Source organism: Herpailurus yagouaroundi, unplaced genomic scaffold (assembly GCF_014898765.1).
Source record: "Herpailurus yagouaroundi ecotype Mexico unplaced genomic scaffold, PumYag 184, whole genome shotgun sequence".
Classification (NCBI taxonomy): Eukaryota; Metazoa; Chordata; class Mammalia; order Carnivora; family Felidae; genus Herpailurus; species Herpailurus yagouaroundi.
In genome coordinates, this window is record NW_024412415.1 from 26,982,316 (window position 1) to 27,054,404 (window position 72,089).

A 72,089-nucleotide genomic window follows, 5' to 3' on the forward strand; every position below is an offset into this window, starting at 1 on the left:
CTCCCTGAGTAGTTCAGCCTCACTCATAAATGATGCAAAGAACTTCTGGATCTCCGTGCTTTGTGTGGATTAAGATGCTGAAATTCTTCAGTTTCATAGGATTCAAAGTGACCAATGCCAATAGAAAGCGATGACCAAAGAGAACCTATGTCAAAACCAGAATTAAGCAATAGTCTCTACCCCAACAACAGAAGTTTTCTGATTAGCCAACTGGTGATCTTTGTTTAAAATCCGCATCTGTACAAATGGAGATAAAAACCAGAAGCTAGACATGATGGGGCAGTTTCTGATGAAAATCTCAGGATGCAAGCTGCAGGTGAAATCATGCTACATCCTCCCTTGAAAACTCTGACTTCTCACTCAACAAGTCCTAAACCCTCCAGCAAAGCATTTCAATTCTTCATGGCTTGGCTTCACTCAGTTTCTCCAGTCATTCCTCCAAGGACATGCAGCTTCTGTCACAGCTACAGCTCACCACTGCCAAGTCACTGTGTAAACTTCTACTCTTCCACATTCTTCATCTTTGGCTATTTCCATAAATGTCTTTCTCTTAACAAATGAGCTTCTATTCATCCTCCAAAAGTCAGCTCCAAAGCCACCTACTATGTGAAATCTTTCCTAATGTCCCCAATAAAAATGGCTTATCATGTTCCTGCTTAAAACAGACAGACTTGATCCTGCTTAAAACCTCACACACTTGATACTGAACTTCAGATAAAGACCACAACCCAACCTATCTTACAAAGTTCCTGACAGTCTGGCCTGTCCTCATTTTGCACAGTGCACCTCGCTCTCTCTGGATTCCAGCCTCACTGACCTTGCATTTATTCACTAATAGGCATCAGGCTATTCCCTGCCACTGGGCCTTTGCATGTGCTGTTGCTGGTGCCTGGAGTTCCCTTCCAGTCCTTACCCTTTCACCTAGTTGACTCCCATTTTTCTTTATCAGGTGTTATTTCCTTAGGGAATCTTTCAGAGCTCTCTCTGACAAGGCCAACTATCCCCTGTAATATTCTCTTAAGGTACATGTCTCCCATCCTTTAGCTCATATCTCAGTTGCAATTTTATATTTGTGCAAGTGTGTGTATATATGAATGTTAACTTGACTTAATCTCAGTCTCCACACTAGCCACGAACCCTGTCTGCATTTGCTTGTCCATGAATTCCCAGCACCTAGTGCACTGCCTGACATACAACAGGTGCACCATCAATATTTGTTAATGAATAAATGATGAGACCTAAGGATGAAGGGGGGGGGCTTCATCTTGTAAATAACACTAGTGTTACAGTACAAACTGAACCATACAGGAGTCACAATTCTGTATCAATTCCTTTTTATTGCTTATATTATGAGTTATAATTGCCTACATCCCCTGGACAGGAAGCCTCTGAAAGGCAGGGACTATTTCCCATCCTTTATTATCTTCTGTCACCTACCTACACCTGAGTTCTAACACAGTGCATGGCACCAACAGGTATCCAATAAAGTATCTGCTGAAATGCAACAAGGTTGAGTTATCTGACATTCACATTGCTTGTTCCATTTGTGTAATTGGGAAAGTCATGTCAGCCACCTATAGGTAACCTAGGATTTATAGCAGCATCCACAGCAGGTTTCAAGGACTTTGCATGCCAAAGAGGGAAGGAGGAATCACATAGAAGCTACAGCTCCCCAGAGCAAGAGGACCAAGAAAAATCAAGGTCTTGCTGATGAAGCAGTACAGTCAAGTACCTCAGACCAGTCACAGAAGCCCAGGAGGTTCACAGGAGTGCCTGGGCCCCTGTCCAATTATCAATTGTACAGTGAACTCTGCTGGCCAGGGAGCTTATTCTGAATGGGATTTATGCAGTTCACAGAGACCAAAACGCACTTTGTGGCTTAGAACTTTCTTCCCTATAAAAATCCACCTATGTAAACAAAATTTCCCCCTAATTTCAGGGGATTTCTGGCCCTGCAACTCCCTCCTAATGGTCTATGTGTGAGTAGGTTAAGAATTCCTTGTTTAACATGTAAAGAAGACAAAAACCCAAGACAGTAACAGACATTTAGAATATGCAGGGATTCATTCTTATGTGTACAGGAAAAGGAATCAAGGTTCCAAAGTAAAGAGATTCTGTGGAGAGCCTCCTGCAGTGGGGTCCAGTCTCACCCCAGCCTCACCTTCCCCAGGCCTCTAGCCCACACCAGGCCCTCTTACTGCACGTCTAGCAACTTTCTAATTCATGGCTTCATTCTGTAGATGGCAAGACTGAAGAGTAAGCCTTCCCTCTCTAATTCATCTTGTATTTTGATGCAAAACTTAAAAATATTTTCTTAAAAGCATGCATTAATTCAAAAGCATCCTCCATTGTCTAGCTATCAAAGACTCCTGACATTTCATTCCAAATATGCTGGTCCTGGCACACCCTGAATAGCCACAAACAGGGAAAGGCAGCTTCTGAACCAGTCAATACCAATGTGATTACTCTTCATTACAAAGTGTACTAGCTGAGTGAACTTTGCAACTAAACAAAGCCTCTTCTTTCATAAACATCTTACATGCCAAGTGCTTTCATATTCAGTACCTTTTAACTCTCACGACAACCCTTGTAGGGTCAATGGTCATTACCTTCATTTTATTGATGAGGGAACAAAGGCTAGATAAACTTACTCAAGATGACAGAGATGAATGTAAGGATTTTGAACTTGAACCCAGGCAGGGCCCTCTGACCCCAAACTCCTGCTCTGTTGTTTTACTGTTTTTTTCAGGTGTTAAAGGTTATTATATGAAAAAAGTGTCCTATGGTTATATATGCTTAGGAAAAGCTGTGGACTTAATTGCAGAATTTCTCAGGAACTTCAGTATTCTGGTGGGCATACCCAGCCACTGTGAAGCCTCCAAGGGCCACAGATCCCTTTTGCTGCATTCTGAAGCCGCTGGTCCCTGAGATGCTTCTTAAAGGGCCATGCTTCCTCATTCTGGCAGTTGTGCCCACTCAAAATGCTCCTTCTCTTTGGGATGTTTCCTCTTTCCTGAGTAGAAAAAGGCCATCTGGGAGGACATCTGTGGAAGAAGCACCTTCTTTTTGGAAAACCAGAGTGGACCTAGAGTAGGAGCCCTGGGCTGGGGCTACTCTGATCTTTGGGAAGGTCTTGATACATGATCTCACTAAGCAACCCCAGGCGGGGGGTAGGAGGGAAGGAAGGAGGGAATGTGGGGGCAGGCATTTGTAGTTGAGGAGGCAGCCAAATCCCAGGACAGATATTTTTCAGGAGTACCATTTTCCTGGGGGCTTAGGAGACAGAAGCAGCATGGAGATCGTACCCTTGTGAATCTCATAGGGAATGGCTTCACCTCACTGAGGAGGTCACAACAAACATGGTGTTAGGTGCTGACTAGGGATATACGGACCACAGAAACCACAGTGCTACTCAGCAAGAAATACACTGGCCATTCAATGAAGACAATCAAGTATGGTGTACAGAAAGTAGGGGCAACAATAAGATACCAATACTGATGGGATTTTTAAAAACATACCAAAAAACTATTTCCTCTTAGGCTTACCCATTCTGACAAAAATAAGTTTATCAGAGACCTGTATGTCCTGAGCCAAAGGTAGGGCACATTGTCTGACTAGAGATTTAGGCCTTTTTTTTTTTTCCCCTGGGAGCCTAAAGCAATGTAGAAGATGATGTTTATATGACCAAATACTGGGATTTTCAGCACTCGATTTTTATGAGGACAAAGAGACATCGTATTTAAAATTAGGGCTGCCCCAGAAAACCTGGGCCACATGATGATCTTCATTAAACTAAATCACTTCAAATCAGGTGGGTATACACCTGGATTGCTCAATGAACTAGTTGATTAAATCTCAAAGATTGTCAAGTTGTGAATGTGAGTGTGGAGGCAGGGTGAAGGGACCACAGCCAGGGATGAATTCATAAACCAAGTCAGGGAGAGGCAGGCAAAGCCATGGAGGGAAGAAACCATATCCAGGGTCCCAGAGTTGAGTTGGAGGGCTGGTGGTCAAGGTGGACCCAGAGGGCAGAACCCAAGGACACAATAAAGGGTCAAGAAAGACAGAAAAGACAGACGATTCTGGGGGAGACAGCAAGGGTCTAATGACACCCACGGGTCACAAGTCAAGGTAGGGGGAGGGCCTGCAATTAGGTCAAATGCCAAAGAGCTGTCACAGTGTGCCTGCAATAGGGGAGACTCAGGGAGTAGCCCAGGCTCAGACACAGCAACAGGAGAGCGGAGGTGGGAAGGAAATGGCCTGACAGACAAATCCAACTCCCAAGTGGAAAGAAGCATGCCTGAGCCTGAAAAAACAAAGCAAAACAAAAAACAAAACAACTTCTGGAACACTTAGTGGATCTCTGGCAACCTTCTCCCCTAAAACTAACCAGCATGAAATCATGAAAAGAGATTGACTTGGAAGCTTGGCTTTGTCACTTACTAGCCATATGACCTTGGAAAAGTCGCTTAACATCAGAGATAAGCTGGTTTATATTTGCTGACCTTTTTTTAAGAAAGCATTTTATCCTTAATAAGAGTTCTTGTGGGGCGCCTGGGTGGCGCAGTCGGTTAAGCGTCCGACTTCAGCCAGGTCACGATCTCGCGGTCCGTGAGTTCGAGCCCCGCGTCAGGCTCTGGGCTGATGGCTCGGAGCCTGGAGCCTGTTTCCGATTCTGTGTCTCCCTCTCTCTCTGCCCCTCCCCCGTTCATGCTCTGTCTCTCTCTGTCCCAAAAATAAATAAAACGTTGAAAAAAAAAATTTAAAAAATAAAAATAAAAAATAAAAAAAAAAATAAGAGTTCTTGAGTGGAATTATTTTAGAAGTCTAAAATACAATAAAACAAGTTTCTCAAACAATAAATACTTTAAAATATATACATGTGTGTAATTGTAAGTATTTTTAGCACCCCCTTTTACTCTTAAAAGTGTCCCAGATTGGATGATTTCATCTCTAAGTCTTGGTATGCCTATCTAGAAATAAGAAAATTGATTCTTTGGCAAGTTTTTTATGGATCATGTATATAAAGAACCCAGCAGAATACTTATAATTCTCTTTTTCCTGTTAATTCCTTTCTTTGGCTTTCTTAGAAAACTGTGTCTGAGGGAATGAGAAGATGTGGTGTCAGGGAGGAGACAGGGACACAGAGAACCAGGGCTAAGCCCCTCCCTAAGCCATGCATTCCCCAGGCCAACTGGCTGTCCACACTTTCAGCTTCTATTGAGCTTAAGGAGATAAAAAAGCTCCTGGGGGCAGAGATGGAAAGGCAGCCAGCCCTTCTAACAAGTTCACCTAATCCTGAGACTTGGTTCACTTAATCCAACACCAGGTCTCTGACACTCCTTTGGCTCCCATCCTTCCAGACACCATACCGTAGACAGCCTCATTTCAGAGGAGTCCCCGCACTGTGGACCCTGTGTGACCCCAGGGATGGTGCCATCCTTCACTCAGCAGATGGATTCAACTCACTTTTTTCAGAGTTGCCCTTGCCAAGAGAGGGCAAAATCAACAAGGAGGTCACTGGTGCCTGGGCAATGCCTAGAGGCAGTTCTTCCCATTGGCTCAGACTCTTCACAGTCAGGTGGGTGACAACATGGTGGATATAGATTGGGGACGGGACCCCAGGCTATGGCTAAGGGTCTCCAGCAGTCTCAGTGGGCAGGAGAGTTTTTATTGAAATCATTTCTTCACAGTAGTACAGTAACAATGCAATTTAAAATCTTTCAGCCGCCCAGATGATGAAGGGAAGAGAAACCCAACAGTGGCTCTTTGAAACCAGCAGTGAATGTTCTGCAATGTACATATTTGGTAGACAAAAAAGAAAAAGAATCTGAGGATTAGGCAAATTTGATTATCAGATTTCTCATAACCATTCTGAAAAACCATTCTGAGGCCCTAGGAAGCCTCACAAAATCACTATTTAGGTAACAGGACAGAGGTATAGGCTGGTTCCTTGGGGATCTGGAATTTCCTTTCACCGAGAAGGAAGTGAGGTCTGTCCCTATCAGAGGATTGTTTACCAGCAACCTTGCAGAGGAAGGCCTGCCCCAGCTTCCACTCAGAGCAGGCAGAGTTCCAGAAGCAGCTGTGGAATGGGGCTTGGCTGAGGGGGAGGAGGTTTCCCATACTGATGCTGGGCTTCCAGTGCTGTGGACCTGCCTAAAGGCCCCTGACAGCTCTTGGGTGAAATCAGAACTAGGGGAGTGCTCTGAGCTGAGGAAATACCTGGGAGTCACAGAAAAGAAAGTTTGGTGTTATCTAGGAACCAAAGGGAGGCCTCCTTTGCTCAAACTTGAACCATTTTTTGCTTTGAAATCTCCACAGCATCCTCTGTCTTCCCTAGACCCCTCCCCCTACCAGCTGTAGTTCTGCTCCATTGAATTTGCAAGCAGCCTGAGAAGGTAAGGGAGCATTTTAGATGTGTCCTCTCCACTTGGAAGTTGGGATCTGAAATTACTTGGCTTTTAGACTCTCGGTCTCCATATGTGAACCTCTTAAACCACACTTCTCCTACCCCAGCTGGACTGGCCTAGTCTATATAGCTGGGCTGCTCCTTCCATGACTCCCAGACCATTTTCCTATGACTCCAACATTTGGCCTTGTCTTGGCCAGCCCTCTTGTGCGGGTAGGTGGGCCCTGCATCTTGCCCCTACAACCACTGCCTGAGGTCTTACTCCAAATGAACAGGCCACCAACACCAAACCTCAAATACAACTAAGGACACTCTGCGGCCCTGTGATATAAGTGCAGCCTAAATTAAGCCCAAGTATGCCATGGCCCTTAGGACTTGAACTTGAATTTGAACCGTGACTTGAACTTAGTGCCTCCTTGAGGCCAGCCTTACCACTGGGGTCATCCCCTGGCTTCGGTCCATACTTCCTAGCCTGGCCCACCAAGTGCTCACAGAGCAGTCCCTGACCATCTCTCCTGCCTCATCTCTTACTGCCCCCCATCCCAATCTCCATACCCCAGGAATACAGAAAGACTCCATGAGCATGAGCATGAACATGAACATAACCATGCTAGGTTGCTTTGTTCCTCCAGCCCCTTCTCTCTGCCCCACTGAGCTCTACCCCCTCCATGAAGACTTTACATCTTTTCCCTAAGACCCCGTCCCCACCAGAGAATTGATCCCTCCCTCTGTTCCCCTCCATTCTGCTTGCACTGGACTTGCGGTAACAGCCTCTGAAACACTTTGTGGCATCTTTGCTGTCATGCCTCTCTCCTCTAATTAGATTGTGAGCTCCTGGGGGGACAGGCACTGGTCAGATTCATTTCTTTTCCTACTACCTAATCAATACAGAGAGTCTTCCTTCCTTTCTTCCCTCTTTACTACTTCTTTGTGGATAATCTAGAGTCAAGAGAGCAATGTAAAAACACATCCAGAACAGGGATTTGGGGACAGGGAGGCCGTCAAGCACCAGGAAAATAGTAGAGTAGTTGGTCAGAGCCAGGTCAGGGAGAAAAACCCAGGCAGCTGGCTGGGGTCCCAAACAGCAATGCTGGGGAAACAGTTCCCTTGGGAGTATGTTGCCTGCTCCTGATTAGGGCAGAAGCCTGCACACCTATTCACTCAGGTGAAGGGAGTGTGGAGGCAGAACTCATGGGCAGATTCAACCATCACTCCTTCAGTGAGCTTAATATTGTCTCACCCATGGAGAGCGTACATATGCCTCCAAGGTGACTGGGATGGTGTGGGACCTTTGACCAGGAGGACAGTCCAGAGGGTTCTACACAGGCTACATCAAGGGGACTGGGAAAAGCCCCCACCCTAGATCAATCAGAATAGGCATGGCAGATGGCATCAGTATTTCACATACCACAGAGATCAGGAACCCTGCCTAAGGACGAGGATCTGCCACAATGCATTCCCCTACCACCTGGGTCGGATCATCCAGTTTTAACAGAACTCTCCAGTACAGCTGAGAAGCAAAAGGCTGCCAGTTTAAAATGACATCTGGTTCAATACAAAAGTTTATCAAGTCAACATACTACACACCTTAAACTTATACCATATGTCAATTATATCTCAGTAAAGCTGGCGTTGCTGGGAGCAGAAAATGGCACCTGGCTGAGGTCAGGGAGGTCTATGCTATACAAATCCATCCTATCAGTTGCCAAAAATATACATATGTTGAAGAAGAGCTCCCTTCAAGTCTCCTAAATTCTCATGATTCCTCCTTTTTTTGCATGGGAGAAAACACTGCGTTATTCCATAACAGAGAGCGACACAGAAGTGGGTTACTTTCACACCTAAGAAAATCGATGCCTGAGAGTCCTCATATGTGTGTGTGACATTGTTTATGGAGAAAGAAGGCAAAGGGTTATTCATTTTTATCAATGCTTCCAATCTTCTATAAAACTAGGTTTCCTCTCATTCCTGGGGTCCCTGAGAAGTAGGGTTTTGTTTGTTTAAGTCTAAAGGTTTGGTGTGGTCCTCTTATGGGCCTTTCTGCTCAGTGGCTCGAACACAACACAGCCCCTGAGAGATCTCCGGCCCTACTCCTTCTATAGAAACAATGCCACAGTTTCCTACTTAACACCCTGCCTATTGAATTGCCCCAGGATGGCTTATTCACCAAAGCCATTCACAGCCCTGAGAGCTTCAAGAATTTCTCCACAATAACACACTTTGCTGTCCCCAGCCTCTCCTCTGTTCAGCAGCCCACCGCCGCGCCAAAGGCATCAGCGGGTAATTTCAGACTCTACACTGAAGAAAAGTGCCAAGTTCAAGCAAGCATTATGATTATGATTATTGCTGCTTCCGCAGGAAAATGGTCCCCACGTGAGGGTCAGCACACATTCAGCATCTCTGTGGTGTGTCTTCCTTCCATCAAAAGGCTGCTTCTCTGATCCCATGAAGAAAAGGACTAGAGAAGGCGGAGCTGGATTTAAATGGAGAGAAAATTAATGAAGTGATTTCTCTAAGGAGTAGAAACCTTATTCCTTATTATTTCCCATCTACAGCCCTCTCCATTGGCTCACCCTCCACACGAACTGCAGGACCTGGTGTGAGCCGTTTAAACTTTCTCTTCCTGGGCTTTTTATCCATCAAATGAGGGTTCAAAAATTTGCTCTAACTACCTAATGGGGGCAGATTCAATAAGACGAGGTCACTGGAACTGCTTTTTGAAGACTTAAAGCCCTATAGAAACATAATTCTTCATCATCGTCTTCATCAGGTGCAGCCTCACAAAAACCACCTTTCTTTTCAAACAGAAATAATTCTGTTTCAGAGTAACAAGCAATTATGTGCCCGATCTCTAGGTATGGTGAAATGAGAAGCCAGTCTCTGCCATCCTTGAGTTCCCTGGCCACTTACAAACAAATAACTGCCGTGGAGCGATATGAGTAGCAGGGGGGCGTGGAGGAGGGCATGGTTAATCCTGCCAGGGGATTCAGGGCAGAATTTACAGAGAAGGTAAGATCTGAGCTGCCTCTTGAAGGTGGAAAAGATGAAATTTTTATTTAGGTTAAAATATTCACTACGGAATTAAAGGCCACTAAAGGACTGTTTAAGATGGAAGGGATCGGTGGGGTCGTAAAAGAACTAGAAAATTGAGGTCAAGGTTTAAAACCACCAGTCTGTCATTACAACAGTGATAGCAGAATGCCAAGAAAATGGATTCTCGAATTATCAGCTAAGGCTACCAGCAACCACCCTCTCCACCCTCTGCAGGGTGCTGTACTCACCTATCAGGGATTGAGAGGAATGCCTCAAGTTTTTATAGCACTTGGCACTCTTCAAAGGGCAGGCATTTGTATCATTTGCTCCTTAAAGATCCCTTTCCTCTATCAATATCAAAAGTATTTACACAGGATACATATTTATCCTGGAACAAATCATCACATTTGTCAAACAACTCCAAGTTTATTAGGACTGATGTTGCAAATAATTTCCTAATTATGTAAATGAATAAAATCTGCTTTTAATTAATCTCTAGGCTTTACTTGCATTATTAGAATAAAATCTGTTTCTATCTTATTATGGAGTTGCTATTTTCAACAATTACCATGAAGACAAACATTGATAATTATCATATATGGCAGAATCGATTCATCTAACAAGGTCAATGGTTCATTGGCAATTCTAAGAACTCAAAGGAATCTAACAACACTCCCAAACTCATGAAGTACAATGACCTTAAAACAGGTAGAATTAGTGGGATTCGGTTCAACTTCAGTTCAACTAACTTTGGTCAGTAGGCTGTGCTTTTCGGGTAAGCCTTCTACCCTGTACAACACTCTAGTTCCTTCTTTACAGTGTATATGTTATACACATATACATATACATATACATATCAAGATGGTACCAAACTGTTCCCCTTTTGTATATGTACCTTAATATTTCCTTTGCTCTTGATTCTTTTCTTGTATCCCAGACAGCCCTTCAGTAATGATTTTTCTTCTTGCAATAGAACATCATTTAGAAATTTCCTAAGTGAGGGTCTGTTGGTAGTGAAATCTGTCTTCCTCAGCGTTGACTTATTCACCTGATTTACAAAATTATTATTTTGCTCTCATTCCCTTGGTTTTTAATTGTAGGTTGAGAATTCCTTTTTCTTCAAGACACTGATGGCATCAGCCTCTGCCTACTGACTTCGAACTTTACTGCTGAAAACTCTTCCCCAGTCTAACAGTTCGTGCAGATGAGCACTGTTTCCATCCCAGGATCTTTTCTCTGTCTTTGTCCTATAGTTTTACAGTGGTGTGTTTAGGTGTGGATTTCTTTTATTTATCTTGCTTGGAGTTCAATAGACATCGTGAACCTGTCTTTCTTAGAAATTATTCATCCACTGTGTCTTTCAGGGCTCTGCCTGGACCTCACTCTAGCTTCTACATCTCTGTCATTTTTGTGTCTTTGCCTCTCTGTGCTGAATTTTGTCTATTTTCTTTAGTTCCAGCTCATTAATTTTTTCTTTGGCTGTGTCTAATCTGGTCTCTCTAAAGAACTAGAAGATAGGGCCACCGAGGTTTCTGTTATGTAATATTGAAGTATGACAAACACATTTATCACAGTAGATGCAACATCTCTGATGACATTACACAGGCACACACACTCATGTACATGAAGAGAGAGAATGTTTCTAACACTGCAGCCTGCCCTTAATGTCTCTTCTCAATCAACACCCTCCCATGTGAAATAGTTGTAATTCTGACCACAATCCTCATAGATCCACTTTACCTGCCTTTGAAACTTCCAAGCATGGAATCATACAGAATTTGTACTCTTTGTCTGGATTCTTCTGATTCACAGTATAACCATGAGCTTTATCCACACTGCTGCATTAGCTGTAGTTTGCTCTTTTCCATTGCACTGTAACATTCCACTGTATGAACATACCACAGTTTCTTTATCCCTTCTACCATTGATGGAGTTCTGCATTGTTTTAGTTAGGGTTCTCATTCTAATGAATTTTTAATTTCTATTATTATTTTTTATTTCCAAACATTCATTTATTACCTTTCCAAGTATCTTGTTATCAGGTCATTTCTGATAGGTTCATATTCCTTACTCCTATTTTCACTATCCTCTTTTATTTCTTTAAACATATTAAACATGTTAAATGTGTGAGGTCACTGCTATCCCTGTCTGTCTCTGTTGATTCTCATGAATGACACTTTGTTTCCTCATATATTCCGTAATTTCTACTTATGAGTACATGTTCACTTGCACTCAACAACCCATGGGGAATTCTTTGCAGGATGGATAAAATGTGGATTCCTCCAGAGATCTGTGTTTGTGCCTACCAGATCTGCTTCAGATCCACCATCAGCAGCCAGCCTGAATTGGTCAAGGTTCTGTACTCTCTGCCTCCGTGGAGTGGATATTTTTTCTAATTCACCTTTTCCCTGAGGATGTTTCCCTTCATGAGACCCAGCTTCACTTAAGAGTCCCCAACTGGCCTCACTCCCCAGGAAGATCTTTTTGCATACCCCCCCTTACACATAGGCACAGCCACTGAAGCCAGAGCTCCTGGTCACCTGAAATTTATTGGTGGTTGCTGATAAAGTAGGCAGCAACTTTACCTCTTTGGACTCCTGCTTCTGTTTCATTCTTACCATTGGAGAATTTCTCCTACTTTCCTGTATGCTCATTCTTTTATTTAAAAAAATTATGATATAGTAGGGACACCTGAGTGGCTCAGTTGGTTGGGCGTCCAACTGTGGCTCAGGTCATGATCTCACCGTCCGTAGGCTCAAGCCCTGCATCAGGCTGTTAGCACAGAGTCCAGATTCTGCTTCAGATTCAGCGTCTCCCTCTCTCTCTCTGCCCCTCCCCCACTCATACTCTGTGCCTGTCTCTTAAAAATAAATAAAAACATTAAAAAAAATTTTTAATTGTGATATAGTCAACGTTTTCTTAAGTATATTTAGATAGTTTAAATACTTTGTCAAGCATATTCACATAGTTTACAAATTATCTAGTCCATGGTCTCTCCAGACATAGAGTAGTCTGGTCAAGCTTTCTGAACCTCCATTTTCAACAAGTCAGATGGAACGTCCTTCAATATTCATTTTCTCAAACATCTCTTAAGCATCACCGTCTCTCATCTCCTGCCCACACAAAACTTAATCCCTCTCTTCTCGGTACTTCTTGATATCTTTCTCTCTTTGGTTCTCTGTCAGCCCACAGGCCTGCATCTTTCGCCAGAGTCTAAGGCCTCAGAGGTCAGGACTCTGTGTACATACAGCCAGGCACATAATCTCACATAGAAAGAGCTCCACAAATGCTTATTGGAATGAATGGAGTTAATGCTCTGATGTCAACAGCATGTCCCTAGGGAACTGAATCCTGGAATCTTCAAACCCTCAATCCTCAAACCCTCAAACCCTCTATGTAGAAAGCAAAGGATAAACCACATACACAGAAGAAGCCTCCCCATACAAGCCCTGTGGAATCAAAACTGGAGTCACAGCAGGCCCAAATCCAGAACTTGATTACACACAACAATGGCAACAAGGCTGAGCCCTGGCGGCCATCATCACTCATTCCCTTGGAATCATTTGCTCCAAGCCTCAAGTTTCAGGGTATCAAAGTACCACTATACTGTTTCTTAAGATATTTACAAAGAGGAAAGGAATTTTGCCTGTTTTGGTGGATGGTGTTATTATGCCATCATTTATACTGAAATTACAGGAGGGAAAGAAGCACTTTAAAAAAAAAAATTGTTTCTACCAGACTCTTCACTGTAATTGCCCAGGACAGCCAGAGTTGAGTAATGAGTTCTAACATTTTGTGCGTCCAGCTTGATACCAGATGCCAAGGTCCTCAGATACCCTACAGCATTTTCTTTCTTCATGAAATAAATTGTACTATGAAAAACCACTGATATGGTAACTAAATTGAATGTTCAAGCCTAAAGCTTATTAGCCCAGAGAGTTTTTGTGATGATACCACCATGATCTGATTTCAAGGATAAGTAAGATCAACTTAGTGGCTCTTTGGAATGATAGTGATGAGAGAGGCCTGCAGATGCCTTTGTCATGGTATTTTAAGGGCTGTATAAATTCTAATGGATGTAACAGCTATTTCTCCAGGCCATGCCAGCCTGGGGGCACAGGGAAGGTAGAAGATAAAAATAAATGAGTCATTCCGTAGCTCAGCCCTCACTAGCTACTAGAATGCCATCTCTGACAAACGCCTCCTTCAGATTCAAAAGCTGGGCATGGGGATATGAAGGGGACAACTTGGTAGTATGTGGTCCCGGATGTGTCATGTCACCTTTTGGCACCATCTGGTACCATGGTCACACCAAGAGGATGCCTAACTGCTCCTAAGTAAGCTAGATAACCAGAGCTACTCCACAAGAGATACCCTCCTCCACTATGCTTCCAAGCCTATGCCAATACAGTTGTTCTATGGAGCCACTGTGTCTGACTGCAAAGCCTGGGTGGTAGATGGCTACAATAATGAACTCAAATTTTTCATGTACCTTGTCTCCTCCCACACTGATTCTGGGCTTGGTCATGTGACTTGCTTTGACCATTGAGACATGGAAAATGCAGAGACTTAAAAAGTGTCTGCACATTAGAGTTTGTCCTCTTTCTTGTACTTCTTAGAATTCTTCCACCACCATAAGAACAAGTCTAGGCTAGCATTCTAGAAAATGAGATGGAAGGAGTTGAAGTGAATCATCCAGCTGAACACTGTATCAGACCAAGTGGCCCTAGCAAATCTGGCAGCTGACTTCAAGCACAAAAAATTAGCTCAGCCAAGAAGAAAAGAATTACCTAGCTGAGCCCAGCCTAATTTGCCAATCCACAGAATCATAAGCTAAATAAAGACAGCAGTTTTAAGTTACTAACTTGAGGGAGATTGTGATGTAGCAAAAGCTAATTTATACAGCTTTTCACAAAGATATGGAAAACATAAAATATGCTCATGGAATGGATGGTGGAAGGGTATGCATAAAGTGGAACCTGGGATCTGAAGCAAGAGGTTGACGGCCTTTGAAAAGGTATAAAACCCAAGAATGTAGCCATTAACTCCGTGGTACAATCTGAAGAGGCCGTTACAGAGTCCATTTATTCCAAATATCTCTCTCACCAGTGAAATACGGTATCAACCTCCTACCTACATCAAATCTTGATAATATTTCCAAGCAGTGTAGTATAAAGGCAGACAGCAAGACACCACAGAGTTAAGAACTCTGGAATCAGACAAAGGAATCGGCTCTGGAATCCTCAGTTTCATCCTTCATAAACTGGGGAGATAATAGCACCTAGCTCACAGAGCTATTGTTGTAAAGATTAAATAATGCATGTCCAGTGCTTGCTGCAAAGCCTGATACATATAAGTGCTCATAACATTAGCTTGCCTTATTAGCCATAAGGTTGGGAGTTAATAAAAAAAAATTACCACTTATTGGATACTTACCGTGTAAAAGGCACTATGTTAAAAATCCTGTGTGCATTACCCCTTTTAATCCTCATCATAATGAGGTACTTATGGTTCCATTTTAGATATGAGGAAACTGAGGCACAGAGAAATTCAGTAATTTGTTTAGTGTCACATAGCAGCTTGGAGATGGCAGATAGTAACTTCAAACCTCTTAGCATACCATGCTGCTTCCCCTCCCATCATTCCCTAGGGGTTACAAACCAATTATGAAGTCTTTTCAAAATGTGGCCCCATGCTACATTTTTCACCATTTTAATAGCCTTCCAGGACTGAGCCTATACTGGGCTCTCTGCGTGGGATGCTATCCCGATCCATTTTCCTCTCGCACCCACTTAAAAAATCCTTATCATTTTAGGCCCAGTTCAAAAGCTATCTCCGCTGAAATGTTCTTAGATTTCCCTAGTGGGTAAAGATATGAGCTCTGGAGTCACACTGCCTGTGCTGAAATCCCAATTTCCGCCACCTACTAATTATGTGAAGTTGGGTGAGGCGTATCTCTCTAAATCTCTAAATCTTGGTTTCCTTATCTGTAAAATTTGGGAAATGGTGCCTATTTCACAAAGATGATAGATAGATAGATAGATAGATAGATAGACAGATAGAGATAGAGATATATAGACAGACAGAAAGAACCAAGCAGAGTGCCTAACCTGGAGTTAGCACTCAGTGTTAGTTTTCACTTTTTTAAATCCACCACTGGGTTCCCATAACACTTTTACTTTTAACATGTACAGATAATTATATACCTCTCTTGTGTTCCCTTACTAGGTCTTGCAACCTTTGTGGTCAGAGATCATGTTTCTTGATCCCTCTCTTCTTACCCAGCCACAATAAACACATGTTGTATGATTATTGAAATTCATTTACTCCAACTGACTCTGAGTCCTTAGTATAGGCATTTAATCTTTCTGATGGAACTTTAGTTTGCTCAGCCATGGTTCAATTTTAACCTGTTGGACTATATCAGTAATTTTCAAAGACTGTTATTCCCTGTTTACAATGACATTCTTTTCTCAAACAAGATTTTACACACTAAAACATGAAACAGATTCTGTGCAGAGCTACTGCAGTTGAAGAGGGCTATGAAGGGCAGACCTTATCTATCAAACAGAGATGCCTCAATTTCTCAGGCACCTCTGAGAATGCCTACATCTTACGATCACCCATCTGGACCTGCCCTCTGACAGTTCAGACTTCTCCATAAAGTAGGCGCCAGATCCCCCGACTCTCCATCCCCTAGGTGAATCCCACTCTGAGCATTAACCCGCTCAGGATGAGGAAAGATGTTTCTGGAGGGAAAAACAAACCCCCAAATCATGGGAAAGTGCTTCTTGGTATAAGAATGCCTAATGCCCATTTGCCAGCCCTAACAAAGAGTAAGCATGATGCTCAAACCATGGGATCTTGAATTAAGCCCTCTTGAAGTGTCATCTCAATTATAGGACACAGGATAAAGCTGGTTCTTGTTAGCTATATATGGGGCCTAAAGTTTTAGGTACCAACAGGAACTGACAAAGACTGTAGTAATGGGGGTACAGGAGCTATTTGAATATTTCAAGAAACCACATGCCAGTGTGTGGGCTGAGACACCAAACTCTTTTGCAACTGGCAGGAATGACATCAGTGGGAGAATTCAAGCTCATTGGAACTCTAATTGGCAGGTGTACATGTCTTTGATGAATAAATAAATTACTGCTTCATAAAATGAAGTTGTTTCTTAGATATTTTTTTTAAAACATAACATCTGTTCAGAAATCATAACAGAAAATGTTTATCAAGTGTTCACTATGTGCCAGGTGATTTATGTCCATGCCTCATCAAGCTTGTGAAGCAAACATTATCAGCTTTACAAACAAAGAAACCAAGTCCTGAAGGCCACGTTGGTTCCTCATTGTCCAGCAGCAAGCAAACAATGGCACAGGATTTAAAACTGTGCATCCTTTATGACTATACTTCCTACCTTACTCACCAATGGATCACTTCTCTGCTGATTAAAAGGCTGCTAATACCCTAGCCTCTAACAGTGACAACTCAATGAACTATTTGATAATATTACTTCTTTCTTAGTGGTTCTCACAATATCTAAGAATCACCTGGGGAGGTGTTAAAATGCAGACAGAACCTTTGCCCCAGAGAGTCTGAGTCAGTAGGGCCTGGGAATCTGTATTTTAACCAGCACAGGTGATAATTCTAAAGCAAGTTGGCTGCAGTTTCCTACTTGGAAAACATTGCTTCAGGGATACAATCAATGTTATCAATAAAGAGGATGTCCTGAGAGTGTTAGGCTTGCCTTTTATTTTACTATCTGAAAACTTTCAAAATATTTAGGAGCTTCCAGATCAAAAGTTGCTCCTTAGAGTTAATAAGGACAGAATGTGGCTGGTATAGAGGGCAATCCTAAATTTGTTCCGGTCCCCCATCATCCCAGCCAGGAAGATGTCACTAATCTTCAGAGCTAGCTGTCCCAAGACAGTGCTTGAATAGGAAGAGAAAGAAAGGGCATCCCTATCTTCCCTCTTTAAAACATAAAAGCGAAGACAGCAAGGAGAATGCTGATGGTGACAGATGTAAGAAGTTTATTATGTATTGCAGAGATCCAGATTAGGAAAAGCTTTCTAAATCCAATTTTTCTGCTTAAAGGAGAAAGCAAATAAGGCCATCCTGGTGTGCCACCGGTTTCACAGAACTCATTGACAGGAGGTGTGCAGGCTGTTTGGAAACCTGGCTATGGTGCCAAAGGGATGGAGTTTTGAGGAAGTAATCATGGACCTCATCCTTCTCACTCAGAAAGAATCTGATTAGGGTAAAGCAGGGTGGGGACTTGTTTTGCTGAGATGAGTTTCAGGCTAAAGTGATTGGAGATGATGGAATCTGAATGGGATGGGGAGCATCCCGGCAGGCGAGGACAGAAGTAACCCTGTCTGTGAAATGATAACAAATGACATTCGCACCCCTCCTTTTCTACTTTCTCCCCAAATTCAACATTAAATTGAGCATCAGATGGCAAGGTGCTGTCACGATTAAGTGGAGAGCTCAAATAAATACCTTTTACAAACTCCCACTTCTCAGATAATCAAACAAATTTTATCTGCCTGGCTGATAACTTAGCTCTTTTTCCAAGTTTGAAAATACAATCATGAGAATTCTGCAAGGATGTCTAAGTCATGAAAGTACAAGGAAATGCCTCTCCCCAATATTCCTTCCAATATCTGTTAAACTTTATGAAAGGAAACATTTGTACAGCCACATGAGAAGCAAGAAACAATGGTATGTGGGTAGCATTGGGAATCAGTGCAATGATGGCTCAAAGATTAAGAATCAGCCCCTTATCCAAATGTCCACTGATGGATGAATGGATAAAGAAGATGTGGTATATAATACACACACACACACACACACACACACACACACACACGCACGCGCGCGCATACATACATACATACATACACACACACAATGGAGTATTACTCAGCAATCAAAAAGAATGAAATCATGCCATTTGCACCTATGTGGATGGAACTAGAGGGTATTATGCTAAGTGAAATTAGTCAGAGAAAGACAAATATCATATGACTTCACTCATATGAGGACTTTAAGATACAAAACAGAGGAACATAAGGGAAGGGAAGCAAAAATAATATAAAAACAGGGAGAGGGACAAAACATAAGAGACTCTTAAATGTGGAGAACAAACAGAGGGTTACTGGAAGGGGGTGTGGGAGGGGGGATGGGCTAAATGGGTAAGGGGCAATAAGGAATTTACTCCTGAAATCATTGTTGCACTATATGCTAATTAACTTGGATGTAAATTTAAAAAGTAAACAAATAAAATAAAAAATTAAAAAAAAAAAAGAATCAGCTCCTTGTCAGAGGCAGTTTTGAGTCTCATGTATCTGTTTTCTCCAATTCCAATGAGCATTCGGTTCCAAACATCTATATGTTATATGGTCGAAGTCCAACTATTCTTTGACTGAATCTGCATTTCTCAAACCAAAAGACTTCTCAGACTCTCCTGAAGCTCCCCTATGCTTCTGTGGACCAAGGATCTTCAAAGACCAGGAGCTGCTGGCTGACATCTCCCTTCTCATCTAGATTCACAATTACTCTTCTTTTTTTTTTAAATGTTTGTCTTTATTTTTGAGACAGAAAGAGACAGAGAATGAGTGGGGAAGAGGCACAGGGACAGAGGGAGACACAGAATCTGAAGCAGGCTTCAGGCTCTGAGCTGTCAGCACAGAGCCCGACGCAGGGCTCGAACTCATGAACTGCGAGATCATGACCTGAGCTAAGTTGGAGGCTCAACCCACTGAGCAACCCAGGCACCCCTAGATTCAGAATTAGTCTTGCAACGGATATTTTCTCCTCAACCTGAATGCTTTGAGATGTCAAGAGCTCTGCTGTCCAATATGGTAGTTACTAGCTCTACGCAGCTATTCATATTTAAATTTAAGTTAATTAAATTTAGATTAAATTTAAAATTCAGCTTCTTGACCACGTTAGCCACATTTTAAGTGCTTAACAGCTACATGTAGCTAATGGCTACTCCATTAGAGCAGATATAGTACCATGATGGTATAGTATCATCTCAGAAAGTTTTGCTGGACATCCCTGGAGGGCTGGAAGAATTTAGAATTGGGCAAGACAAGAACTGCCGTGGCTGACCTGAGAGAAGGAGTGCAGAGTGCTCAGACATAACACAAAGGGATTGACGGTAAGCCTCATTTTTTGACTCTTTGCCACCACTGGGCCAACATTTCTCCTAATTCAAGAACAAAGTAATAAGAAAAGAATAAAATCAAGTGAAGTCCAAGATAATATCTAGCACAAGGTAATAAGAACTAATTCCAACACCATCAGGGTAAAATTCTTTCACTGAAATGGATTTGCTCCAAAACCATACCAACATTTTGAAAAACAACTGCTTTGTGTTTTCACTAAGATACCATTTGACATGGCTTTTATTGAATCAAAAAGACTAGTCCAAAATAAAACTGCAGTAGCCATGTAGTAACCACATTTTGATTAATGAAGCAGAGAACAAATCTGAAAAACACTCCTAAAATTCAGAGGAAGTGAATGAAGAGAGTAAAGAGACTGCTCTGTAAGAAAGGCCCACAAGGGAAAATAGAATACCAGCTTGTTTCATACACACACACACACACACACACACACACACACACACACAGAGCTAATACACCATACTTCTCGAAATCTGCACCAGCTGTCAATCTTGATTGATCTCAAAATATGAGATTTCTACTTATAAAAACTTTCACTCATAAAACCAGAAGATAAAAAAAATCATGGCATAAGTGAAGAGACCAACAATTTGAAAGTGGAGAACCAAGCTGAAAATTTTGAAGCAAGTAGTTCCCATTGAAATAGGCAGGATTCAAGAAACAATATATCATGCTTCTTGAATATACGTATTTATATACTCAATAAAACACAAGCAAATGGAGCAAATGGAAAATACAGAAGTGTTATTGAAAAATGCTATAAATCATCCACCCCTCCCCTTTTAAAGAAATCAAATAAAGACAATGAAGAGCAGGAACAGGAACAGCACGTAAAAAAGAAGGAGGGAACATTTTAAAAGACTGGCTCATGAAATTTTTGTAAATGTCAAGAAAAGATATAAGAAGCAAGGAAGATGGATCCAATAGATTGAATTCTTTTATACCAGACGTTGAGGACAGAAAACTAGCAAAACTCAGACTTCTTATTTAAAAAGGAGGTGTGAACACATGCATTTAGGAATACTAGAATCCCACTAAAATCACAGGAAAGATAAAGATGAAAGATAGGCTTAGGAATTCTCTCCAAAATATAGAGCAAAAATGTAGCCAAAGAGCTAAAAAATAGGGGGGAAGTGTAAGAAAATCAGAAGACCAAACTGAGAGAATAGGGACCAGGAAGTGTGTATGTGTGTGGTAGGACTGGGGAGGGAGCTGCTAAAAAAATGTCCATGATGAGAATGTAACAGGCTCGAGATATAATAAAATAAGCATGATAATGAAAAAAAAAAAAAAGAAGGTTAAAAAACTAAGATTTGAAAGTAGATGCTTCTGGAAAATAGAAAAATATAGTCAGGGGAATTGGTTGGTAGGGAGAGGGGTGTTCCTCCATAGCAAGCCTGTGGGATTACTGGACCCTTTATATAACGTGCATGTAAAACTTTGGCAAAAAGAAAAGCTAAATTTTAAGAAGCCATAAGGCTTAAAAAGAACAGAACATTTTCCCAAGAAATATTTTACTCTTCGTATTAAAAAGAGCTGACTGTGTTGAAGGCAAGATTATTGTTGAAAGAATTGACCTAGGCATAATCAGGGGAAACACAAATTTCAAGGATAAAAAGGAAACATTCCAGTTTCCAGACTGGAAGAAAACTGTCTACAGATGAAAGAGAAACCTGGGATCAGTGTAATTTCCTTCAATAATTCTACTGCCCGCTTCCTAATAATTTGCGTGTGTTTGTGGATAGCTTTTGTCTTTGGACAGTCGAATTTACTAAATAAAACCAGTATCTGGATTTTTTTTTAAATATGAACAAGGTATGATATAAGAGGCAGAAAACCTACAAACTGAAACTGTTGCCAAGCCTAAAGGGTTTGTCAAGTGAGACTTCTCAGAAGCCCCCTCTTTACCCAGCCCCTCCCTGGCTGACCACAACTCCACCTCGGGCTATAGCACTCAGCTCTTCTACAGTGTCCAAGCATTGAGCATTGCCCAAGCCCAAGATAATCTGGATGAAAAACAAGATGGACATCCAGGGTGACCCCAAATACCGCGCCCTCTCTGAGTAAGGCGTCTGCACCCTAGATATCTGGAAGCCCAGCCCCTTCTATCCGGGGTCTATACCTGCAAGGCCATCACTGTGCTAGGGGAGGCATCTGTGGACTGCCGGCTGGAGGTCAAAGCACTGAAGAGCGACAGGAGTCTGTGATGAGAATGGTGCTGCAGACCTGGGGGGTTGGGGCCACCAGGCTCAGGATCAAGCTCCACGGATGCCCCAGACCCCCATTCCCGTGATGAAAGTGGATGGCCTTGCTCCCTGGTACCTGCCTAGCCACCTCCCCCAGAAGCTGGAGCCCAGTAGCCAGGGGTAGGCCTTTGTTTTGTTTTGTTTGGAATGAAAGAAACTATTAGCAACAGATACACAGGTTATAAGAATGAAATAATACTATTATATTTGAAAACACCAATGAATTTGGCAACATTTTGGAAAAAATACTAAAATTGAAGATAAAACCTGAATGGGGTAATAAATAAAAATACAATTTTAAAAACAATATCCCTCCGAACTCCCTGGCATGAGTTGCTCTTACTGGTGAATTTTTTAAAAATTTCTAAATAAAATAAAGAAAACAAAAGGCCACTATATTCTTCATGAAATTTGATGAATATAAAAAATATTAAAAGCCATTCAAGAGCCAAAGCATAAGAGACTCTTAAAAACTGAGAACAAACTGAGGGTTGATGGGGGGTGGGAGGGAGGAGAGGGTGGGTGATGAGTACTGAGGAGGGCACCTTTTGGGATGAGCACTGGGTGTTGTATGGAAACTAATTTGACAATAAATTTCCAAAAAAAAAGAAAAGCCATACAATTCCAAGCAAATGCAAAAGTGATGCAAAATCTGAAATGCATAGGATAAAAACCTATAGAATCAATATTATGTATAAATACAGATATAAAAATCTCAACTCTACTACTAAATGAAATTAAATAGCTAATTTAAAGAGCTGGCCATTATAATAAATAGGGATTATTCCTGGAAAGCAATGACTGATCACTACTACAAATTGTAATAATTTCACCAATATGTCACATAAGAAAAGCAGACAACTTTATCATAACATAAGAGATATTAGGTAAAATTCAAACCCCACTATTCATAATACATCTTCCAATGGTGGAAAAAGAAGCATGTCTCACTCAACATATAAACATTTGTTTTAAACCAACAAATACCACCATTAGAAAGGAAACAGGAGGGGCGCCTGGGTGGCTCAGTCGGTTAAGCGTCCGACTTCAGCTCAGGTCACGATCTCGCGGTCCGTGAGTTCGAGCCCCGTGTCGGGCTCTGGGCTGACGGCTCAGAGCCTGGAGCCTGCTTCGGATTCTGTGTCTCCCTCTCTCTGCCCCTCCCCCGTTCATGCTCTGCCTCTCTCTCTGTCTCAAAAATAAATAAACGTTAAAAAAAAAAAGGAAACAGGATAACTATACTGTTTACAGAAATCCATTGAAAAAAGTTATTTAAATTAATTTTTTTAAATCAATAAATTGCTAGATAAAGATATAGAACGTTTCATAGGGAAAAAAACCATTCCCAGTAGAACACAAAATATAAAATATGAAGATAGAATCTTAATGGGAAATGTGTGTGACCTAGATTGGGAGAGATGGGGGTATAGGAGCCTAGAGGATTTTACTAAGAAATATAAAATAAAACTTGACTAATGGAAAGACTCAGCATGTTCCTCTATGAAAAGTCTAAATATTTTAAGAATGTCAATTATTTTCAATTAATATATTTCATTAAAGCAATTTGAATAAAAATCCCAGTAGGGCTTTCGTTGTTGTCATTGTTTCAGCTGGATAAAGTTATGATAAAATTAATTTGGAAGAATAATCAAGGAAAAATATTTTCTGACTACATTAAAATGTAACGTGGGGATGAAAGAAACCCTTCCAAAGGCCAGAATATACAGTGAAATTATCAATAATTAAAATGGTCTGATACTCATTCCAAGATTATCAATCACTTGGAGAAAGAACAGTTTCTCAACAACGTATTAGCCATCACTGTGGTTGCATTTATGGCTCCAGAGAAGCAGAATGACTTGGATACATGGGACAGGGAAGCCTCCTTAGTTTGACTTTACTGAGTGGCAACTTTCACACCGTTGGCCAAGAGTTTCTCCAACATCCTTCAATGTCAAATTATCTAGTTTCATTTCTACCAGAATAACTTAATGCAACTGAAAACCGTACGGCACGGAATACTCTGACCTGGCTTCAAGGACCCACCTCTCTCAATTCTGCTCCTTACCATGATAGGGCTTTATCTTCTGAATCTTTTTATCTTTTTGATCCCCTACCTTATTCCTCACCTTTTGTCATTTACTAACAAAACAATGTGATAACAGGGTTAACTGTTTATATGTTTTATATCATGCCATGGGCAAGATAAATTCCAGATGAATTAGTTGGCTAAAAAAATTTTTTAATTACAAGGATAAAACTGAATGTTAATGAGATGATGATACAAGAAGATACAATGTGATAAATTATAAAAGAATGGATTACAAAGAAAAAGACCAATAAATATGACTACATAAAAATCTCAAATAGGGGCGCCTGGGTGGCGCAGTCGGTTAAGCGTCCAACTTCAGCCAGGTCGCGATCTCGCGGTCCGTGAGTTCGAGCCCCGCGTCGGGCTCTGGGCTGATGGCTTGGAGCCTGGAGCCTGTTTCCGATTCTGTGTCTCCCTCTCTCTCTGCCCCTCCCCCGTTCATGCTCTGTCTCTCTGTCCCAAAAATAAATAAACGTTGAAAAAAAAAAAATTAAAAAAAAAAATCTCAAATAATATATATCTAAAATATTGTGTGAAAGAAAGGCAAATAACAGGCTAACAAAATATGTTGAAGAAAGCATAGGATGAATAATTTTACTATACAATGAGCTCATGAAACTGATTATATGAAAGCCTTAATAATATCTCATTAAATATATAAATAAAAGACAAAAGGCTAGTACATAGATTGTTCATAAAAATAGTCAACTTACCAGTATTAAAGAAATAGAGATTAAGACCAGTAACATTAGAAAAGTAACACATTTTTAATGGCAATACCAATTGGTGACAAAGCTTCAGAAAAATTGATATTCTTTGACTGCTAGTGGCAGTCAAATTATTACAATGTATTTATAAAATAATTTGGCACTCTTGACCAAAAGCTGTCAAAATGTTTTTGATCCAGTAATTCCATTTCCGGGAATCTAGCCTAAGAAAACAATCTGAAGCCTGGAAAAATATTATTGCATGAAGAAGTCCAACTCAACATACTTACTGCAAAAACATAACAGTATATACAAAGCAAAAAACCAATACAGTAAGTGAGGACAAATCCCCTGGAATTAAATATCAAGTACAGTTCAAAATCATGGTGCTAGAGATTAGGTGGGAACATGAAAATATGAATAATTTTAGATGATTAAAACTCTAAAAAAAAATGACAACAGACACATGACAAAGTACTAAGGACATGAATACCAATATGAATACTACTATTACTACTACTAATATATTGAGTATCAACTATGCCAGGCATCTAACAAGCAAAATCTTTAATATTCCTACCAACTCTAGGATAGAGAAGCAGGTAACTAGGTAATAAACTAACAAGAGCTGCTGCTTCTTCCATGATGCACAAATATGCCACCCAGATTACCCATCAGGCAGCTGATCCAAGTGCCTCAGCCATCAGGGATCCCCAGAAACTGCTCTCAGCTGTGTCACTCGAGGCCACACCCCTATACTCAGTGCAGAGCACTATTCCTATACTCAGTGCAGAGCAACCTATATCCAGTATCTGGTCATTGCAGAGATAGAAAGGTCCAGCTCCCCAGCTCTAATCAGGGACAGTGCCCAATGGCCACCCCAGCCTTCGAGCCCTCGTGCGGTCAGATGAGGTCTCTGTTGAGACTGCTCTGTAGCCTCCATTCTGCTTTCACCCCATCCTGCCGCCTACCCTTCCCCACAGATGTTGATCCTCAGAGTACTCGCTCATAAAATCCCTACGACTGATCTCTGTCTCAGAGGCTGCCTTCTGGGGGATCTCAACCTACAACAGTTAGTGCCAACAATGGTCCAAGATAGCAATATTAAGTTGGGACTGGGAGCCAAATTAATGGCACCGATGGTAGGTGGAGCACAGTTTGCAGGTAGCACAAGCTTGCTGTGCAACTGGTAAAACGTTCACAAGTGATGAACTGGGATCTGGTGCCTGTGGGAGGAGTGCAAAAGGTCAAATATTTAGGAACTAGACGGGCAGTGGAAATTTTAAGGACAATAGAATTGGGTGGCAGTTGTGGGGGACACCTGAGACTACAGAGGAAGAGAAGGAAATGCTGAAAATGGTAAATCATCAATGCAAAGCTAAGTGTGAAAACCAAAGGGCTTCCACGGGGGATGCAAAGGTAAAACTGAGCATTGGGACGAAGACCAGGACTTGATCACAAGAGCAGCAGAGCTCCAGAGAAGGTTGGTTTCTCAAAACAGGCAGGTGTAGGGGCGCCTGGGTGGCGCAGTCGGTTAAGCGTCCGACTTCAGCCAGGTCACGATCTCGCGGTCTGTGAGTTCGAGCCCCGCGTCGGGCTCTGGGCTGATGGCTCAGAGCCTGGAGCCTGTTTCCGATTCTGTGTCTCCCTCTCTCTCTGCCCCTTCCCTGTTCATGCTCTGTCTCTCTCTGTCCCAAAAATAAATAAACGTTGAAAAAAAAATTAAAAAAAAAAAACAAAACAGGCAGGTGTACTATGCCAAGGTTAGGGCCATAACTAGGAAAGAGTAGGACCCAGAAATATACAGTGGAATCAACTGGGTTGGTGCAGTAACATATTTTGAACCCTAGATTCCCCTGCAGAGGGGCCCAGCTCCTCCTATTTGAGGGCCAGCACTTGCCTTCATGACTCACACATGTTGCAGGGGCCTCTCCCCTATGAGACAGTATACTCACCCCACCACCAGGATCTGCCTCCACTTCTCCTCATGCCCAACAAGCAGGATTAAGTCCAAATATGAGCCAGGATTTAAGGCTAGAAATTATAGTAAGAAATAAAGAATGATAGTATCCTCAGATAAAGGACCACAAATCAAGAACATGTAACAGACCGTCTTACTTGGTTCTCTTTGTTTCTCTGAATCTAAACATTCCCACTAGCCATTCACTCTCATTGCCCTCTCACCCATCCTATAACTGGCCTCTGGCTCTGTCCTCCTTGTCCACCCCAATGCCCGTTTAGTTAAAAGGCACCCTCCCTTCACCCTCCCCGCCACCCCAGAAAATCAAGTATTCTGGTCAGAATCGTGTGCCCACACCAAAAGGTTGCAGAGCCAGACCAAAAACGGACAAAATGTGGCACTGAAACTTCAGTCTGTGGCCCGTGACTTTCCTGCACAATGCTCTGTAGATCTTGTCAGGAATGAAAACTTTTATTGGCAAGTCGCAATTATGGGATCAGACAGCCCATATTAAGCAGTGCTTGACTTGTAAAAGTTTATTTTCTTACAGACCAGTCTAAGGTTGCACTGAAACCACTAAAGTTTGCACTTAAAATAATTTGTCATCCATATGTTAACAGTAATGGCAATATTTGCTAGATATCTTAATATCAATGTAGTCTGCCTTAACTACATCAAAGTTTCTCTCATCCCTTTTTTTTTTCACTGCTATATGACCCAAATTCAGATGCCCCTCTAATATTAAAGAAAATATATGAAAATATTTTAAAAAATCAACAAAACATCTAGGGGTGGACTCAGAAGGATGGCATGCCATGATGCCTCTTTAATGCCAGGATAACCTGTGCTACATAGGAAGCATTGATTTTAAATAACTGGCCCTTTCTTACTTTCTAATCTGGCAGCTCCCCTCTATGAATTCTGCTTTTAAATTTTTGTTGCTTATTTCCCTCTACTCATGTATGTGCCCACCCAAAATGACCTAGGTGTTTGTAGCTGTGGACAGTCACTGCATTTTGAAAATGCAGTTGCAAGAGAATAACAGATAGCCAAGGTTGAAAATGTTCCAATACGAAGCTCATGTATTATGAAACCAATACTGCAATCTAGCTTTGTTTTGATGCTAAAATCACTCCTCACTGTCCCAATCGGAGGACAAGATCATGCAGGGGTGCAGGAGGGGAGAGATAGATATGCGCTTGTCATATCAGAGAAGCACCATTGTTATACAAGTAGCCATCTTGTTTAAGGATTCCAATGCTAGAGGTTTGAGGTCCATGGTACACTTTCCGTTTTTCACTGAGATAGCTAAAGAATTGGTGCTGAAAATAGAGGATCAGCAAAACAAAATGTGATATATTTTATGCATGTAACGTATTTTATGGAATAAGGAAATAACCTATTCTTGGCCTCTAGAAAATACAAAATGGGATACATCTTAATTCTAAAATAGAGTCTTCAACATGTCCTAATTTCTATTTAAATTGTTAAAAGGCTTGGTGTTAACAGTCTACCTTCCAATAAAATGTTCATTATCCCTGAAAGATTGTTGGAAGTTGTCAATGGAAGAGTGATCATCTAATAGTTTTGCCAATGATTGATTTATTTTTCTTCAATCAAACTAATGAAACTAATGAAAAATAAATAATATATAATGACCTACATGTACCTAAAACATAGCCTTGAAATGACAATATTATGGGAATAATAAATGAGCTGTAGTTGAAGATGCTAACATACTTCTTTCAGAAAGCAACAGATGATATAGACAATGAATTAAATGTAAAAACTTTTAATACCACAATTAATAAAAGTTTATACAAAATGGAGACTATGAATTCATTTTTGAGAAAAAAATAGAAACTTCATAAAAATTACGTACATACTGGCTTCAAAGGAAGCTTTCATAAATTCCAAAGCATTAATATTTTACAGTCTATATCTGTGACCATAATGCAGATATCAATTATAAAATGATAGATTTATAAAAACTTTCATATATCTAAAAATGAAGTAGGATAAAGAGATGATCACATAACAAATAATGAAATACAGTCAATGATTCTATAGTATAGATTATGTGTTCCTACAGAAGGGCTGTATCATGGAATTTCTCACAATGAAAGTACAGGACTCAAGGGGAAAAGACTGGTGAAAGGTTATGGTAGGCAGAAGTTCAAGGCATGACCCCAAATATTCCACTATCTAATCTCTGGTATCTGTGAATCTGATGCTATATCATTCCCAGTGTTTGTTTCTATTACATGGAACAGCTGACCTTTAAAAAAATGGAGATTATCCAGGTGGGCCTAATTTAATCACACGAGCCCTTAAAAGGAAAGACTTGTGGTAGAAAAGAGGGGTACAAGAGGAAGTCAGAGAGGTTGGAAGCATGAGAAAGGTTGCATGAGCCACTGTGGCTTAAAGATGGAGGGGACCACCTGAGAAGGAACGTGGGTGGCCCTAGAAGAGAGCAAACAACAGCTGACCAACAGAAAGGAAATGCGACCTCACTTCTAAACAAGAACTGAATTCTGCCAATGACCAATGAGATTGGAAAAGATCCTATGCCCCACATGAGAACTGAGCCATGGTGGATACCTTGATTTTAGCATAGTGAGACTGTAAGAAAATCCAGCCACACCATACTGGACTTCTGACCTACAGAAACTTTTGTGCTGTTTTCAGCCACTACATATATTGTAATTTGTTACACAGCAAGAGAAAACTAATATAAACACTTTCCAAACATGTAGAGTTTTGTAGAAGTAACATGCTAAAAAATTTTCAAAAATCGTTACCCAACATCTTAAATAACTAGTAAATAAACACTATAATAAATATAACATATACTTTCTTTAATTTTTGGCTACAGAATTCCATATATCTTCATTGGATTACACCTGTTAGTTTTGCTATTCAAACTATCAACATCTTTGCTAATATTTTTGTCTGTCTGATGTATAGATAAACAAAAGAGGTGAGTTGAAATTCCTCTCTATGATGGGGGCTTTATCGATTTATCTCTATAGCTTTATCAAGTTTTGCTTTATATATGTCAAGGCTAGATTATCGATTGCATACATGTTTGGAATTGTTATATCTTCTTGGCAAATCAAACCTTTTATCATTATATAATGAGCCTTTCCAACTGTAAGGTTGCTTTTTTGTTTAAAACCTACTTATTCTGCTACCAGTATAGTTATATCAATTTTCTTTTGGTTAATATTTACATGATATATCATTTCTTATCCTTCTATTTTAATTTTCTATTTCAGTATGACTTATTCTCTTATAAAAACATAAAACTGATTCTTAATATCTAATCTAGCAATCTCTTTTAATTAATTTATAATTACAAAGAATATTTATATATGAGGATATGTTGCTAAAACTTTAATTTCTAATTTAAATTTATTAATCATTTTCTGTTTTTTAACCTCCTCTCTTGACTTCTTTAAAAAAAAAGAAAAATTATACCTATGGCTTCCCTGTAGCAAAAGAAAAATTTCATCTGGTTCTCCTATCCCTTGGTTTCTCTACCCATTCACGTTCTCCATTCCAAACCCTCTTGTTAACATTGTGTAGAACTTTAATTCTAGGTATTCAGGATATACTTTATCTTTTTCTTTCTCTTAGCTTTAACTTTAGAAACCAAAATACCCAACCTTTGTCAAATATTTAGTCATCCTCATTTTATATATTTCTTTTAGTATCTATTGGATTTGTTTCTCTATTTGAATATTACCTTCAAAATTATTATCAAATATATCACTTGCAAATATCTTCTCCCATTCAGTAGGTTGCCTTTTCATTTTGTTGATAGTTTCATCCACTTTATTTTTTTTTAATGTTTATTTATTTTTGAGACAGAGAGAGACAGAGCATGAATGGGGGAGGGGCAGAGAGAGAGGGAGATACAGAATCTGAAACAGGCTCCGGGCTCTGAGCTGTCAGCACAGAGCCCGACGCGGGGCTCGAACTCACGTACAGTGAGATCATGACCTGAGCCGAAGTCGGACGTTTAACCGACTAAGCCACCCAGGCGCCCCAGTTTCATCCGCTTTAAAAAAGCTTTTTATTTTGATGTAATCCCAATAGCTTATTTTTGCTTTTGTTTCCCTTGCCCAAGGAGACATATCTAGGAAAATGTCGCTAAGGCCAAGGTCAAAGAACTTACTGCCTATGTTTTCTTCTAGAATTTCTAGGGTTTCAAGTCCCACATTTAGATCTTTAATCCATTTTGAGTTTATTTTTGTGTATAGTGTAAGAAAGTATTCTGGTTTCATTCTTTTGCATGTAGCTATCCAGTTTTCCAGCACCAAAGAGACTGTCTTTTCCCCATTATATTCCTTTCTCTTTTATTATAGATTACCAAAAAAAAAAAAAAAGACCTTAATAATGTGATTTAAAATGGGCAGAAGACCTGAATACACATTTTTCCAAAGAAGACATACAGATGGGCAACAGACACATAAAAAGATGTTAAACATCACTAATCATCAGGGGAATGCAATTCAAACCTACAATAAGTTATCATGTTACACCTGTCAGAATGGCTAGAATCAAAAGGACAAGAAATAATAAGTGTTGGTGAAGACGTAGAGAAAAAGAAACCCTGGAGCACTGTTGGTGGCAAATGGATATAACAACTGTAAAACAGTATAGAAAATTAAACATAGAAATACTTTATGACTCAGTAATTCCACTACTGGGTATTTACTCAAAGAAAACTAAAAAAACAAAACAAAATAAAACAAAACAACATTAATTTGAAAAGATACATGCCCCATTATGTTTACTATAGCATTATTTATAATAGCCAATATCTGGAAGCAACCTAAGTGTCCATCAATAGATGAATGGATAAAGAAGATGTGGTACACACACACATACACACACACACACACACACACACACACACACACACACACACAGAAATATTAATCATGGGGTGTCTGGGTGGCTCCGTCAGTTAAGCCTCTGACTTTGGCTCAGGTCATGATCTCACAGTTTGTGAGTTCGAGCCCCGTGTTAGGTTCTGTGCTGACAGCTTAGAGCCTGAAGCCTGCTTCAGATTCTGTGTCTCCTATCTCTGTCCCTCCCATGCTCATGCTATGTCTCTCTCTCTGTCTCTCAATAATAAATAAACATTAAAAATAAAAAAAAAAAAGAAATAGGGGCACCTGGGTGGCGCAGTCGGTTAAGTGTCCGACTTCAGCCAGGTCACGGTCCGTGCGTTCGAGCCCCGCGTCGGGCTCTGGGCTGATGGCTCGGAGCCTGGAGCCTGTTTCCGATTCTGTGTCTCCCTCTCTCTCTGCCCCTCCCCTGTTCATGCTCTGTCTCTCTCTGTCCCAAAAATAAATAAACATTGAAAAAATAATAAAAAAAATAAAAAAAAGAAATATTAATCATAACAAAGAAAGAGATCTTGCCATTTGCAACAACATGGATGAACCTAGAGGATATTATACTAAGTGAGGTAAGTCATAGAGAGAAAGACAAATACCATAGGTTTTCACTTCTATATGGAATCTAAAAAACAAAACAAACAAAGAAACGAAGAACAAACAAAAACAGCCCCTTCAATGCAGAGAATAAACTGATGACTGCCAGAAGGGAGGTTCGTAGGGGGATGGGTAAAAGAGATAAACGAGACTAAGAAGTACAAACTTCCGGTTAGAAAACAAAGAAGGCACAGAGATGAAAATTATATCGTAGGGAATATCATCAATAACATTATCACAATATTTTTTAGTGATAGATGGTGACTACATCTATCATGGTGAGCACTAAGTATATGTTGTACACCTGAAACTAACATAGTATTTTATGTTAATTATACTTCAATAAAAAATATTTTAGGGGCGCCTGGGTGGCGCAGTCGGTTAAGCGTCCGACTTCAGCCAGGTCACGATCTCGCGGTCCGTGAGTTCGAGCCCCGCGTCAGGCTCTGGGCGGATGGCTCAGAGCCTGGAGCCTGTTTCCGATTCTGTGTCTCCCTCTCTCTCTGCCCCTCCCCCGTTCATGCTCTGTCTCTCTCTGTCCCCAAAATAATAAATAAACGTTGAAAAAAAATTAAAAAAAAATATTTTAACATGAATATTTGCTTTTTAATGTGCATTTATTTATTTTGAGAGAGACAGAGAGAGAGAGTGCACACACAGGTGGGAGAGGGCAGAAAGAGAGGGGGAGAGAGAGAATCCCACGCTAAGCATGGAGCCTGACATGGGGCTCCATCTCACAACAGTGATATCATGACCTGAGCTGAAATCAAGAGTCAGATGCTTCATCAACTGAGCTACCTAGGCTCCCCTCCAATGTGGGTATTTGTATTTGAAACCATGTGCAGTCTTGTAGGCCTGAAAATACTATTGTTATATGTTCATATTTGAATGATAATGTGACTGGATATAAAATTTTAGGTTTAAAATACTAGGTCCTTATAAGAAAAAAGATAAGAGATTTGACATATAGAAACACACAGGGAAAGTCTATGTGAAGGTGAAGGCAGAGGCTGGATGCGTGCAAACCCAAACCAATGAACAGCAAGGGCTGTCAACAATCAAATCTAACAAAAAGGCATGGAAAGCATTCTTTCTCAGAACCTGCGGAAGGAAACAATCCCACCTACACAGTGATTTCCGACTTCTGACTTCCACAACCGTAAGAAATTTCTGTTGTTTTAAGCCACCCAGTTGTAATTTGTTACAGCAGTCCTAGGAAACTAATACACAGCGGTTAATTGTTTCTTCCTGTGAGAACAGATTGCATTTTTCTGGCTTTTAATATGTTGAGTAATTTTGAATTGTATTCTAGCAATGTAATTATTAAGTTGTAAAGACTCTGAATTATGCTATATTTCCTCAGACTGCTGACACTTTTGTTTTAGTAAACAATTTTCTTGGTTAGACTCAGACTACAAACTGTCACATCTGAGGTGGGGAGAGTTCAGACTTCCATTCAGTTCTTGGATTTAGTTGCATTATGCTTCCAGTTTGTCCCAAGCCTTCATGATTTAGAGATTAGTCAGGAACTTGGGCTGTGTTTAAACACAGAAATCAGAGTTTCTTCTTCTTTCCTTTTCAGGATTTCCCACTAATACCCTGGCATCCCTAATTGACCTGGGTTCTTTCCCCTACTTCCTCTGCCTAAAACTTCAAAGGGCTTTGTATCACAGTTTCAGCTGCCACTGAGTCATAGGCTAGGCTTACCTCATGGGAGGTTGCTTGCTTCAAGGTTCAATTCACCTTCAAAATCTGCCTACTTTATTTCAATTTCCAAAGCCCTCAAGGAATTGTTTCTGGTATTTTGTCTAGAATTCACTTATGGAATTTTATTTATGGGATAATTGGCTTGTTAGATGTCTGCTTCTCCAAGTCAGAACCTTTAATATCAGTGTGAAATATCACACTTAATATCAGTGTGAAAGTGATCCCAATGTACAAGGTAGACAGGCTGTATTCTAAGGTTTAATCTATGGTTGACTTCAGGGGTGGGAGCCAGTAGCCTATGTCAACAAGCCACCTAGGCAAGAACTAGAAACCAAGGTACAACACGGGCTCATTTGAATTTACCTCTGATTCCTGAGCTGAAACTCTTAAAGACTCTCTTACAATTGGTCAAAATCAAAAGTAACTTCAGTTTTAGGTTGTAGTAATTGTGGAAATATTGGATCCTTCTTAGAAACTAGGACTCGAGATTCTGCTTTCTCCCCCTTTAAAATCAGTTTTGTCTTAATACTAACTTCGAAACTAATGTGAGTCATATATTTATTCCTTTATATTCAGACCTCTTTCATACCATCCATCAAGACAAAAAAAGCCAACTTACACCTTTTACAAGCAGAGAGTCCTCTGTGAATATCAGAAATCTGTATTTACAACTCTACCATTCAGAGCATTATGAGCAATATGGTGTTTAATACTGTTAAACCAGTTCAGGCTGCATTTATCAAATGGCTGGTAATAATTAATAGACTCCATGTGAAATCTCATTTTTTTAAAATAGCAGAAAGAATTTTTCCCAGATCCCCTAGAGGCAACTTCATCAACCATTATTTCCTTTGTCACTTATAAAGGAAAACAGTGAGCCCAGGCAAACTCCAATTTGAATGTGTTCATCTTGGCCCCTGCCTTGCATTAGAATTGAAAACGTAATTTCCAACCCTTCTTCACAAATGGAATTGTTGTTATTATTCAGTTTTCCATATGTGAGAAGCTGTCACCTCTGTCAGCTTCAGCGCATCTCCATTTGTGACTCCAAAACCAGACTCACAGGTCTGAACACACGCTGTGCATCTCAAGTGAAAAGGTAATTTCTCTACTAACGCACCAAGAGCCCTACTGATAAAAGCCAAGTCCCTGGTTTGAATATTTGTTCCCCTCATCTCCTAATAACATATTAATGCATCTAATGTCCTCCACATATGCCAGGCATCTCTACTCCTTGGACAGTTCCTGACAGGGGATCCAGGAACTGTTATTATCTAGTGCTAGAAGGATGCTGCTTAGGGCAAGATTGTATTTGATTCTCAGCTCTGCCCCATGGAAACTAGCCTCTGGATGCCTACGGTCTTGTTAATATACCCCCTCTCTCCCTAACTATGATCATAACCCAGTCCTTTTCTATATAGAACAAAGTCCATTACTCTGTAGTTCCTACCTCTTGGGAGACTGACCAGCTGGAATAGATCCGATATTACAAACAGTCTGAGACCCAGGAGGTAACTTAAGAGGTGGGCATGAAGTTGTTAAAGGTATCCTACTTAAAGGACATAAGCTAATAATCATCCTAAGCATAATGGATCAAAACAAAACACTGTCTATAAGCATTTGCAAATTATAGGACTAAAAAAATATATATCTCAGAAGATAAATTTTTGAAGGTTATAGGCTTGCTGAACGTTTTCTGCAAAGAAGGGGAGAAAGTGAAGCAAAGAAGAACGGAATTGATCTGCATGATAAAGTAGGTCCTTTGAGGGGAGAAGCTATTGTACTATAAATTGAGTTGAGGTTTCCCTGAGATATCAGGAAGAGGGAGTTTCAGAGGGAGGCAGAATTTAAGTACGAGAGAAAATGAGAGGGAGGATTCTGATCTGAATGAATTGAAGAATGGGCCCTTAATAACATGGAGGGAGGCAGGGCTTAATGACAGGTCCAGGAGGGGCTTCCAGTGATAGTGCATGACTAGTGATGAGCTCTAGGGGCAAGAGTATTTGGTTGAGTCTTCTGTTCTTATCCCCCTAGCTGACCCCAGTCCTCAGTCAAGTATGTTAAACACAAGTCTTGGGACACAGTGGGAAAGTTGGGGTCCATACTTGAGGCAAAGAGTGATGGGGAAGGCAGTCTTGCTTTTGTTATGCATCTTCTGGAGCTAGCATGAGGTAGCAAAGCATCCAGAGAGAATGGGGGTCTCTGGTATATTAGCAAGGGCTGGGAGTTATAAAGTGACAAGGAGAAGAAAACGAACCACTCATTTCTCCAGTAGGATCAAGGATCAAGCCTTGATCCTTCCATTATGTGTCTAAGACACAGTCAGGTAATGATACCTAGGTTATAGTGAGTCCAGTTTGTGGGCAAGGATATGTCATGGGAAGTGAAACGTGGCACACAAAAATCTGAGATCAAGCATGGAGTCTTATGTGCATTTCACTTAAATGCTGACCTTGTGCTGCAGTACTTTTATGGGCTCAGCTACTGATAAGTTTGCTCTTGTCCTGAGTTCATATTAAAAGTACTCCTCTCATAATAGGCAATGCTATTATTGATTTGCACCTGGAGTACCTTCTTACTCAGAAAAGATCTAGCTAAGGCCACAAATGTTATTATTTCTACATTGTAAGGTCCCTAACCACCAAATTCATTGAGTGTAAACAATACCAAAGCACCCATAGCAACCCCGAGATTATTGAAATCAATTCCTAAGAAGCTTCTCCAAGCAATCCGTGAAGAGGAAACCTTTTGTTTCTCATCAAAGACTATCTGAACCTTATAGACAGACATAGCAGAGCCAGATGTTCCAAGAAACTGCAAGTATCATCAGATAATAAGAGTCTCAAATTGGTTAAAAATTAGAAAAGAATTTGATTTTAGCCATTCTGACAGGTGTAAGGTGACATCTCATCGTAGTTTTGATTTGCATTTCCCTGATAATTAGTGATGAGCATCTTTTCATGTGTCTGTTAGCCATTTGTATGACTTCTTTGGAAAAATATCTATTCAGGTCCTCTGTTCATTTTTTAATTAGGTTGTTTTTTGGGTTGTGTAACTTCTTTATAAATTTTGGATATTAACCCCCTATCAGATATATCATTTGCAAATATCTTCTCCCAATGGCTAAAATCTAAAGGACAAGAAATAACAAGTGTTGGTGAAGATGTGGGAAAAAAGGAACCCTTGAACACTGTTAGTGGGAATGCAAATGGTACAACTGCTGTGAAAAACAGTATGGAGTTTCCTCAAAAAATTAAAAATAGAAACACCATATAATCCAATAACTCTATTACTGGATATTTACCCAAAGAAAATGAAAACACTAATTAAAAAGGATATATACATTTCTACAATCATTGCAGCATTATTTACAATAGTCAAGATATGGAAGAAATCTAAGAATCAATTGATAGACAAATGGATAAGGAAGATGTCATGTGTGTGTGTGTGTGTGTGTGTGTTCCATTATATGTAAATGTATATGTAATGAAATATTACACAGCTATAAAAAAGGAAGAGATCATACCATTTGTGACAACATAGATGGACCTAGGGGGCATTATGCTAAGTGAAATAACTCAGACTGAGAAAGATAAATACTGTATGATTTAGCTCACATGCAGAATCTAAAAATAAATAAATAAATACACAAAACTCAAAATTAGACTTGTAAACACAGAAAACAAACTGATAGTTGCCAGAGCGGAGAGAGGGAGGGAATGGGGAAAATGGGTGAAGGGAACTATGAGGTACTAGTCCCCTTCCAATCATGGAATGAATAAGTCACAGGAATAAAAGGTACAACATAAGGAATATAGTCAATGATATTATAATAGCATTGTATGGCAACAGATCATAGCTACACTTGTCAGCATAGTGTAGTGTTCAAACTTGTGGAATCACTATGTTTCACACCTGATACTAATGTAACAGTGTGTGTCAAATCTGCTCAAACAACAAAAAACCTTTTTCTAATTAGAAGAGAGCTAATGTTTGTTGAAGTCCTACTTTGGGCCAGACTAAGTTAGGTATTTTCCCTTATATGTGATCACCCAATCCTACAATTCCTCTACAAAATAGGCATTATGAAGAAACATGAGCTTAAACAAGTATGGATCATGTTGGTCCCTGGGCTAACCCCAAAGCCCATGACCTTTCCACATTGACATTCTGCCTTAGAAGGTGCACACGTCACAAAGGTACAGCTAAATGACTCTTCACAGGATACCCTAATATCTCTGGATGGCATGGAATGAATATTCTAGTGGCTCCAAACTGAGGGTTACAACCTATTTCTGCATCATGACTTCAATTTAATGGGTCAAAACCAACATTTAAAAATAGAATGGAATAGAATAGAATAGAATAGAAAATATCACAGTACATTGCACAAAGTATAGGTAAGTACTAATTGGTGAATAAAACATAAATATATTCCACACATATATGTAGGAATTGCATCATTATACAAAATATGCTTTCAATGAGGAGGGCACTTGTTGGGATGAGCACTGCGTGTTGTATGTAAGCAATGAATCACGGGAATCTACCCCCAAAACCAAGAGCACACTGTGTATACACTGTATGTTAGCCAACTTGACAATAAATTATTTGAAAGAAAGAAAGAAAGAAAGAAAGAAAGAAAGAAAGAAAGAAAGATTAAGAAATAAATTTTTTTTAATGTTTATTTATTTTTGAGACAGAGAGAGACAGAGACAGAGCACAAGCAGGGGAGGGGAGGGACAGAGACAGAGTAAGACACAGAATCTAAAGCAAGCTTCAGGCTCCAAGCCGTCAGCACAGAGCCCAATGCAGGGCTTGAACTCACAAACCGTGAGATCATGATCTGAGCTGAAGTAGGATGCTTAGCCAACTGAGCTGTCCTGGTGCCCTGCAAAATATGCTTTTTAATGTGAGTTTTGTTCAAAAACAGTTGAAAAACAGTAATATAAATTAAGACAGGAATTATTGGATAAAAGCATCTTAGGAAATTTTATTGGCTTCATAGTATTCCTTATGTAGTGGGAGTCAGGAAATATCCTAAACCAATCTGATTCAGAGAGAGGGCTTCAAAAAGCCATCTGTGGCCAAAATCTCCATAACATTATACTCTTCACATTCCTGGTTCCAACCTGTGAATGCATCACCATCAGCCCTGTTTCCATGAGGGGGAAAGAGGGGTGGGTGGGTGGATCCCATGAATAGAGAGGCTATTGCTGGACCTAGGAGGCCCTGACACCACCTTTTCTACTGGCCATAGGAGTCTTCATAGACCTCAGCCTATGCTATGCCTGACCCTCTGATATTCCAAATGGGCCACAACCAGGAGCCACAGGCCTAACCTCAAAATTCCTTAAAGCCTAACATTTTTATGTACCAGATAGGAACAAAGTAGACACTCCTCCTGTTTGTCACCAATGACCTTGTTGGCAGCCACTGGGAAGTACTTAGCAGAGGTAACCCAGCTCTGTCTGGACTACCTACAAGTATTTCACGGGGTTTGTCCTGTCAATGCCTTCCTGCTTTGAGACACTCTTTAGCAATGACTGGGGAGGGGAACAGCTTTGGAACATGTTCCATGCCCCCTCAAAGTTCATCATTAATTCTGCTTTAATATGGCATATCTGTGTGGTATTATAACTACAGTGAACACTTGCCTTCCAGCCCTTCTAGTCTCCCTACACTTCAGCATCTCTGAGCAAGCCTCTCAGCAGTGTATGTTATGGACAAAGAACAGAGGAAATGATCCTTGCTCAGAGCAGTAATTCCTCACAATTACACACAGCTTTATAATTAACAAAACACACTCAATGCCTTATCTCAGTTAATCATTGGTACAGTAGGCATTAACCTAACAGAATTGTCAGAACCTCAAAGATTATAGAGGCTAAGTGCCTCGCCCATGCTCACAGAGACTGTGTGCCCAAGTCATAAGTGAAGCCTGACACTGCTAATTCTAAGTTCCATGTTCTTACAAGAGCCAGCAGGACTCATGGCTGACAAGCCCACCATTCTGGGACCTTTATAATAACAATAACAATGCCCCACATGATTCAGAGTATATGCCGGGCTCTGCTCCGTGTTGAGCATGTTCCAGGGAGCACCTTATTTGTTTTCTACAACAACCATTTAAGTTAGGGAGTCTTGTTTCTCCCATCTCATAGATGAATCAAAGGAAGCTTAGAAATAGTAAATGCACTTATCTGAGACCCCTTGGCTAGGAAGGAGCCAGCTAGGACTTGAGCTGGGGCAGATCCGTGTGCTACATCATTCCACGCACAGTAAGATCAGTCTCCTGATTCTCAAAATGGAGTAAATAGCCATTTCTGGGCTATTTGTTTTTTTCATTTCCCTGAGCCTTGGTGTATTAATTTGGCAAGGACTGCCATAACACAATAGCTCAGACTGGGCTTAAACAACAGTTTAAAAGACTTCTCACAGTTTTAGAGCCTAAAAATCTGAAATCAAAGCGTTGGCAAGTTTGGTTTGCAGACAAGATCTCTCTCTTTGGTTTGCAGCTGGCTATCTTCTCCCTGTGTCTTCACGTGGCCTTTTCTCTGTGCACATGTATCGCTGGTGTCTCTCCCTCTTCTAGTAAGGACACCAGTCCTGTTGGATTAGGGGCACCCCTTATAGTTGCATTTAAACATAATCACCTCCTTAAAGGTTCTGTCTCCAAACACATTCACACTGCAGGTCCGCCCTCACCCCCCCGACTCCGGGGGGGGGGGGCACACAATTTGGTCCTAAACACTCAGTCTCCTGATGGCTACAATGGGGACACTATTGTACCCCTCATCCACCACTCTTCTAACTACTTTAAGGATCAAGTAAGAGGGTGAACAGAAATCATCTGGCACAGTGCCCAGCTTAGGGCAAATGCCTGATCAATGGTGATTTGCTTCCACCCTGCCTTCCAAGTAGGGTAGTGAGCAGAGGACGGAGGGCTGAAAAATGTGCTAATGCATCATCGCTCGGAAGCCAGCATCCTGCTGGTGTCAGGGGAATAACAAGTTCTTGAGAGTAAGAAAGCAACTTACTGTTCGTTATGCTTCCAATTGCCACAGTTGGCATATTATATTAAAGACACTTAGAGTCGGAGAGAAGAAAGCTGCTTTGCAGGCATAAAGAACTTTACGGAAGTGGAGATTTTAGCATGCTTCATGTTGACTGACAGGATGTCTTCTCTCTAAGTGAGAACCTGTCAGGCACCATATTGTTAAGAGCTGATCAAATTTGTACACAGGATATTCTTTATTGCATCATTCCATCAGAGCCTTGCAATATTCATGTAAAATCAAATGGAGATTCATGCAAAATGCTGGACACTATGTGACAAGATCTCCATTGTCAGGTGAGGACAAGTCTCATCTTTTCAGAGCCCAAAGACCAAATGACCCACACTATGGAAATGTTACAAACCAAATGAAAGGACCTTTTCTTGGGTTCTAATGCTTGTCTAGGTGCCCTGAATCTCCATTTTAAAACACAGAAATACAAAGCAAAGATGGATGCCAGTTACAGTGGACACATTAAGTATGTGTCCATGGGTAACCACGAGCACCTCACGGGAAAGAGAGGTGCAGGGAGAACATGAGTCAGGATTCTAGCACGGGTTCAATCACCGACTGTATGGGCACTTAACCTCTCTGCTTTCACTTGCCTCACTTGCAAAATGACATGGTGCACTCTATGATCTCCATGGCCCACCCAACGTGGACCACTCAAATAATGCTAAAAAGGCCACTCTTCCCACAGGCAGGCCTCTCCCCTCCCCTCTTCTCTGTCTACATCTGCATCATCTCCTTTGCCCACTCCCTGTGGGTCTAGAGTCTGCCCCTTCAGCCCTGACCTCGCTCTTAAGCATCAGTCCCATGTCTCCCAGGGACCTGAAGCAATTCCCATTGTCACTAAAATTCAAGATGTTTAAGAATGGATGCGGGACTGTTTCTCCAATCCGTTAACTCATTTTGACCTCTTCAGTTCTGTCAGTGGTATCCACCACAGAAGAGAGGGAATACCACAGGCCCTGGCTTCCTATCTGAGTATGAAAATGGCTTCCAAACTTTCAGTTACTAATTTCGTTCCCAAGGATTGATTTAGGGTTTACCCTGTGTCAGGATGTTTTGAAGATACGCAGAATAACATATCCCCATTCTTTAAGGAGCTCCCTATCCAGCTATGGGACACTGAGAAGAATAACCAACTGCTCTGAGGCAGAATGTCTCATATTTTAAATGGGAAAATACCCACCTCCCAGGGCTGCTCTGAGCTTACCAGCATAAGTTAAGCACTGTATTCCTTTTTGCTGTTTTTTCTCCCTTATCATTCCACACTGATTTCTCCCTCTGCTCCCAGGGATGGAAGGCCTAACTGCTCTCTGGCATGGCCACACACTCCCTGGCCTACACTCCTTGGACAAATGCTGTCTTATCTCTCTAGGTCTCTCACAGTTCCTAACATACATAAGGAATTCAGTCAAGGATCGCAGTCACTGCACTGTAAGGATGACAAACTTCAGGATAGAGAGCTCTGGAGCTCCCTGAAGACAGGGCATTTGGTTTTCTCCTCTGGCCTCAGGGCAAAGCACAGAGCCAAACACACAGTAGGCTCTCAATAAATAATAATTTTCATCCCATAACAGAGAAGGCAAGGCCCCCGATGCTCACGATTCTTCATCTAAATACAGGAACCCTCATCTCCCTCTTGCGTGTGTCGAGGAAAATTAACAACATGATTTGGATGAACAACAGGGAAGCCAGCACAATTTCCCCTGACTTCGCCATCACAATTAGTAATAGACTCGTTCTCTCATTTCTCCTTCCCTTATCTTTTCATTGTTCAGTAAAGAATGAAATGTGCTGATGAAAACTCACAAAAGGTGCTGAAGCCAACTGAAAAGGCAAAGAGAAAAAAAAAGATTTTTAGGAAAGAGGGAAGTACAATAGTAGGAATAATAAACCAAGGCACCAGGAAAATCTCTGCCAGGTGGCCACAAACGGTTTTCTATTTCTGTCCTTGTCAAGTGCATCGTAGGATGAGACCACGCACAAATACTTCCTCTCTGACAAGAGATACTTTTTTGTGCACCGAGTCCTTCATTAGTTCTGTTATATCAGGTGAGCTCATGTTCCTCTGGGCAGTTTTATTAGCACTCTCGATCCTCAAAACCCTTAAACCGAGTCACCATCACACTGATCATTATTAGCATTGCTCAAAGTACACGTTCTAAAAACTCATATTAAAAATGCCCTGATTCATTTCCAACTAAAGAGTTTTTAGCCCAAGGAACTTGGCACATCTGTGTTAGAAATCAGTCATCTATGAAAGGCTTTTCTCTTCTGTACATTCTGTAGGCAGAGAGCAATAACCCAGCAGGCTCTCCTTTATCTTTGGAAAAAGGAGTCAAAATTCCATTTATAAAGGAATCCTTAAAATAACTTGGAGAAACATCTGGCTCTGGTGAGTGGTCCAGGTCAGGATGGCAGTCACCAATTAGTTAACCATAGGAAAACAGATGGATTTTCAAATCCATTTGTCAAGAATTATTTGCTAAGTGTCTGCTTCACGTGCCAAAGCTGTGCCAGGTATCCTTGCTCCCAGGTTAATGATCACCTCACTGGGAATATGACAGTGGCAGGTGGGAAACTGATATGAACAATACAAGGCCAGGTGGTCATACTGGAGGAGGTGGTATGTGAGCTGGACCTGAAACACTGAGTAGGACCTGGAGGAAGGGAGGGAGAAGGGGAGGCATTAGTGAGGTCAAAATGTAAACAAGGGCCTAGAGTACCCTTTGCTCATCTAACTCACCTTCTACCTGGTGCCATTGTGGGCAGGTCCAGAGCCAACAGGACAGAGGCAGAGTAGCCATGACACTAATGAAGATTAAGGTCATATAATTTATAAAATGGCACAAAGTAGTTTAACTTCAATTGGTTTAGGGATGTCTTTTACCAACTCATTTTTACCTCCATTGTCTTTCCCCTTCAGAGCCAGTGGCCACTGGAGTGGCCTTGAGCATCTGCGGAGATACAGTTTTAGGGAACTTGAGGTGGGGAAACATTTTGTGGAATGTTTAGATTTAGTAGAATATATTTATGTAGAACATGATAACTTCCAAGTATAATTAAGTTATTGCTAACCATGCTAGCCTCCAAAAACATTCCTAAATGTTTTTGAGCACCGAAGGTGACTCAGTGAACAGGAAAAAGTGAAATGTCCTGAAATCTTAACAATTCTGATAGGGGGGGAAATAACTTGACTGTTGTTTTCCCAAACTTGACAAAAATCCTAAGAATTTACATAAGTTACCAATAACAAGGTATGAAGCTGAATGAAACTATTCTAAATCATAAATAATAAAGATCAGTTTCAATCAACTGTGATAGAGGAAAGAATGAATAATCTTTCTATTTTCTCTATAGACAATATTACAAAATCATTCTCATAGGAATAAGTGATCAAAGAGTGTGAAACAAAAAATGTACAACTAAAGAAGCTTATCAGTTGATTCATTGATAAAAACAATGAGCCATTTCCCCAAAGCTTTTGATGTTTGTGGTATCTGTCAGCTTTTCAACTTTTGTAATTTGTTATGATTCCTTTTTTCATTCTAAATTGATAATTTTATGCCTAATTTTGAATTCTTTCACCTAAAGTGGATCCCCTAAGATCACCAGGATAACATACATGTTATTTAAAAAGCATGTAAAGGCACAGTAAGGGCCCAGAGAAGAGATCTCCTAAGTCAGCATGAGGTGCTAGAAAAGAGGACACATGAGGAGAGAAAGGGTAGCATTTAGTCAGGTGTCCCCCAAAATGACAGCTCAGCAGGTGGGCCAGGGCCATCTGAGGGCCAACCAGGTGGATGGTTGGGTTCTGTTCCACCCACCATAACACAGCCTTCCTTGTTCTCAAGTAATTGGGGCCCTTTGAATCCTGCACCTTCTATCCATGATTTTGTGTGTTGTCATTTTCTCTATTTACTGAAGAATATGTTTTCACTTGCCAAAAATTTTAAAATGAATGTCATCACTTTTTATATGAGTGGCAACCATGGAACCAACATATACTGTTCTAATATTTGCTCCATTATTAACACTCATTAAATGAGACTGTTATTCCTGAACCTGTCCTTGCTGAAAATCTCCATCACAGACTTTCCAGGCATCCTCAAATCGGAGCCTGCTCAGTTCCTGTCTATGCCCTCCTGAGCAAGGAGCCCCTTTATAAAGGGGCTGCCCCATCACCCACCCTCCACAGTGATAACTAACCCCCTGATAAACACGTTGCTATCGGTTCATATATCTTTTTCCAGAGTATACACAAAAAGGAAATTAAACAAGGAGAAAGCGTGTGATTGTCTATGGGCAAACATTTCCTTTGTAGAAGGATCCTAGATTGTGCCTCTAAAAATGAAAAAAGAACTAACATTTCTTGTGTACCTGCCATGTGCTACACATTATGTTATAGACATTACCATATCTATTTCTCATTCCAACCCGTGCAATAGATGTCATTATCCTTGAGAAGTTAATTAACTTGCCTGAATCACACAGCCCGCTAAAAGTGATTGGATTTGCTTGACCTGAAATTCGGCTCATTTCACTAGTACATCCATGCCTCCCTGGCTTCCCCTTTTGGGTTTCTCTATCTCCAAGTCATTGAACATAAAATAGTGCCACACTTTGCGTTAAAAAAAAAAAAATCACTTTTCAGTGAAAATTCCCCAAAACACAGGAGTATCACTAAGATGGCTACTTGTCTTTCTCATTGGCCTATTCTTAGTTAAGCCATGTCTTTGAGTTGATCTTCAGTTGCAAGTATGGAGGAAAACCTCATTTTAAATCAGCATTTGGCCAAGAACAAGACTACCTTTTCAAGGTTTACCCCACACTCAGTGTTGACGAGCCATCCTTTAAAGGCAGCGGGAATGGCAGGGTTGAGAGATTTTAAACCAGGCACCACAAAAGCTCCTATTGAAAAAGAAGAACAGAATCCCCTGCCTCCTGCGGCAGATGCCATTCACTCCAGGGACTGGATGTCAGCACAAGCCCAAGCACATTTCATTCATCCTTGTCCAACCCCAGGGAGCCAGGGCACTTTATTCAAGGCAGAATTTTCAAAGTGTCTACCATCCTCCCTCCTTGCCATCTCCCTCCAGCCAGGTGGCCACCTGATTCTGATTGATCCCATCAATGTTTCTTCTCACAGTTGAATTTCACAAGCATGTGAGGAGTCTCAGGTGTGGGTTTTTCCCCCCCGGTGCTTCTAATAAACCAGGTCCTCACACTTGCAATAAAGCCTGCTTCAAGAGACTCTCCCTGGCTGGCCGTGCAGCCCTTCAGCAGGTGATCCCACTCTTCGGGGACTTTCAAAACTTCAGGATCTGAAAATCAGACGCCTGGAATGACAGCAGATGACATGACCCTAGAGGAAATTTGCTTCCCTTTTTTGTGGGATGTCTGCTGCTTTAGAATTCTCAGGGGGACACTCTCCTGGCTGAAGGAATCTTCGGGGGATGAAAGCAAGGAAGATAGAACCAAGAGATTTCATTATCATCACTGGCAAGGGGTTTGGGTGCGGGAGTCTTGCCTGGAAGGCCCCCTGCTGTCCTGGGTGCCATAATTCTAGAGATTTAACAGCCACGGCAGACCTGCTGTGATGGGAAGCCAGGATGATCAAGGGTAGGCAGCCTCTGCAGTGTTAGGAAAGCTTTCAAACGATACAGCTTCCTCAGCCTGAAAAGGCCAGGACTCAGAAACAATCCAATCAAAGTCTCCTAAGATAATGATGAAGGGAAGTGAGAAGTTGTACATGGCCTTGTTCAGCTAACCCTACACATGAGGACTGGGGAGCAGGCTCCAAATTGGAAGGAAGCCATTTGGGAACAATTGAAAGGAAATATAACCTCACACAGCAGGTAGGAAACTTATGGGACTTACCAGCCCTGGAGGTGGTATAGGCCACTTATAAATAGACTCAAAGCACATTTAGAGGCATTTGTGAAATAAGAGATTCACTGTAGATCACTGAGGAGAAGGCAAGGTGTCTGACTGGGGTTTACCATAACCGTTTGAAACTGACCTAATGTGCAGTTACTAAACTTTTTGTCCCATGGCACGCAAGATGGATGATATTCACAAACACAACACACACTCTCCATGGTATCTCCAAATTTTGGCTCCTGGCAAAAACAACATATGAGCCGTACCTCCACCACTTTATCATTTACTCAAGCAATAACACCTAGAATGCATGTGAATCAGAGTAACATAGTAGGCCTATAACCTGAAATTTGTTGGAGCACAGATTATTTGCAAATTTCACTTAAATAATTCCACCAGCTTCTTTCTCTTATGCGTGTTCCAACTCAGAAGCGTGCTAAGATCCAATGATGAGACCTCAAGTACAGAGAAGTAAACTGGGTCTGGAGTGACACTGAGATGCTCTAGGAGGAAAGGAAACACGGCCGTGGCTTTCAGTATTGTTAAACTAACATAGCAGTATAGTACCTGGCAATAACAAATGCTCACAAATATTCATTTAATTTACTAATTACCCAATAACAGTAGTCTCTCTCACTTGCCAACCCCAGCCCTTCGGAAGGATGTAAAAGCAGCGTCAATCATAATGTCCCCCAAAACCTGGTAACATTAGGGTACGATCCAAGTTGACCTCAGTCTTTAGGGAGACTGCTCAAACAGGCCAAGAGCACTGGTCCACTAGCAAGTCTTGCTCCAAGCAGGTCCTTCCAAATAGGCATAGTACCACTGCCAGTAGCCAAGACTTCAAGAGTAGGAGCCTAGTCCCTAGAAGGAACAAGAAAGGAGCCAAGCTGCCAACCAAGTCAGCAGACCATAGATCTGGTCTCTGGATGTGGTAACAAAGTGGAAAACCCAACCAAAACAAAACATTGTTATTATACGGGAAGATTACTGAATATCGGGACCTAGGGCCCCAACTGGGGTGAGCCCATGTTAATGAGTGACCCAAGGCAGATCAAACAACAGGTCTGCAGATGATTCCATGGCAACAGGTTTCTGAAACACTGCCAGGTATGCTCTCTACAGTCATTATGACCATGAGCAACTCTCTTATGCCACCTGAGCCTGTTTTCTAATCTATAAAATGGGCATTATAAATAGTAACTTGCAGTGTTTTTCTAAGGATTATATATCTATAACGACCCTAGAAGAGTCTTTCATATATTGGAGGAACTTGACAAATGGTGGCTACAATTATTTAATGCTTGTCAACTTAGCTGAGCCGGGTAATGAAGCTAATAATGCAGCCATGAAATTGACTCCATAGAATTTGACTGGCTTAATTGCTAACATCTTTGGTGGCTATCTTGTCATGTGAGGATACCTACATCAAAAACAATATTTTGAATCTGAGGGAGGGGGTACTTCGGTCCTTCTAGAACACTGAAAATGTTATTGGTTGTCATGGGTTGACTTGTGTCCTCTCAAAATTCATATGTCAAAGTCCTAACCCTCAGCACCTCAGAATGTGCCCTGATTCGGAAATAGAATGTTGTAGATGTAATTGGTTAAGATAAGGTCACAGTGGAATAGGGTAGGGTAGGCTTCTAATATGACTGGTGTCCTCATCAAAAGGGGAAATTTGCACACAGACTTGTGTACACAGGGAGAATTCTACCGAAGTTCTGCTCCCACAAGCCAAGGAACTACCGGAATCTGAGAGAAAGGCCAGGAACAGTTCCTCCCTGGCACCTTCAGAAGGAACATGGCCATGCCAGCAGCTTAATCTTGGACTTCTAGCCTCCGGATCTGTGACACAATAAACTTCTGTTGTTGAAACCACTCAGTTTGTGGTGCATTGTTACAGCAGCCCTAGAAAACTCATATGTAAGTTCACACGAAATGCCTAAATGCAAATTATTAAAAATAAACCTGATGGAATCATCTTAGGAGCGTTCCCATGAGAAAGAAAGTTAAATTCCTAACTTATTTAGCAGTCAAATTTTGTCTAGATGGAATGGTTTAGTCTTTCTGAAATCATTAGTGACTTATTTGAGACTGATTACTTTGTACAGCATGTTAGGATGAGAAACAACCAATTTTCAAAACTCCCAAACCTTCATACTGAATTACATGAATTCATGAGCAAAGACTAAAAAGAACCGGAAGAACCCAAGAGCTTTGGTATTAAGTAAGCGTGGCATATGGTGATTCTATTTGGAAGATACAGATATAAATGTATAGACACAGACACCCACATCCACACATATACACACATACACAAAATATGAGCTATATACACACATATATAGGTACTCATATTATCTTTTTAAAAAGATATATATATATTATCTTTTTTATAACATCTCTTTATAATATATATGTTATCTTTTTAAAAAGATATATCCATGGAGGTATACACACATATATATGTACTCACATAGTATCTTTTAAAAAAGTTTTTACTTATTTATTTATTTTGAGAGAGAGAGCAAGTGAGTAGGGGAGGGGCAGAGAGAATCCCAAGCAGGCTCCACACTGTCAGCACAGAACCCGACATGGGGCTCGATCCCATGAACCAAAATATGAGATTATGATCTGAGCAGAAACCAAGATTTGGACACTTAACCAACTGAGCCACCGGGCGCCCCTTCATACATTATCTTTAAAGCTATGCTGTCTTCTCGATGTTGGAGAAATTCATCAGCACAGTAAGATGCGTTGCATGTTTACCCTTCAGCCTCATGTCCTGCCTCGTGTCTAGGCTGGCTCACGTGTGCTGCTCCCAGAAGCACCTGTTATCAAAGCACCTGTTATCAAAGGGCCTACCCCATCCCTGTTGATTCTGAGGGGCAAACTGCTACCAAGAACATGCAGCCTCTAAAAACTGGACCCAAAGAGCTAAGGGCCCAGAAAATAACTGCACTTTAGATCAGGTGATTTGGAAGGGAAAAGGGGAGACTGAAAGCAACTGAGAGAGGGGAAGAGATTGATTCTTTCCTCACAAATGAAGTCAAGATTATTCATTCTTGCCCTTTTTTAAGGACAATTAATAAGGAATTTCTAAAACTCAGAATGTCGAAATCATTAGTGGCTGATCACTTGAAGCAAGAATGCAGCTGTTATGATTAATGGCTGAATTTTAAATACTTCAGACAGATCAAAGAGCTCTCCCACACCACCCTGCTTGTCATATGTGCCTCCCCAGGATACTATAGACTGTGATGGCATCTCAACAGGTTCTTTCCTCACCAAAATGTTGTGTAACTCCCCCCGAAGAAATCCTCACTAAAATTCAAATTCACTCATTCATCAGACAGCATGAGGTAGGAGGAGGGTAAAGTAGAAAGAGTACCTATGAATTTAGAAGGGGAAAAAAAACACCTTTTGGTCTTCGCTCTGCCATTTTACACAATCTTAGGTATACCATTCAAGTACTTATTTTGTAATCTGAAGAATGGAAGTGGGGATGATAAAGCCTTCCTTTCCTGATGGGTAGTTGATTCGTGCAAAATATTAAGTATTATTCAAATATAAAGTATTGGTACCTGCTATGATCTCAAGGTCATTTCAGGCTGGTAGGCACATAAAGTCATTTCACAAATAATCAGAATTTCAGGTGGAAAAAAGGAAATAGCAGAGAGGTGGAGTCACTTACAGCTTGGGGGGTGGTGAAGAATCCAAGAAGGCTTCATGGAGTAAGTGATATTTGTGATACAAGGCAGCTGAGACTTGGAGGTCATGGTTTCTGAATTTTGCTGAGTTTGGGGATCCAGAAGGGAAACCAATACCAGAGAGGGAAAGTGAAACCTTCCAATTCCCTTGTCGAAGCAGGAACCCAGTGTTCTTGTTAAGCCGCCTGAAAGCATGGCAAAAATAGAACAGGTCAAGCGTGTCTCCATATCAAACCATTTCCATCTCTCCAGCGTTACTAAAAATGAAAGTCAGGGCAATCATCTGGATGGGGATGATATGCCCTTGTTCTTGTCTATCAGATCCTTTAAAGCCCAAAAAAACCCTTGCAATACCTCAGATGAAGGAAAAGGAGACTGCCATGGTGGGTGACTCTTTTTTTAATTTATCTAAATAGAGAATAGTAAAATCTAAAGAAATAGTTAAGAAGATGGAAACAATGGGGGAGCGTGACTGGCCCTCTTCCCTTGGAGCATGATGAGAGTAACCTGGACTTTCCATTCCAGTACACCCTCTGCACCTCTCTCAGGATCATCTCCTTAAAAGCCAGTTTTGATCACATCACCATTATTCTCAATGGACATGGCTCCCGGGTGCCTACAAAATTAAGCTCACATTTTTTAAAATTAAAATCCTCCACAAGAGGATCCCAACCGATTTTTCCAACGTTATCTTCTTTCTTTATCTTCACTATATCTTCCCTTTGTTCCAGCCAAACTGGATGACATGCTCTCCCTGAAAGTGCTCTGAACTTCCCTGCTCCCTTCATGTTCAGACTCTTGTTCCCTGGTCCTTAAAGCCTCTGTCCTATATATACCTTGCAAAATCTTAGCCATTGTTCTAGGGCCAATTCAAATCTCATCCCCATCCAATTAAAAAAATAACAACACTGAGCCCCTTCCAGGAGCTCCTTCCATTTGTTCACTGAAGATGCAAAGATGAGTAGCATCTGTCCTGTCTTCTAGCTGCTTCCTAAGAGAAGGGAAGGCAGACGCATAAACAATTAACTATAACACACTGTGCTTGTATGTGTAATGCATCATGTAGACACAGACAGACTCTTAAAATATTAATTGAAATGGGAAGGCTCGGAGAGGTGGTGGCATTTCAGCTGAGGCTATGAGGAGCAGGAGATTTCCAGGGAATGACAGGAAGTAAGGGAATGGTGCCTGCCAAGGCACAGAGTCAGGTGCAAAACATGATCAAGAACAAAGGCAGGTTCAGAGTGGTCGGAGCCCAAAGTGTGTGGATCAGGAGTAGGCCATGACTCTGGAAAGCAATTCTGGGACCTGGTCTGTCCGGGTATGCCAAGATAGAGTTTGGACCATAACCCATAGATGTGGGGGTCTTTTAAGGGTCATTTTAGGATTGATGTCTGATATTACATGTTAGATGTTACCAGGTAACATCTGGAAGCAGTATGGAGGGCAGACTAAGCACAAAGATAACAGTTAAGAAGGTTATAGCCCACACAAGACATAGTGGGAAGTTCACATCATAACAGAGGCAGTACACATAAAAAAGAAGGGACACGTACAAGACATCTATTAGGTTTCCTAATCTATCCCTCATTCTGGAGCAGATATTATTTCTCCCTGCTATTTCATTTAAACCACACCTCACATCTTTACATTTATTAGCATTTTTGGCTCATCTTGCTGTTTTAAGTTTTATCTTCCCAGTATTAAACCAAAATTTCCTGAATCTGAATTATGATAGTTGCTCAAGAAATGGGTGAAGGAATTTGTAAAAAACTATCTTAGGATTGTCCAGTTGCCAGAAATAGAAGCCCACTCGATATAACTTGAGGAAAGGGAGGTTTGTTAATTAGGATACAAGCATAGCTCATGGAAGGTAGGGACAAGAAACAGAACAAGACCTCGAGAAGGAACTTCCAGGTTGGAGACAATTATGAACCATCTCTTAGGCTCAAAGTCTCAAAAGAGAAGATGTGACTCTCTATCCCAGGTCCAATCAACTGTGGCAGAGAGGGATGGGATCACATGATACAAGCATGGCAAAGAAAGCCTACCCCTAATGCTAGTGCTGATCATTGCTTGCCTAGGTTAAGACATCTTTCCTAGAGATAATTTTCAAAATACTTCACAGACAGTGGTCTCAACTATTCATAAACCACAATCCCGTGACATAGGATTTTTACTTAATCTCCCTTTACAAGCAAGTTAAGAGGGTCAGAGAAGTTAAGTGATTTGCTCAAAATCACACAGGAAGTTGTCTGTAGGATCTAAATCTGGGAATACACATTCCTCAAACCCTAGACTGTTTTTTTTCAGAATGATTTTTTAAATGCTTATTTATTTTTCAAAGAGACAGAGAGTGCAAGTGGGGGATGGGCAGAGAGGGGACAGAGGATCCCAAGCGGGCTCTGCACTGACAGCAGTGAGCCTGATGTGAAGCACAAAGCCACAAACTGGAGATCATGACCTGAGCTCAGCCGCCACCCACGCACCCCAAACCCAAAACCGGTTTGATCAGATATACAATGTTTCAAAACATTCATAACTCATTCATTCACAGAAAAATATTTGCAGGGCACTTATATGGACACATTTATAAGAACTAAACCCTGTGCTTGGGATGTGCTTGGGATAGGGTGGGGGGTAAGTTTTTTAAAACAAACCATTTTGCTCATGCTGATCACGGAAGACAAAAGATTATCTTTCAGTTTACCACTCAAGAAATGGGCCTGGTGGGAAAGTGGTTGTATTAAAGTACTGAAACTTCTCTCCAAAGTTTCTATAATTAGTTCAGGTACTTAGCAATATTCTAAAGTTATTTTATTCGGCAATAATATTTAAGATTAATATATTCTTTCTGGTATCTATAGTAACCGGTCTTTCGGCGTAGTATTAAGATTGGGGATTTATTTATATTTAGGCTTCACCCAAGAGGAAGATTTTTGTATAATTTATTGTTACATTTAGAGAGCATAAAACCTTTAGGCCACAATGTGTAGTTAATATTCAGAATTAAGTCAGTTTATTATGCATCAACTGGTAGGTCAAACTCAGCTTTGTGTGCTATAATTTATAATACAGGTTTTTGCCTGGAGCAACATGGAAGCCCTGGAGCAGTGCTGTGAATTATTACAACTAAATCGGGCACTACCTGCCAAAATATACACTATTGCTTGTATTTCTAGTACGCGGAGACTATAAACATGATTTCCGAGAGCTCTGTGCTGCAAGGACATCTAAATAAAATATCAGTTTCATGACCGGTGTCAGCATTAAGAAACTTCTTTCCTTTATTTGCAGCTGCTGCAAGTCCCGGTTTCTGTGGCAATTCACTTCTTAGCCACTTACAAAATGGCAGTTTACGGGTTTTATGACTACACAGTAGAAGCATATTTCTCTCTTTAATGCGTGCACCAACTACACTGCAGTACATTTATGATCATTATTAAAAGTGTATTTGAGAAGCAACCTTAAATATGGCATTTAATAAGCCAAAATATTTTAATAAAAGGTTCAGTGCCTACTTAAAACTATATTATGAATGTCTTCTGTTGAATACCGTTTGCGTTTTTGATCACTGTTCACCCAACTCCTGGGCGAAGATTGCTAAACTAAAACACGGACAGGCTCTTTTTGAATTGTGGGTTTCGAGGGTCTTATTTCCAAGAGATACTTTATGCTCTGCACAAAGGTAGCAAATGCGGTCACCTCTTGATTATGTGTGAGTGGACTTCCTATTCTAAAGATCTGTAAAAAAATTACAGAAAACAAATTTAATCGACATCACAAAGTAGGAAAAGGTTAAGGAAACTCTGGAACATGAGATCTGTGTATAAGGCCTTTTGCACGATGTTTACAAAAAGCACACAATCACATTTTTTTTAATTGCTGAATTCTAACCTAGCCTCTCCCAGAGAAGGTCAAAGTCCAAAACTAATGTTAGAAACATGTTAAAGCTCAGCGAGTGAAAAATTACATGACTAATTCCAGGCACTCTGGAAGTGAGGTAGATTTCAGCAATACCTGTCTCCCTCTTCTCTCTGAGAGGGGCTGCCAGGGGTACATGCTATTGGCAGCACTGGGAAAAATTTAGCCAGAGAGGAAAAGACAAGGGAAAACAGATTTGCCCTAATAAAAATTATACATTTCTTACAATCATTATTATCCAAAAGTCTTCAAAGGAAATAATGAGGGCAAAGATTCTGGGTGGCAATGAGTTTGCCACGTTCAAGGAACACCAAGGAGGTCTGTATTTGTAAGGAAAGGAGTTCTAACTCAAACTTTTAATGAACTTTTTAGTGTCGGATACCAAATTTTAGTAACTTCTAGCAATTTATATTGTAAGAGTCTAATAAGTAAAGTCCTTAGTCCTATCTAAAAATAAAAGTGAAAAAAAAAGAGAAACTAAGAAAATATTTCCTACGGACACAACATTTGCCCATAAAACTCAAAGAAAAGAGCTGGACTTTTAAATCAAACCCTTGTCTATTAGGAAGTTGGCTATAGCCAAGATTTCAGAATCACCAGGCAAAGCCAGGTCCCCTCACTCTTATTCCCAGTTAGTATACCAGATGTTGCCCATAGCCAGGAACCTAGCTCATAGATGCTGCTGAGCTAGGCTATCTGGGAATGCCCTGGAGAGATATAATCCATGGTATGATACCAGCTGTCTCATGTGATGCAGCAGAGGGGAGGCAGAGAAGCAGAGAGAGCTGTCCAAGCAACAGTGGTCACCTGGTTGGCTCAACTGGATGACCTTTAAGGTCATTCCAACACCGAAATTCTATACACCTATACCTCCTGCCTAAAAGGACAGGGAAGTATCATTCAGTAAGCAAGCGTGCAAAAAGAACCTTCCCCACCATGGCACATTGCCTCCAAAATGGCAGAAAGCTGCTTAAAAACAGTGATTGTATTTAATATGTGTTTTATATCCTTTTGGCTTGAGTATGAAGCACACAGGTGTGGGAAGAGACCACCCCTTTTGGTCACAGCGGCCCATCCCTGTCCCCAGGGTGCAGTTGCTTCCTGTCACCTGCAGTGGGGACTCTGAGTATGCATCTGAAGGTGAAATTTGGCTCATGCCATGAACACTCTTGCTTGCCTGACTGAAGAAAACAGGTGTGTGGCCACCTCATGTAACGGAACTCACTGCTCAGCAGGCCACGTGACTAGGCAATCTGGAGCAGGTGTGCAGCCTGGCAGGCAGACCCCAGACAAGCTTCTGGAAAGATATAGGACAATGACTGCAGTGTGCTAGCTGGCTGCTCTTTTGTGTTGCCTCACAAACCTCGAGGTTAAGAAGGTGCTAAAACTTTTGCTATTCTAGCATCAGAGAGAACTGCAGGTAGCAGCCAGTACGTTTGGGGTCAGAGGCAGATGGTCTTTGGGCAAGTAATCACTAACTTAGGAGTCTCCATGCTTCGGGAAGTCCCTAAGGTTTAATGAGACTCCATAATTCCATTCTTCACATATTCGACAAATACTCTGAGCACTGCTCAAAGTAGCTTTAAAAATCTTACATTAACCACCTGTCATGTTTCCTACATTTACTAAAAGATCACCTTATATTCTTTTGACTTGGCCTGGGATTGTAATATTTTCTGAAGCCCCCACCAGCATGTTTGTTCCTATTTTAATATTTTTTAAATCAGAAGTCTTATAATTGTGTCTTTGTCCCTAAAAATCTGTAATGTGGTGCATATCAGGTATAATTATTTGATAGTATGTTAGCAACTAAAAATATCATATTTCAATCAATTCTTGTTGGCCATGATTAGCTTTTATGAACAAGAAATTCTGATTAGGGCCTTTAAAAAAAAGAAATGGGAGAAAGAACAAACTACTGATGCATGCAACAATATGCGGAATCTCAAATATATTAAGTTAAGTGAAAGAAACCAGACACCTAAGGCTATATCCTGTATGATACCATTTATACGATATTCTTGAAAAGACAACGCTGAAGGGTCAAGAACAGATCAGTGGGTGCCAAAGCCTGGAGGGAAGAGGAAAGTTTGATGAGGGAGTATTTGGGGATGAGGGAATATTTGGGGATGAGGGAACAATTTGGATCATGATTGTGGTGGTGGTCGCATGATAATTTAGTTCCTCAAATCTCTTAGAGCTGTATACCAAAAAGGTGAATTTTTCTATACGTAAATAAATGAAAAGTGAATAAAGAGGAAAATTATTTTCAAATAATTAAAGAATTGTGTTGTTGAGTATGCACAAACAAGTGGGGCAACAAGGGCTCAATTATTATTGCACTGTGTATAATAGACAAATCCTTTTTAAAAAAAGTATTTATTTTCAGAGTGAGCAAGAGAGCAGAGGAGGGGCAGAGAGAGAGGGAGACAGAGAATCCCAGCCAGGCTCCGCACTGTCAGTGCAGAGCGTGAAGCAGGGCTCAAACTCATGAACCGTGACATCACGATCTGAGCCGAAATCAAGTCAGATGCTTAACTGGCTGAGCCACCCAGGCTCCCTGACAAATCCTTCCTAAATAAAAGTTCACAGTAGTAGAAATGTTTGGGAACACTGAGACTAAGGGAAGGCCAATAGTTTACATTAAATATCCTCAGATTGCCAAGACAGGACTCATAGTCATGAAGCTGCTCCAGCATGTTTGTATCCTTAGATACATCCGGAGAAGAGAAGAGAGGGAAGCTAACCCCCTTCACCCTATCTGCATGAAAAGAAAAAGAGTCCCCTGCAAAAAAAAGAAGGGATTTCAACTTACCAGAAAGTAAACTCCACAAGGGCAGGGAGTTTGAGTTACATATTAATTCATAGCTAGGACTCTAGAAAGTGTCGGACACATGAAAGCACTCAAAAATACAGTTTGGAATGAAGGAGTTGCAACCGACCTGCCTACATTTATTCAAATGATCATTGTCCAATTCCAAACAACATGGCTATATCAGAGAAAATCTAACAAAAGAATGGTGGATTCATAGTGGAGTCTGAAAGCAAGGCAGGGTGACAAAAATAAAGAGAGAACTCAAAGTCAGTGTGGTGAGCAAGAATGGAAACTAAAATGGCCCATGTGATTCTTGGATCTGGATTTAAGTCCTAAAAAGCTGAGGGATGGGCTTCTGCTGTATGCAGGGGGAGGGAGAAAGATCAATCGCTTCATGACCCTGAAAGGCTAAAGCTGATCTTGCCAGGACCCAGGAAGGGCTGCCTCAAATCTGAATCAGAGACTAGGAGAGTTTCACCCACTGACTCAGGAAAGCAAAGAAGAAGGCGGACATCCACCACACAAAGGTGAAGAGTCACCTGCAAGTAGTTGGAATGTCCAGTTTGTGCCATGTAAATCTGTGAGTCCAAATTCACAACTTTTATATTGTATATTTTTTATTGTGTGGCCCCTATCCTAGCTGGGAAATTAACATAAGCACGCACTGGAACCCAGGGAGCCCAGGTAAAGGCGACCACCAAGTTACTGTCGGCCTACTGGACTCCCACAGAAAGCAAGCCCCCAGAAATGGAACAAGATTAGAGATAATGCAAAGTAAAACAGAATCATGGAAACAGTCCACTGATGCAATTGTTGTGCCTAGATACAATAAAGTAATTTGAAAGAGGCTTTAAAAGAATTATGATTGAGGAATTCACATCAGAGGCAGATTTACTATAAGGTTAATGGAGTTAAAGTTTTAGGGCTTCTCACTGACACTGGCCCTTCCTGAAGCCGAGAGGGACCCTAGCAATGTACTCACACAGTCTCATGTTTTCATAAAATCTGTAAAAGGTTTTTTTAATGTTTATTTATTTTAGAGAGAGTGTGTGTGAGTGGGGGAGGGGCAAAGAGAGAGGGAGACAGAAGATCTGAAGTGGGTTCTGTGCTGACAGCAAACAGCCCCATATGGGGCTTGAACTCACAAACCATTAGATCACAACCTGAGCCAAAGTCAGATGCTTAACCAACTGAGCCACACAGATGGCCCTGTAAAAGATATTTTAACCTTAATCGGTCAAGACCACTTTCCATTCTGCCCCTATCACACTTCTATCTTTATTTGAAGGCACTGGAATGTCAATGGGCCATTTAGTTTGGATTTAGTGAAACATATTTATTTGGTTTATAGTCATTTCCATATAGTGACATGAAAACACAGGGCCAGAGATCAGATCCCAATATAAATTTGTCCTATACACCTGACCCACAAACAAGTAGAAAGGAAAAAAAAATTGACAGTTATAGAGCCAGATGCTAATATGTAAAAAATTCTTTGAATTCTTACAGCTTGTTTATGAAAGAAATTAGAGGTTTTCCCAAATTTGACAGCAATTCTTAAAATGTAAGATATTGCCAAAAGCTATATATAAAGCTGAAGCTAATTTTATAAACCACAAATGATAAAAGTTAAATTGCAATCAAATACGTTAAAAATGGCTAAGTTATATTTTTATTTTCTCCTTTAAAATAATATAAACTTGTCATATAAAGAGGAGGTCAACCATAGAGATGTGTTGGCAATTAATAAATAAAAGTATATTGTTATTTTTTGGATTTTTTTGTGATGTTTGTGGTATTTTTCAGCTTTTTGAAGTATTTTTGTGCTTTGATTTTTTTCTCATTCCAACTTAATATTCACTATTGTACTCAATTTTGTATTTGTAATTGTGTATTCTTTTTCTTAAAGAGAGGCCTCTCAAAATGGACAAGCTTCAGATTCCACAAAACCGTGATGTGCCCCTGGTTCAAAAGTTAATAGCAGGAATAAACATTATATGGCAAAAATAGGGCAATAGGAGAAAGAAAAGATATGAAGAATCAAATATGAAATCTAGAAATAAAAATAGAGTCAGTGAAAAAATTCAGTGGAAGAGTTGAACAGAAAACTAGATAGAACCACTGAGAGACTAAGTGAATTATAAAAATAAATTTAAAAAAAACTCTCAGCAACACAAAGAGGCAGAAAATATGAAAAAGAGTGAAAACACTTGGAGATACAATAATTTCTAACACATATATTAAGAGTTCCAAAACATACAAATAGAAAGAATGGAGAAGGGTCAATATTCAAAGGGATAATACTTAAGAATTCTCCTGAATTGAAGATACAAGTCTTCATATTGTAGGAACCTACAAAATCCTGAGAAGAATAAATTGAAACAATGCACACCTATACACAGAGTTCTCGCACAGTCCATTTATGACTTTAAAAGCCATTAAAGACAAAAAGAAATTAACAAGTAGCAACAATTAGGCTGACTAAAGACTTCCTACAAGCAACAACAGATGTCAGAGACAATGGAACATACTATCCAGCTAAACCAGCATTCAAGAATGAATGCTAAACAATGACATTTTCAGAAAAAGACTGAGAAAATTTACCACACACAGATCCTTTTGGTAAGACCTACTAATAGTATACTTCAGGAGGAAAGAAAGCTAACCCAAAATGAAAAAAAAGGACTTTAACAAGTAATGATAAGCAAAGATAATGCCAAACTTGTGGATACATCTAAATAAGCATTGATTGAAAATCATAGTAATAATAATGACAAGAATGAGAAGAAATCAAAAATAAAATTAAATACTGGAGGAAAATAAAATGGAAAGCATCAGGGACAGATCAAAGTTTAAATCCCTACATTGTTCAGGAGGAGAGTGAAGGTAATGAACGAGGGTTAGAGTCTACTAAGTCACAAATGCATATTAATATGGAGGCCAATAACCCTCTATATGGATAATAGCCAGCTACAGGAAATAATAGACAAAAAAAATTTACAATAGCAAAAGATTAAATAATTAGGAAAAAACTTAGTAAGAAATATATAAATCTATATAAGCAAAGCTTTAAAATCCTCCCAGAAGCCACAAAATAAATGGAAGGAATCCATTCTTGGATAACATGTTTCAATATCATAAAAACTGCCAGTTCTTCCCGGGTTAATTAAAAAATTTAATGCAAGCTCAATAAAATTCCAACAAGAATTTTTAGGAAGTTAGGCAAGTTGGCATTAAGTTCATAGAGGGAAATAAACATGTGTGGATAGCCAAGAAAACACTCCAAATGAGAAAGGGACAGAGAAACAGAGGGAGAGAGAGGAGGAGGGGGGAGGAAGAAGAGGAAGAAGAGGAGGAGGAGGAGGATGCAGAAAAAGAAGGAGGAGGAGGAAACAGAAAAACAAAACTACAAAGGGAAGCTAACTCTGTCAGACATAAAAACATAATGTAAAGCCTCTAAAAATAAAATAGTGTGTTTGCTTAAAATAAATAAATAAATAAATAAATAAATAAATAAATAAAAAATAAAACAGTGTGGTACTGGTCCATGAATAGACAAATAGACTACCCAAATAGAATAGAAAGTCCAGGAATGGATCCAAACACATGTGGAATTTTAATATATGATAAAATGTGGTATCTCAAACAAAAGAGTCAAAGATGAATTTTTGAATAAATGGTGCCAGTGAGAACTGAGTTGCCATTTGAAACAAGATAAAATTAAATCTGTGGTTCATACAATAGACAAAATAAATTATAAATGGATTAGGAGCATAAGTTAGAAAATGGAACCATGTAAATACTAAAGAAAATATGAATGTGAATTTCTCTTTAACATCAGTGTAGGGAAAGGCATTCTAACTATGGCTCAAAATCCAGAGATAACAAAAGGCTGATAAATTTTTCCACAGAAGTTGTTTATAAAAATAATTTAAAAAATTTTCTTACTTATTTATGGAAAAAAAAAACATAAAGTCAGAAAGACAACTGACAAACTACTACTAGTTACAGCCGATATCACAAAGGGCTAATATCTCTAAAACATTAATAACTCTTAGAAGGACAGAATAGCAAAATACCAAAAGAAAAATGAGCGAAAGACATGAACAATTTACCAAAAGAAAAATATATAAATGTGGCCCCCAAATATAAAAAAAAGATATTGAACTCATTTATAACTAGATAAATGCCAATTTAAAAATGAGATATCATTTCTCATCTACTACATTAGTGATGCTTTCTACTGACAAAGCTATAGTGAAACAGGAGGCAATCACTCTCAAACACTGTTGTGAAAATGGAAATTGCCTTTTGAGGCAGCAATTCCACTTTTAGTAATTCACCCTGAAGATATACATCCAACAACACAAAAACACACTTGCAAGAGATTATTCATAGCAGCACTGTTTGTAATTGCAACAGACTGGGAACAACCTAAATACATCTAGGAGAGTACATCCACACATTGGAATACTATGCAGCTGTAAGAAAGAAAGAGGAAGATTCTTTGAACTTATAAGGAATGATTTTCCAGTATTACCTACAACGAGGACTTAGAAGCAATGAGATCTCAGTAGTAAGGTGCCCACCTAGCAACCAGATCTTGATTTCAGAACACAGTCTCCAACAAAAGGAAGCAGAAATCCTTGGAGAAATGGCAGAATTCAGGGCTGGGGGAAGAATAGGAAAAGGTGAGTCTGGAGCATCTTGTGCTGCCAGAAAGTAAGGAAGTGATCAAAAAGATAATGGAGACATGTGAAAAGTACACACAAGCCAACTTGAAGAAATTCCCAATGGCAAATCTGAGACGTTTTGAGCAATAATATAAATATCGATAGTAACGGATTACAACCATATGGGTGGGAAAGTGAATATATAAATATAGGAATTTTAAAATTGAGTAAATATGCAAAAGAGACAGCTCTTTCCCGTAGTATATTTCAACTAATAATGTAAAAGAAATGATGGAAATAAAAAAATCACCATTTGCAAACACAATAATACTAAGTGTGATAGGCAAGAATCATCAGTGGAAGCTAAAACTGAGTAAGTGTATGATGAGAATCAGGATGTTTGCATGCCTCAAAGTAAAACCCCCTACAATTAATTTCTCAACTGCAAAAGGAAAAAAAAACGGTAGCTTTACAATGGAAAACCTATTTTCCTCACCATAACCAAGTGACTAAATTGGTGCCAGTAATTAAACAATTGGTATCACGTTGTGCTAAGAACAGTTTATGGTATTCTTGCTAAAAATACATAAGCTGAATTTAATTGTGAAGTAATATCAAACTAACTTGACATGATGATCATTCTACAAAACTTATTGGCTACTACCCTTCAAAATGTCAAGGTAAAGAAAAAGTGAGGAACTGTCCTAGATTGGAGGAGACTAAGGAGATATCATAACTAAACGCAATGAGTGATCCTGGATTGGTCCTAGAAAAGGACATTATGGGGACAACCGGAAAAATGTAAAGGCGGCTTATAGATTAGTGATTAGTATTGTGCCAATGTTAATTTCCTAGTTTTGATAATTTTACTGTGATTATCTGGGGAATAAAGAAGAAGGATATGCTGGAATTACTTATAGTAATTTTTGCAACCTTCGATAAGTCTGAAATTATTAGGAAATGAAAATTTGGAAATAAAAATATATTTAAAAGATTTCATATTAAATTTTTAGAATTATCACCAAAAAAAAATAAAAACAAAGAAAGTAGAGAAAAAGCAAATAGAGAAAACTAAAGCAATAAGGGAGGTGGAAACAAATAAAAAGCTTGTCAAATACAAAACACAAAATAAAATAGTAGAAATAAAACCCAAGATATCAGTAATCATGAGCAAAACTAAGTCCTCTAATTAAGTGAATTTTTAACCCAGCAACATTCTGTTTTAAAAAATACATCTTTAAATCAAGGCTGAACATAAAAGTTGAATATAAAGGAATTGCTAAGTAAAGTTTGAACAAAAAAGAATTATACACACACACACGTATTTTTTTAGAAATACTAATGAGATAGGAAATAAAATTTATGGCAAAAAAGCAAAATGACAAGAGTGTATTTCAGGATAATTAACACTAGCTGCTACAACTCACAAACCTCTGAAACCCCACTGGCTTAAGTGAGAAAGTCTACTATAGGTGAGGAGGCCTGCCTCCATATTGCAGCAATGTCTTCTGGAAATATGTTCTCCAAGACGATCATGGTGGAGGAAGATAGAAATGAAGAAGGCCCCCAGAGATAACACATATCACTTCTCACAGTACATTCTGCAGGACCAGTCAGATGGCCCCAACCTAACAGCAAGGATGTAGAGTACTAACTACACCTTCCACAAAACACACACACACACACACAAATCCACCAAGGATACATAGCCAGCATCAACTTGTGTATGCTCAATAGTATCTTCTCACATAAAGCAAAAGGTGACAGAATTGCATTGATAAGTTGACAAATCAACACAGCTAGTGGGAGTTTTTTTCATACATCACTTAGTAAGAGATCAAGCAAAACCAAACATTAGCAAAAGACAGATATGAACAGCGCTCATATCAATCTTGGTCTAATAATGATACATAAGTGCCCTGTGACCCAAGAGACAGAAAATATGCCTTCTTTTCACAAACACAGAATAGTCATGAGTTGATCACCTACTAGATCACAAAGGTTGTATCTATGTCATAACTCACATTACGACTACAAAGCAATTAGAATAAAAATAAAACAGAAAAAGAAAAAAGCATAAATTTGGAAAGTAAAAATCACTTCCAGGTAACCAATGAGTTAAAGAAAAAAAACTCATAATAGAGGTTATGAAATATTTGGAACGGAATAACAATGACAGCCCTATGTATCAAATTTATGGGAGTCAGTGAAAGCAGAGAATTATAAGGAAATTTATAGTCTTAAATTCATGTATTAAATATTGAAAATAAATGAGTTAAACATTCAATTCAAGAAGTAGGAAAAAGAAAAACAGATTAAACCCAAAGAAAATAGAATGGAATAAATTTTTTTTTAAATTTTTTTCAACGTTTATTTATTTTTGGGGGGACAGAGAGAGACAGAGCATGAACGGGGGAGGGGCAGAGAGAGAGGGAGACACAGAATCGGAAACAGGCTCCAGGCTCCGAGCCATCAGCCCAGAGCCTGACGCGGGGCTCGAACTCACAGACCGCGAGATCGTGACCTGGCTGAAGTCGGATGCTTAACCAACTGCGCCACCCAGGCGCCCTAGAATGGAATAAATTTTAAAAGATGGGAGGTAAAATTCATAGAGAAATGTATTAATGATCTATAAAAGTAAAAGCTGGTTTTTCAATGGCTACTAGGAAAGCAAAACTTCAGCAAGTCTGCCCAATAACAAGAGAAAGAAAAAGTAGTGAACTGCACATGATACTACATAAAAATATCCTATGAAAAACAGAATTCTTATAAAATCAAAAAATTACATGACATGGAGAATTATAGATAGATTGGAATATATAGACACAAACAGGTGTGGGTACACATATAAATACGTGTGTTTTCACACACACACACACCCCACACACACAAATTAGAACACCTGACTAAACCAATAGTCATTAAATAAGCTGAATTGGTACTCAATAATTGTTTTTTTTTTATGTTTATTTATTATTGAGAGAGACAGAGAGACAGAGTGCAAGTGGGGGAGGAACAGAGTGAGAGAGGGAGACACAGAATCTGAAGCAGGCTCCAGGCTCTGAGCTGTCAGCACAGAGCCCCATGCGGGGCTCAAACCCACAAACCACGAGATCATGACCTGAGCCGAAGTTGGACACTGAGACGACTGAGCCACCCAGGTACCTCTCAATAATTGGTTTCCCACATGGCAAAAATAAAACTGAATTCTTGGCTCATAATGTACACAAAAATAAATTCCAGATAATTAAATGCCTATATGTAAAAAAAATTATAATTATAATAAAATATAGAAGAATATATTTATGAACTCAGAGTAAAGCTGTCTATATGCAATTGAATGCAGGTTACATAAAGAATTTCTAAAATCATTAAGAAAAAGACAAATATACACCTAGAAAAAGAGTCAAATACATGGAGAAGCAATTCATAAATGAAGTAAACATAATGTCCCTAATAATCAATTCGATGCAAATTTAAAACTACAAGGTATCAACACGTAAGTTAAATAATGCCAAATATTAGAGAACATATGAAAACAATAACTCTCATACAGTTTCTGGTAGACAGATAAACTGGTACAATCACTTAGGAAAGCAATTTTGCAGTTAAAAATATGCCTATCTTCTAGTTCAGCAATTCCATTTATCATCAAATATCTTCCAGTATTATCATTTCTCCAAAAGAAAACCCATCCAAACAGTTTACAAGTGAGTTTTATCAAAACCTCAAAAACAAAAACAAAATGTCACATATAATCCTTATATTATCCAAACAGTTTCAGGCTACTGGGGGGAAAATAAAAAAATTATGCTACTCATTTTATGAGAACTTGATACCCAAACCAAAAATCCTCAACTATTTTTACAAGGAGAATGGTACAAAAATGCTTGCTTCAATATTATTTGAAATGGCCAATATCCACAAAATGGAAATGTCCATCAGTAAGGAAATGAACACGTTACAAAGAAATCACGGGATGACCTACCATGCAGCAGTTAAAATGAATAGACTAGAGAGATCTGTATAGACAGAGAGATTCCAGCAACACAAAATGAGTGAAAATAACACGCTGAGGACCCTAAGGTTGATATGGTATCATTTGGGTACCATGCAAGTAAACAGATAAATAGCATGTCATATTTCTATTAGTGGAGAGGAAAAGAGGAGACTGAAACCAAGAAGAGTATAGTGAGTCTTCAACTTAGACTAAAAGAGAAACAGAGCGCACGCACGCAAAAAACTAAAACAAAATCAAGTTCCCTCTGAATCCTTCCGCACAGGCCCTTATCCCCACTCATCCTGCACCAGGACACCAGTGCAGGGACAGTGTTTGCTTTTGCCAAATTTGAATCATCTACACCTACTGCATCATCAGCACAGGAGCCCGCATCCTGTGGGCTACCTCGTTGTAGCCAGAAATATTTTAAGTTTCCCAACCTTCATCCCTTCTAAGAATGGTTGTCTTCCTTGAGTTCTGGTAGCCATAAGGATTATTTTTAATATTGCCTGGGACCCTGGCAAACAAAACCTGTAGTCTTCTCTTTCCTTTTCAGGCCCTGCTTTCATCTTTGAAACCCTGACCACATGCAAAAGATGCAAAAGTTAGTGCGCCCTGCTCTGCTCTATCTACAGGGCTCTCCTTTCCTGATGGAAAATTACTTCAGGGTATTAAAGTATGGTAGAGTGTGGCCTCTGAAGTCCAGTTGTTGGGATTCCTATTCTGTCTGTGTGATCCTGGGCAAGGCACCTAACATCTCTGTGCCTTGATTTCAGCCTCCATGAAATGAAAAATAAAAATCGGACATACCAGGGAGGAAGTTTCCTGGGAGGTTTAAGTAGTTAAGAGTTTACCTTTGTTACATACTTACTGTGTGTCAGTCACCAGGCTAAGTGCTTTACCTCTCTTAACTTAGCTAATTCTTTCAACAACCCTATTAGGTAGACATTTTTCTACCTCCATTCTACAGTGAAGGAAGCAGAAACACAAATAGATAAAATATTTTGTCTCAAGTCACAGTATTAGCAAGCAGCTTGATCTTAGCTGTTGGGTCTCTGGCCCCTATGCTGCACTGACTTCGTGTGTAAGGAGGTAAAGAGGTTCTTCTGTAGCACTACACAGGGCTTGAGACACAGAAAACACTCCACACATATTAGTTGTAGTTGATACCTGTACCCAGGCTTTTCAGCATAGAAACACAAACTTCACAGAAGTTGCCAAGGCCCTGTCTACCAAATGAATCACTGAGAATAGAATTTACTTTTGGGGAGCAAACCCGTGAGGTCAAGACCTGGTTATGAAGGGAAGTGTACAAGAGGGTAGGAAAGCCACCTGTTTTGGTAGCCAGGGCTCTGTCTCTGCAAACCATTTCTTAGGTGGTCTGGCAGTGAGTATCATGGCTGGCAACGAGCATCTGCTTCATGTGCTTTAGTTTTCTAAGCCATGTGATACTGCAAGGTCTTCAAGAGTAGGGACTTCTCAGGTCACGTCCCTCCACCCAGGATAGAATTAATATTCTCGTTGGATGATGTATCTATTACAGTTTAAAAGAATAAGTGGCTGGTTTATTTAGAGACAAATTGCTTCCACCCAAAAGCCTGAGTATCTCGGAAGTCAAAGGTCTGAAACATGGTGCTGCTTGGGATGCTGCATTGGTGTCTATGGGAAATTCCTCCCTAAACTAAGGGACCAATGAATAGAGAATACTTAGGTCAGTTAGGGCATGGACATATAAAGGCATAAAATGAAGCCAATGAAAATTATAGTTCTAAGGGTTTTTAATGATACGGGTAAATGCCTGTGATATAATGTTAAGTGGAAAGTAGGATATATATATAACTGCACACCAACTGCAATCTCCACTATACATAAGATAATCACAGCAGAAAGAGAAATGCAGTAAATAACTAATAGTGTTTGTCTCCGAAGGGCAAGATCCTGGTTGATTTGCAATTTGCCTTTAGACTTGTCTGTGTCTTTAGTTTCTATAGTAAGCACTTATGGCTTTTATGTCAGAAATGTTAACTTTTTCAAGTTTTCTTCATACATTCCCACCAAATGTAGCTTGCTACAAAAAGCACCACATCCATGTTCATCCGCCAAAGACAGCAAAGGAATAAAAGCACATGGGGTCAGAAAGCTCTTTTTGGGCTCATACTCTTCCAGCCACCAGTTATGGCAGCTTGGGCATGCCATGGCAAGCCTCCACTTCTTTGGACAAACAGGAGTAATGGCCCCAGATATTGTCAGGACTGTGTGATCCAGCAGAAGGAAAAAGGCTTTGGAAACCCACATACCATCGAAACTTCATCTGGTTTCATTTGTTCTATCATGATGGCATAGTTTTTGAGTATTGCCCACCCCCTACCCCAGACACACACACACACACACACACACACACACACACACACATGCCTTTCTACCTTGGTAGCTTATGTGTAAGAGAACCCTTAGTATACCTGCCTTCTATCTACCCCCATGCTGGGCCACACTCTGCCACTGGGATCCTGCCATCTTCCCAGTACTGCCAGTACCTCTCTAGTGACCTGTTGCTGTTGCTGAGGGGCTCATAGCCATACTTGTTTATCTGTAGGGGGTTAGTACTTGAGCAGGAGAAGGGGTGACATCATCCTGGGTGCTACCTATGAAGTGGGCACCAGGCAAGGGCAGCCTATGGCAAGTTCAGGAAGAAAAGCAAACACAGAAAAGAGAGCACCAGAGTAGAGAAGGAAGAGGGTGGCATATATTGGCTTCTAGGACTCTGGTCTCTCCAAAAGGACCAGCCAGGGCTGGACAAATAAAAAGCTTTGTTGGTGGCTGGTTTACTTTCTAAGATCAGCCCTTTTAATCAGTGCCCAATTCACTCACCTGAGGAGTCCTTAATAAATTGTAACATTTTATGGTCCTAATAGATGGCAAAATATTCTGACATACATTTTCTCTCTTCATCATCACCACATGTCTGTTTGGAAAATATCATATCCTCCATCATAAAGATAGATAATCAAATGAAATCTTGGAAATTTGAATGTATCATTCAAGGCCATACATTATACTATAAATTATCCAGCTGGATCTCAGTTAATCAATGTATGCCTGGTCCTAATTTCTCTGGTATACAAGTGACAAATGTCTTGGGTAATTTGCTGATACCGACCCAGCTAGTTTTGTTGTATGTCTGTGTGTATGTATTTTAATTTTAACCAGTTACAGGAATTAGATAACTACTTAGGGTTAGTCATTTACTGCCACATTTATTATGAGCCTACAATACATTAAACACTATTCTTTGCAATAGGGGGTTGGAGGACAGGATTGCTATGTATCTTCCTTGTCCTAATTTTTGTGCAAAAATGCATCTGTCTCTCTTTCCTCTACCCCCTTTCATCCTCTCTTTCCAGACTGTTTCAGTAGACTTACAGCTGGTCTCTGGGCCTGAGGCCCTACCCTGCTCCCGTCTATGGTTTTACAGCTGCTCAGGGCCATGCCTCGCCTCTGCTGTAGACCTCCACTAGCTCTGCATGCTTGCAGGAGACAGAGAAGACCTTAAGATGGGCTGTAGGGGTCCCTCTGGGTCTTATTCTTCTCTCTGCCCCACATTTCTCTCCATTCTCCCTGATACTTCAATAATGTTCCAGTGATAAGCCACTTACAGGCCTCCAACACTGTTGTCTTAGCTCATCCCAGCCTCTGCCTAGATGGTACTCTGCCTGGCATGCTCCCTTCTTCTTCTTTAGCCTTTATGACAAATTACAACACATTTCTTTTTAGCCTTTACAACAAAACTCAGATATTTCTTTTCCTTAAAGCTTTTCTGGCAGTTTTCCCTGCCTTCGAACAGCCCCGTCTCCCCATATGAAGCTGACCCCTTATCGCGCTGCACCGCAAACCTCCTATACTTGTCTGTCTCTCCTTCCAGACTGTGATCTCCCAGAGAGCAGAGCAAGTTATAATCACATGTTAGCACCTAGCACATGGCCTTCCTGGAACATAGTATAGGCTCAATAAATAGCTTTTAATTGAATTAATTGAACCAAGAAAACAAACAGTATTCTTAATCATACACTTACTCCTCACCTAGGAGAACATCTTCTGTTGTCTTCATATATCCTGCAGCCTGGTAGAGGGGAGGGTAGAGGAGGGATTGTGTGATCCCACATGATGCCTGTTTTATTATATTAATCTTAAAACTATGCATTACATCCACATCTATTATATATTTGTTGAAAGTTGAATGTTGTGTTTGATTTTGTGTGCAAGAATTATAAAACAGTTTCTGAACATCTACTATAGTAGAATTAATTACGCTCTCTAGCTGCAAGGAGACAGGGCTGTTCTTGAGAATAGGACCTGAGCACTTGGGTGGGAGGATGCTGTACCCATGAGCCCAAGCTTGAGGAAGAATGACCAGTAGAGAGGGGCCATCAGGGCCAAGAGGGCAGATGAGCTGTCGGCGGGGAGAGGAAGTAAAGCCAAGAGCAAAAGCTCAGGTCTTGAGTCCTGGGCTCCCTGAAATCTGAGCAGATGAGGAAGAGGAGCCATCCAAGGTGTGAAATGCAGCAAGGAGGTCAGGGACAAAGAAGGTGGTCACATTGGATGACAAGACAGACTGCCTAAGGACAGTCTGGTTGGACTGTAACTATGGGGAAGCTGGGGCCATTTCTGTAGCTCCTTTTATAGCTCCATAAGTGTTTTTCCATTATTGTGTTTTCATCCATTGATTGACAACAAGGCTTAAACAGTCTCAGTGAGGCCCTTAAGCCAGAGCAGATCCATTTCTCTCTATCGAGATGGGAGCAGGAGGAGGAGGGGCAAGTTCCCACCCCTGGCTTGTGAAATCAGCTCCCTGCACGTCCTGAAGCACCACCACATCAGTATTCCAACCCTAGAGTCCCTCCAAATACCCATGTAAACATTCATTTACATTTAGATTGTGCTTCTCTGGATTCAGACTCTTTCCCTGAAAACTCTAACAATCCAATTATCAAGAAAACCAACATGTCATTTCTAAGCCTTTTGGGTGGAGCCCTTCTCCTCCCGGAGGAACTCCTCTGTTGAGCGTGAAGCAGCTCCAAGTGTCCCTGTCTAGATGGATTTGGTCAGCATCCCGACACACTAAAGGACAAAATTAAAAATATACGTGTTCTTCTGTACGGAAAGATGAAGGTTGGGGAAGCATGGGATCAAATCGTTCCTTTCATTTTGGTAGATAAAGAGGGAGGGGTTGTCAAGGAAAAATTTAAAGAGGAAAAGCCTCGGAAAAAACACTTGGGATGGCAGAAAGAGTTCTTCTTTAGAATTGCAGAGTGTTCACTTCAAATCCCAGCCTCAAGACTTCTTTGTTTCCTGAGCTTCAGTCCATCTATACATCTCTATACAAGTGGGTCAAAGAATTTCCATTAACTGGGTTAGTATGTACCTTAAAAGGATGTCCTGGTGACTAAATGGAGCAAAGTATATGAATAACCCTGGCACAAAGTAAACATTCAGGAAACACTATTTTCTTCTCTGTGAAGGATGGGGAAGGCGACTGGTGGAAAGCAGAGAGAAACATCCTTCTGGGAACCTCTGGCTCAAAACATAAAGGGCTGGGAAGTGAAGGAATTCATTTGTCAGTTCAATGCCTTCCCTGTTACTTGCCCCAGTGAAAATAGGGGTTCTTTCACCAAATCTTGGATTAGGAGATCAAGGGCTTAATTTAAGAACAAGTAAAAGGGAAGGGAAGTACTTCTTTATCCAGCAGGTGATTAACATCAGAAGTGGGTCATACCTGGGGATGTGACAAATCTATTCCCTCTGAGCTTTCAGTGAGGTTTCCCTCCCCGACTTGCTGGAACTCCAAACCAAAACAGGTGAAGAAAATAGAGAAAACAGTAGAAGTAAAACAGTTGACACAAATGCTTCACAGTCTGCATGCACAAGTCAGAATGCCTACAGGCAAGCAGGCCTTGGTGTTGCCGACTCCAGATCACGATATTGGCATGCAATGAAACTATCAGACCAATTCCTGTGAAGGTCCCACATGGCTTAAGGAGTATCCTCTCTAAAAGATGTTAAACACTCAAATGCATCCAGTCAATATCTCCATAGCATCTGGTGGTCCAAGATGACTTCACAGCACCTCTTCTAGTCAGCCCTTACAGCCATCTCT